At 29.3% G+C, this 60,948-nt stretch overlaps 1 protein-coding gene across 1 annotated transcript; it reads right to left on the bottom strand.

The window, feature by feature from the left end:
* Positions 1-339: 339 nt before the first annotated feature.
* Positions 340-37,984, bottom strand: LOC129959628 (uncharacterized). The gene is made up of 2 exons (XM_056072496.1): positions 37,674-37,984; positions 340-3,955 (listed from the first exon to the last, which is right to left on the bottom strand). Exons 1-2 carry the CDS (start codon positions 37,944-37,946, stop codon positions 1,079-1,081), a joined length of 3,150 nt encoding a protein of 1,049 aa, XP_055928471.1. The 5' UTR covers positions 37,947-37,984; the 3' UTR covers positions 340-1,078.
* Between the last annotated feature and the right edge of the window lie 22,964 nt (positions 37,985-60,948).

The following is a 60,948-nucleotide window of genomic DNA, read 5'->3' as shown; positions in this document are numbered from 1 at the left end:
AATACGGCGCGAATTTATATGGCAGAAGCCATATTTTATTTAGGTATAAAAGAATGTGAACAGAAAATAGAAAATACCATGATGAGTTTTTTAATTTAATTTTTGACATTTAATTAAATATTGTGTTTTAAAAAATTGTTGTAAATAACTGATAAGGAATTTAAATATATCTAAAACATTTCGTAAGTAATTTGATTTTAAAAAGTGTTAATTCTACTTTGTAATTTTTTTTCTTTTTCAAACAATATATATTAAAAAAAAATGGGGGGAAATGATGAAGAAATGTTATTTGGGACTTAAAATGTTAATTAAATTTAATTAAAATATTGTTATTGCTAAGTTAAAATTTCTTTATTGAAAATTCCCCCCTACTACTTCAAAAATGTAATTCTAAAATGACTATTTTATTTATTAGTGATTTTATTTTTAATAACTAATTAAAAGAAGTAAAATACGAGCACCACTGCACAGTGTATCAAAATTTATCTGAATTTTCATTGTGAATAGTTTTTTCAGAATTCTACCATGGTTATATCATTCTTCTCAAGCACACGTCTTTTTGTAGCATTGGGTTAAACTACAAAATAAAATTAACGCTTTGTAAATAGTTTCAGTTCATAAACTAAGAAGTTAAAAAGCACAGTCCATTTATTTAAAATTCTCTCAAGACAAAATGAGCTAGATTTTTCTGACAACATAAAAGGTAAGATATTCATAAGCTCGTTTATTCTATGAAGCTCACATTTTTTCCTTTTTAAAAGTCTGTTGCTTCCTTTTACACAGTGGCAGTGTTTTGTAAAGTCACAATTCACTTACAAGCACAAATCCTTTATGAAAATCTTCATATATACTGTAATTTACATAAGTCTGGTATGTAAAATAGGAACTTTTCACACTATATGCTATTCCTTTATATTAGATATAATTATATAATACATTTTTCAGAGCTGAGGATAAAAATATCAACGTAAAAAATACAGATAAAACCCCGAAATCCTTAAGAATCTTTTAATAAAGATTTAACTTGAAAAACCTTGCTGATTTCGGATTGGTTGTAAAATTTAGCTTATTATCTGGATTAAGAAAAGTTAATATCCTTCGAATCAGCTTCAGAATGTGATGCTACAGAATTAAAAGAATCGAAAAATTTATTATCTTCCTGTAAAATTCCGTTTCTTATGTATTCAAAAAGGCAGTCATCAATAGCACATAGTGATTCCGGTTGATTACAGGAATAATCTAAGTTAAAATTCTCGTCTTTAGCATTATCATCAAACTTCAGTAGAGGTAAATCGATTTCAAAGCCTTGATAGGAATTTGATGATTCACTTAAGAGACAAGGATCGCCATTTTCTCTGCGCATATGTGGGTCATCGTATTCGTCAAATGAATCTAAAGCACTGCAAAATCCTGATGAAATGTTTGATGAACTTCCAATCGAAGATTTTTTCAATTTTTCACATATTTCAATATCTGAGCTGGACTGATCCATGTCATAGGTAGAATCTTCAATGTTTTGGGCTCCATCTCTGTGTAAGAAATTCCCTTTTGCTGTATTGTCTTCCTCACCCAGTGGTGGAACTTCTCCTATTTTGAACTTTTCAAGAAAAAATGAATTATTTATTTCTCTTAACGGAAATATATCATCTTGAGATTTATATGAAGTTTTGTCAGATAGAGAATTGAAAGTTGAAAGTTCAGACTTTAAAGTGGGATTTAAAAAATCGGTAAAGCTGCTAACATCTGCAATAGTATCAGAGTTACCATTCATAGTTTTGTGAGAAAATGAATTTTGACTCAAGTTTGATGATTCCATATTCTCGGAATGGCCATCTGCGTTTAAAAATATTTGCAATAGAGATTCCGGAATATTTTGATTTTCCATTGATAATTTATCTCGTTTAATATCGTCAGAGTAAAATTTAAGACACTGCCTTTCACCTTCTTTGAAATTCTGATCATTGGTAATTCTGTTTCGAGCTATTTTGGCGCTTTTAAACTTTTGACAGCTAGAAAAATATGCATCCACGTCATGGGGAGTCAACATTACTGAATCAGGTTGAAATTTTGTTGAAGATTCTTCAAGCATGTTTGAAATGAAATTTTCAGTTTTAATTTCTGAATTGTCACTAACATTTTTAATAAATACCATTTCAGATGATTGCGTCTTTGAAAGTTCTGTATCCATGAAGACTTCATCTACATGACATGCTTCATTTTTTTGAAATTCTTGGGAAGGAAAATGGTTTATGTTCTGATTTTCATGAATCGAGGATGAAGAAGATTCAGAATTGAAAGAGTGTCTTTGATTTTCTGAAATTTTTCTGGTTTCATCTGTAGAATCATTCTGGTATTCCCGCGAGGAACTTAATCTTTGAATTATTTGTTCTAAACACGAAGAATTTGGCTGATGAGAAATAACTGCCTGCCTTTTTGAAGTGTTATTTGTGATAGAAGTTTTACTCCCAATATCTACACTGTTATAAACTTGTGGAAATTCTAACTGAGGAGGCTGGTTTGCATCTTGACACAAATCTGATGATATTTCACTAAGATTCAATAGAAGGTTTGTACGATTTCCAGAAAAAGCAAAAATTTTTGCATTTCCATTTTCATCCTCAGAATGAGTAATAGTTTCAGGACTTGGAGAACTTAATTGGTAATTTGGAGTATCCGCCGTCTCGCTAAAGGAATCAACAGTGTCTGAGCATGGAGAAGTTAATTTCTGGATAATTTCTTCGATTACATTGCTATCCGATTGATGAGATGCCATGTTTTGTACATTTAATGGAATAGATACGTCCTCACTTTTGTTTTCCTCACTAAATGAAAATAAATTTCCTTCATTCGTATGATTTAATTTGAAGTTGCGATCATAAAGATCGCTATTTCGAAATGTTATGCTAGTATTTTCTGTTTCATCGGAATGCATTATTTTTCTTTGATTTGATAAATTAAAGTGAGAAGAATTGATGTTATTTTCTAGTTCTTTATCCAGTTCATCAAAGATACCTGACTGTCTTTTGCCCATTGGATTTGCATTTTGAGTGTCTTTTAGATCAATCGATGTTAGTTGGTTGAGGACAGAATTATGCACATTTCTGTAATTGCTATCACAGTTTTTCAGTTCACTAAGTTCGTCCAAAATTGCGCGTAAATCGACAGCATTATCTTGTATTTCTTTATTTAACAGAAAATCTATTTCTTCATTCGATGTATCGGATTCATCCTGTTGCAAAATTTGCCTAATAACTTCATCCTCTGAAGGCGGTAAACAATAAGTTTCTGAACTAGTGTTTAAAAAATTACCATTATCCAAATCAATTTTATTTCTTCCTACTTCAGTAGTTATGTAGCTACCACTGAGATGATGGGGGCTCATAAAATACTCTGTTGATACTGTTTTATTACCAATAGGTTTAAAGGATGCTTTATGAAAAATAACCTGCTGTTGATGATATGCTTGATAGGAACTATGACAGCTACCATATGAACTGGTTTCAGTTTTTAAGGATGAAGTCTGAGCAATGAAAAGCTGTTCTGAGTGATATGGTGTTCCCGTAGATAAATGAAAATTTGTTTTCCAAGATCGATCATTGTATAAGGCACTAAACGATGGGAGGTTTTCACCTGAATTGAAAGGTTTCGGCGGATTAGAATTTGCCTGATTTTCGTCATTTGCGTATTGCGAATTATTCCATGAACATACGTCTGATTTTCTTAACCATAAATTTCTTTGTGGAATGCCATTAGGAAATAAACTACGCCTTCTATTTTCTACTGGGTTGTGAGATACCATTCCTCTGCCTTTTCTTCTCCTGTAGGTTCCTTTCCTTCTGGGTGTTCTTCCGGAGCCTGCTGCCTCATCAACTGTCCACCAGGAACTTTTCCCTGTGCCATCATTTCGGATTCGCATGAATTTTTTATGAAGTGACAGGTTGTGACGTATAGAATTCTGAAAAGAAAAAGAAATATAATTCAAATTAGAATTTCTATTGTAAGTAATTTTAAAAGCAAAAAATTAATAAAAATGTGGTTCATAAATTTTAAATTTTGTTTTTAAAACTACGCATTTGTTAAATTTTAGGGCGAAATAACAATTTAAGAAGCCTTTAAAGAAAGAAAACCTTTATTTATTTTGCAACAAATGGAACAGTAAACTATGTAAAATAGTAATTTTAAAACTTGCACTTTAAAACTAAATTTGGTCTTTTTTCTGATTGTATTTTTTTTAATGCAAAATACCAAAATTAAAGTGAAGACAAGTTAGCAAACGAATAACTTTATCTAGAAGTACATTCAGCTGCATAAGAAATGTTTCTTATTTTAATAATTTTCGATGGTCTTATTTTCAGTATTTGTAACATGAAAATATTCTACGAAAAATTTAATTGCTTCTACTTAAACATCATTTTAAAAACAAATGGAGTAAATCCATATACATACCAAATAAGGAGCAATAATTAAATATTGCAATTCATTACCCCTTTTAAAGGATCATCTAGAACAACAATTATTTCTTTGATATTATTGTAGGAATGCATTCCGGTGTTTTTAATTAAAGATTTCTCTGCCTGAAATAATATTTCATGTATAAAGACTTAACTAATATTTTTCTTTATTTATATGCATTCGCAGAATTAAATAGACAATCTAAAATTCTAACTGTACTCAATCGAATTTTAGAGAGTCAAGATGGCTGGTACTAAACTATTCAAATTATAAAAAGTAAAAACTTTACTACTTCTGGCTTATGTAATTTCACCTTTTTTCGATTATTTTATCTCCTTCAGAATGATAAGAAATAATCTTATAGTTCACAAAGATTTAATCCTCATTATGATCGACAGGAGTGTTCTCCGGTCGATTTTCTCGTATATTTAGTATACATATAGTACTAATTATACGAGAAAAATTTAGTATACATATATCTCGTATGTATATAGAACTTTCGTTTCAGTTCTCTTTATAAGAGTCGATATCATTTCAAGCAACTGAGGGACTGAGAAGGAGGTGATATACACCTCATCGACTTTCGTGTTTTGTGACGTACTGTACCATGTCTTGTGTTTCGTGATATAATGAAGAAAATCAAAAATAAATTTTGAAAGTCTATTTTGGACAGATTGGATACAGATTTTAATACAAATCCACACTTTTGGTGCGAAAAGAGCGCAAGATATTTTTTATCTAGGTTTTTGCGAATATACAAATCATATTATATTCATTCCTTTGACGGATATGGTTCAAAATTTAATACACATCTTATTTCTGATGATAAAGCAATATATCGAGTAACATTTAACTAGCTTTTTACATTTTTGAGTTATCGAGATCATGATTATAAATATTATGGAATTTAAAAACAATGTTTAACAAATTGAGAAATAGATGGCGCCACTAGTCTGAACGCAATAATTATTCAAATTTTTTTTTAAACTGCTAATTAAAAGCTATAAAATTATTTAAATATCAAACTGTCATTGAGAGCAAATAAATGTATAAACTATCAGAACTCTTGAACTTATTAAGTGAGTGAGAAATAGAATCAAAAATTCCCTCTTTACAAAAATCAAAAATTTTAAGATAAGTAAATATTTTTTTGAGTAACTGAAGGAAAATTTTAAAATGATAAAAATTATGTCCATCTTTTTATACTGCAAATAATAATCTTAAATTGAATTGTAGAATATTTAGTAACATATGTCAGATTTTCAATGACAATTAAGAATGCAAGGAAAGGAAATGTTTATGTGTAAGCGCGAGTGAATACCTTAAATTTCAAAACAAATTGTTCGCAATTACAACTCTAAAAGTTGGCATGCATACAATCCAAAATAGGCTTGATGCAACTCGAAGCCTGAGTTTTAAAATTTGAAATCAGGAATTTTTTATTTAATATTTTGTCTCGTTTTTTGAGATTTGTCTCACTTCTTTTCCTGCAGTATCTTTTCTAATGATTGTAAGGATAAAAAAATCAACGCACCCTCGAATAGAACAAAAATTGTCTTAATAAAGGAATTTTTTGGTATTAACGCAATTTACTGAGTTTGGGAATTTTTTTTTTAACTTTTCTGTTCTCCCGAAAAATTTTAAGGATGAAATTTTTTGCCTTAAATTATCTAATTTTGTTACTTTTTTTAAATTTTATAAGATTTACTACTCGAATATTTCTTCTAATTTTAAAACAAGAATCATCGAATTATATATATTTTTTTATTTTTAAATAATTGTTTTCCCGATTAATTCAAAGATTCTTGTCGAAGTTCTGCTAAAGTCGAAGAATCTTGCTCATTAGCAAGGTCACAAAATACTCGCCAGAAGGGAGGGGGAAGAAGCTTCTGAAGTGTAAGTACATGGAACAAAGCATGGATTTACTACAGAGAAAACTATAAAAAATTTTTGTATACTGTCAGAGTCTTATTGAACATTGATGAGTATAATGATACAAAGAATATGCACTCGTATATCTCGTAAGTTATAGATCTCATGTTGTATGCAGGGAAACATTAAGCAGTTCTTCCATAACAAATTAAACACTTAAAGACACAAACATTTCTCAATGGTAGACTAAATTCTTCTATGACAAATTACATACTTAAACTATTTGAGAAACTGCCTTTTAAATTCGTTTGTACACTTTCATCAACAAACGAAACAGAAAAGAAAGTGTCCTATTTACCTAACGTGGTTTCCTAGTTTAAACGGATTAACCAGAAAAATTCTTCTTCTTTTTTTTTTTTTTTTTCCCTTCTTCTTTAGATTGACATTGGATACTTACCAATTTCATAGAAATTATGTTTGACTGCTTTTTGAAATCATTAAAAATTTCATTCGGCTTTCTTTCTTTAACATTTTACTTGGTTTATAGAATACATCTTATTGCAAATTTTGGAGAAGAAAGATTTCCAATTAATAAAAAAATAATATCTATATCAGCTATTAAGCACAGAAGTTCAGACTGCATCCGAACCATGTTTGCTTATTTTTTCTTCTTTCCTACATTTGAAATAAATCTATTAGCTAGTATTATTAGATGGTATTAACACGTAATTGTTAAAAAGACATTTCTTTTCGAAATAGAAAACTGTTATTGAATGTTTTTCAAGATGCTGCATGCTGAAGTGCACGCGGGGGGTGGGGGAGGAAGAACTGTTTATTAGCTATTTCTGTAGCACTGTTATTCTTAATAGTTGAGCGTGTTTTTCTGCTTTTCCGATTTTTAATCTTTAAGCTAGTGTTATGAAATTACATTAGACACACGAATGTTAAAAAATTGTTGTTGACTGTTTTTGAAATTACAGCATGCTGGAGGAAAGGGAATGTAGTTCATTTTCACTCCGAAGAACTGTTATTTTTAATAAATGGGTATTTTTTTCTTTCATTTTTTGTTTAAAAAAATCATTTATTCACTGCTGCAATTAAGAACCACTTTCTGTTGTTATATTAAAGAAATCAGACAGACAGAAAATGTGGGAAATGTCACCATTTATAGTTTTATTTTTCGCCACGTGCATGGTGCTCGTTTTTCCAAACGGAACTCTGGACGTGGGAACCGGACAAAGAAGCGTCTTCTTCACATATCTGTGTCTCTGGGGCTTTCATAAACAGGAAAACATCACTATCTGTGCGATCCACTCGGATCAGCCCCGATGGACTTATCTACCCTTCAAAAATCCTATCGGCTAACAGGGAGTGGGCCTCCCTCCTGCTCACTCGATATTTTCGGTCTTTCTCGGAGGATCGAAGTATTTTTATTCTTTCCATGAAATCGCGATAATGCCTGCGAAAGTCACTAACCGACGCTCAGCTCGACCTATTTCTATCGAATCCAATCAAATATTTCGCTCAATTTTGGGATAATGGATTGGATTTTTCTATGAGCAACAAAAAAAAATTTTTTTTTTCCAAATTGTTTGAGAACTGTTAAAAATAATGAAATTTTTAACAAGAAAATATGATAATAATAAAAAAGTTAGTTGTTAGTTGTATATCAGTTACAAGCCACTGCGTAAACTTTTACAGACTCCATCCATTTGGTTTTAGTTAAATTGATGCCTTGTTTTGAAGCTATAGAAGATCAATTTTTTAGCGAATTTGAATGTTTTGAAACGTGATCTAATGTCGGAGATGGCACTTGAGATAGCATCTTCCTCTCGAAATTGCAATACTACACTTTTGATCCCGACTGACTCAATCATCTACACGGTGACACGTTCCTGTCCAGATGACACCATGGCCTCAAAAAGAAGTGAAATGAACAGATTCAAATATTTAAAAACATCTCAATTGATTTGGAAACTAGTAGATTATCAATATAAAAATCCGTCATTTCGGCTTTAAAATAATGTCCATCATATAAATATTTGTATTACATTACAGTACATCGTGTAAATAGCCTGTTGTTAGTGACAAGACCGCCATTTGGTCACTATGACCCAATTTCTTTTGGACTGAATTAATGACTAGGATGATAAGAGAGAATTCTCAAGGCTTACATTCATGTCTTCCATCAGGATGGATATGATTTAGGAGTCACTAAATGCTAGACTGGTGGAGGGTTATTTTCTGCATATGAAAAGGGTCTCCTTTAGTAGAAGTCTTTGTAAAGGTAGAATAATACGAAAAAAATAACAGATTCATATTAAAGTCAATAATTTACCACAAAATTCTTTTAGATGTTTATGTATCAGCCGGTTTACAGACCAAATTATCGTACCAAATTTTATAGCATTTTAAGCATTTGCGCATAGTATGTATTATATGCAAGCATTTTTACATTTTTTTTTAATGTAGAGTAGTAAAGTTAAACTTGAAACAAAATATAAATAATAGAAGAGTAAAATTCCATTAAAATGCATTTTAAACCAATTTGTTACTTTTGGACTCAAAGCTATTGTATTTCACGAATTGAAATCAATGTGGGCAATGCATTTTCATCTGTCAAATTAATTGTTTTTTTTTTTCCCTTAAGCGATGCTCCGATTTTCTGAGCCCATGTAAGAAAAGAAAAGAAAAGAAAAAAAAAAAAAAAAAAAAAAGGAAACTCTTGCTTCCTTATAAAAATTTCACAATAGCATGGAGTAAGGTTTACCCAATTGACTTTCATGTGCCCTACTTTTTGTATTCTGTACAATTAAAAAGGTTTAAAGAGCCTGATATAGTTGCATCATTTCTGCGTCCTTTGTATAGCCGCTTACCTTAGTTTTACAGGAACCTTGTGAGCACCAAAATGAGAAGATGAGCCTGTTTAATATTATGCCCCAAAAGTATGCAAAATTATGCAAGCTCTAATAAATTCATAGCTACAATATACGACTTTCAAATGAATTATATCTAAAAATTTATCTTTACAATGTCATATTATAATATTTATAGTTAATATATTTATAGTACTTTGTCCGAATTACAAAGAAGCAATTTTGGAAGAAAGTTGTCTATATTCGTAAAAATTTAATAACCTTGACGTAGAAAGTTAATGTGTCAGTAAGTTATATAAGTAATACACCTTACAAAGATGCGATTCTTTTTTGTTATCTGTCTTTGAATCCAGTAACAGCTGATTATTATTGTTTATTATTGTTTGCATATTTTTATTTAATTTGATTTCATATTTGTAAAGATGAAATTCTATAATTGGTTTTTCACTGACCGATTAATCCTCTAAAAATTTGAAGTTCTCGATAATAACATGTATTAAAAAACTTTGAGAACTTAATTATCAATTAAAGATTAAATTTTGATTCCATACATTTGTCGCTAGTTGGTAGCAGATTTGAGAAAAAATATTTCAAATAAATTATATTTATTATTATGAATTAATTTTTTATTTATAATAATGAATTTAAAGTAGAAAATAATCAAAACATAAAATCAACATTTTAGCACATTAATAAAAGTGTGTTTTTAAAAAAATATTTTGTTAAACTTATTTATTATGTTTTTTCTGTACAAAGGCTCAACAATTGTACAACACTGGGAAAAAGCTGAAATATTTTTAAATTGACTTTATTTAAATGTGATGCTTTAATAACGCAACTGACGAAATTACTTGGGACATTTATGATATAACTTCTATGATGCTTTAGTTAACCCCTTAAAGGGCCATTTTTTTCCAGTCATATTATGTTAAAATATTTTTAGGCTTGAAATTAGAACCAGAAAAGGGATTCATTTAGCTTATTAGATAAATTTAATTTGATTAATTCATTAATTTGGTTAATTAATAATTAAGCATCAAAACAAGACACATCATTTTGTGTAAAATAAAGAACTAAAGCATCCAAGTTTCTGTCTTTCTAAAAAATTTGTCAGAACTTATGCCAACCTACATAAATTCATACAAAGATTGATAAATTTGGTGGGAAGCATACTTCCCACGGCCCTAGAAAGGGTTAAAAGGTTACATTTAAATGAATACCTGCATTCAGATGGAATTAATTTATTTTCTACCTAAAAAGATTACAAGTTATTTAAATAAATTCAAAAACTATTTTGAAAGTAAATGTGTCAAGTCGCGCATCGTTATAGTCATACTATAGATATAATTATTATCCCATCTAATTAGGCGCTTTTATTAATTTTTCTTGTTTCACGTTTTTAAAAATGTTTAAGACATGTACCTTGATAAATATATCAGACATTTTATCCAGCACTTCTTGAAATGTAAACAAATGAAGCCTATTTATAGAAATTCAGAAACTGGCATACAATTTTTCTTACATATAATTTCTTCTATGATAGAAGTCAATGAAAATAATCGAGAATCCACCTTTTTCAGCAATTAAATAATATCATAAATGTAGTTTATTTTTGAAAGATGATTTGAATTGCATTTCTATTTTATTACCAATATATTTTATTCCATTAATGACCAACAATTCCAATTTTTTTCTATTATTGTTAAGGAAAATGAAAAATTAGTTTGGTTTCTCAATTCAGAAATGAATATTGATTTGATATTTCTCGAAGCAGACTTTGTTCATGTTCTTAAGAGTTTAGTATTATCTAGTCTTTGATTAGGAGCCAATGGAGATATTCTTGTCTAGACTTTCTTGTAATTTTAATGGTGTGATTTCTATCTTGCTTCGTATTACATTTAAGAATCAATTATACATTTGAGTTATTTCCCATCGCCCAAATGGATCCAAAACTTCATACAAATTTTCAGTTGTGAGATCAAGAGCATGCACCAAATTTCTGCTGGCTTCTTACTTTTTCAAATGCGGAGTATACAAACAAAAAATATTATAATCGTCAAAAATTTCGAACTCTAGAATCTGACGAATCTTCATGTCCCCGACCATCTCTAGTCCATAAAACAAATTCTTGGAATTATGTCTGCCTGTCTGTCTCACGATAAGTCAAAAACGGTTTGAGATAGATTGATGAAATATGGTATATAGTCTTTACATCAAATTTGTAGATTTTTGCCAAATTTTGAACAAAATCCATTGTGAGGAAGTCTGCTTGTCCGGTTGTCCAAAAACAGATTAAAATAATAACTAAAAAACGAAAAAAGCTAGTTGGATAAAATTTGGTATACAAATTTAACGTCTGAAGTATAGATAAATACCGAATGTTGAGTCATATCTGTCATATAGTTTATCATCTATCGGTCTGGATTTTCGTATGTGATATTTGGACCACAACTGCGGTTCGATGCCAAATGTTGTTTCCAAATTATCAGAAAAAAGGCGTTCAAAAGTATGTATTCGATATTCTGGTACCTGTGTATTTACTGCATGTCAGCCATTAACTACCAAAGATAGCTGTGTTAGATTAGTGCTAAGATAGATATTTCGTAATTATGGTTTGCCAATATCATGCGTTAATACACTAATTTTTATTATATTATTATTATATTATATTATTATTATATTATATTATTATATTATTATTATATTATATTATTATATTATTATTATATTATATTATTATATTATATTTATTTATTATATTATTATAACTCTCATGCGTGAAAATAAAAATATGAGCACTCATAGAATTCACGTTCTTGCATAAGATTCACAATTTAATGCGGGAACGGGGCGAGGGATAATATCTTTATTAGAGAGTCTGCGAGAAAGTTTCGTGAAGACCACTCCCGCTAGCTGAGTTCTAGCGTTATCGCCACGAATCCATGAATAATGGACCGACAGTCAATCAACTTTTTGACAGATTTTATCTAAAGTCTGATACGCGTTTTTAATTTTATTCACAAAGCTACATGCAAAACCTCCACCCATCAAGTTTCTTACGTGTTACAGTTATTGCGATCATATGCACACAATATGAGATAGGCTTCATTTTGATAGATTTTTTCCAAAATGTGAGTGAAAATGTTAAACTTCGTTGAGTTCTCGAGTTAAAAAACAGAGAGATAGACAGACAGCAAAATTTCTACAATATTTGTTTTTGAAGTCCGAGATATTTGAAACGGACAGGTCTATCAAAATCTCAATGTCGAATTTTTTGAGAATTTCACTGTCTCTATCGTTAGATAAGCAAGTATAAACGGAACATTCTTTTTTTTTTTTTCGTTATATATTTTTAAGATTGTTTGAATTTTATCGAACTGCAACTGCTTCACGAATTCAAAGTTAATCTTTTCGAAATTTTTTTGTTTAGGAATTTGTTTCGCAGTTTTATAGAAGTTAATTTTAGAATGAAATCACTTTATTTTGTATTGTTTTAAGAAGAATTTAGGGTTAATTTCTATACAATTTATCGTAGAAAAAGAGGATGATCGTTTAAAATGACATCTTGAATAGTTATATGACATAGAACATCACATTTATTTCCATTTTTATATGAATATTTTATCCCCATACTGAGACATATTTTGGACATTGTATTTAAATGCAGAATACATGCACAGTAAAAAATTAATTTTTTTTTTTAACAAATATAAAGTAAAAGTTTAAAGTAATATCTGAAATGTTGAAAACTTCTTGATGCCTTAAATAACTCACGACCATTTCTTCTGTGTCACCAACGCAAGTTCACTTAAGGAATTCCAAAGTGTCTCAAATTATTGATTGCATTGGTTTATGTATGTAGAGGTATCAAAACACAATGAATATAGCTTTGTAGAGGTGCTTCCTAAGATAATGGCATGAAATCAGCCGAATCACCACGACATATAATTTCGGTATCTATAATCGACTTAAAAATAGCTCCCACAACGAACAGCTCATGCACCTACTACACATACAGAGGTAGGATCCGTCGTTATCAGCGTTGGACGCAGAAGAACACTATCACCTTTATTGTACCTATCTAGAAAGCGAGAATCTACTATTGAACCAGCGACTTATCCCATACCTGAAATGCCCACCAATGGGTTCTGGAATCCAGATAAGGCAGTGCGCCAAGTGAAATTGATGTTTTAATATCAGGTGACATTCACCATCAAGTTTACCATAAGAGAGCAATTTAAGCAATCTCAAATTACAATAGAAATCTAGTAGGGATTGCAATACCGGACCAAAATTTCAATACCGGTATTCGGTATTTTTTAGATCTTAATACCGGGATACCGGTTTTAATACCGGTATTAGAAATTTTAGACAAAGAAAGAAAACACAGGTGTTTCTTTGTTTTATTTTCCAGTTTTATAAGAGAGTGTAAGTATCACTAAAAATAATATGTAACTAATAAATTATAACAGTATATAAAGAATCACAAAAAAGTAAAGGAACAACTTATTTATTTAAATCACAAAAAAAGTGTAAATATCACTATTCAGTCAGTGGTACTATTACTAATTTTTGAAATGTGATCTTAAAATACATGATGCATCCATTGTACTGTCTTTAAGCCTGAAAAGTAATTTTGTGTGAAAATTACCAGCTATCGAAAACGCTCTTTGTGCACCTACGCTAGTTGGTGATACTGTTAGCAATGCGCGATATACTTTTTCCAAGTATTTATTTCTAAATCCCTCATCTTCAAATAAATTGATTTCTCGTCGGATAGTTTTGGATATAGCTGATTTCTATATTGTATTTTGGTTCGTTGAATTTTTTTTTATTTATTTATCGCTAATTCTAATTTTTGTTCAAAAGACAATTCCTTTTCCCTATCGACATTAGTGTCATCATAATCTTCGATAACTAAACCTAATTTTGAATGTGGATAGGTTTGTGGGTAAAAAATTAAGAAAATTTACTATAAACTTAATTAGATTTGAATTGATTATTTTCTTTTCTTCTTTTTCATTTTTATTTTTAAAATCATTATAATTATGTAAATACCGTAAGACATTTTCTATTTCGGAATGCCTTTCTTCTATGCGATTTTTCAATATAATATATAATTCTTCAGATAGTGATGTGTGCTGTTCTTTCATGACTGCAACATGAAATTTATTGTTGCATTAGCTGTTAATAAATTAAAATCTCTCCGACATAATGCCTCTATAGTCAGTTTTATTGGAAGTAGAGATGATATAGTTATGGATATTAAGTCGAATTCACTATCTGAAAAATTAATTTACAGGTTTAAGTCGATTATTGCTTTTTGGGTTGGATTTCTAAATTTCAAAAATCGTTCCATCATTTGGAGTAAACTGTTCCAACGTGTCTTAGAATCTATTATTAACATATATTCTGTTTTATTTTCAGCTAGTATATATTTTTGTAATATGACATTTTTTGTAGGGGAAAGTTTAAATATCTTAACATTTTTTCGAACTTTATAAATTATAGGAAGCAATTCTTGATGGGTTAATATTTCATCCTCATTAGCAATATCTTCTTCAACAATTACATTGTCATTATCGTCATTGTCAATATCTCTCTCACTCTCTTCAATGCCGGAATCCGAAGTTTTTATATCCACAGTATTTGGATTCTTCTGTTCTTTATTTTTTTAGTATAATACATCTATTACTCCTAATTGAATTCCATGAGCATAGCACAATTACTGATTTGCACCAATCAACTTTCCCACTTTTTTTCATAACTGTTGCTCCATTAGTTGTTATGGATACAATAGCTTCTATCAGGGATAATCCATGTTTCGCTAATTTAGATTTAAGAAATTAATTAAGCCATTAATTAGCTAATTTCGTCCATTAGCGAGACATAAAAACCAAACATATTTTGCCATGTTGGCGATCCTTGAACATATAGTTGAAACAATTTAAAAAAATTCTAGCAAATACCGAAAAACCGGTATTTAAACTTATGAATACCGGTATTACAAAATTGTGCAAATGGCTCAAAATACCGGTATTCGGTATCCCGGTATACCGGTATAGCAATCCCTAATATCTAGTTATTCAGATTAATTGGGGTCATACCCGATCTGCATTATAGAATATCAGGATTTTTGGATAACTGACCGAAGGAAGGTTATTTTTTAGAAGGAAAAAAAACGAAATTTGCTTATGATGTATTAATTTAATGACCACAAAAATGTTTCCTTATATTTTTTGTACTTAATACTGGTTTAAGATATCATGGTTTGAGCATATAAGTCAGATATTTCGCAGTTCTTTCTTGTTTTCATTCGGAAAGATTTTGTCAGCGTATTATCTTTTTCCCTCAAAATGATCATGATAATCGAAGTCTGATGAATACATTTGGGAATTCAGAACTACAATTGTAATCACAAGATCGCATACCAAATTTCATTTACCTAAGTTGCTACGCTTTTGAATTATTACATTTAAGTATTTGAAAAGGCACAGATCAACTGATGGTCAACCCCTTAACGCATGTGATTCCAAATTTGATGCATGCTTTAGATACTAAATTTGTACGATAAATTTATCTATATAGGTCTCATTTTGTATTTATCCTGCTCACTTATATTCGGATATCCGGACAGACAGACTTCCTCTGAATGAATTTCGTCCAAAATCTGATAGAAAACTATAAATTTGAAATAGATACCATATACCAAATATCATCCATCTAGCTCAAAGCTCTGTCTAGCTCTATCATGTTCAAAGATAAATAGACATAATTCCAAAAATGTGTTTTTCGGATTTAGGGAGGTATGAAGTGTGGAGATTCGACAAAAATTCGATTTTTTGATAATTACAATTTTCACTCTTTGCATACTTCGCATACGAGAAAGTAAAAAGTGCAGGATCAATATAATCCGATTAAATTTTTTGAAGAATTATAAAACCTTCTGTTTCCACTCCTTCTTCTACAGAAAGTGGAAAGACTCATATAACAGATTCCGCTATAACGTAACGTCACTTGCCCTACTATTTTCTCAAAATTGTGCGCCATTATTGCTGTAAGCGCGATCCAAGGTTGCGATTTATTGGAGTTCTACTGAGCTGGTTCTGGAACTTTTTGAAACACTGGCGCATAATTGCACAGATAATATTTAATTCTTTAAAATAACGCCTCAATGCAACATTATAAAAATCCAATCAGATCAGAAGAGTCACTATTTTAATTGTTCATTTACTTTTATTAAAATTATTTTTATTCTTAAGACTAATTTGCTCATTTCAATATCTTTAAATCGTTTATATCCTGTGTTTTGAAATAATATTCCATAGTACATAAAAAATAGAAATCGAGAAATTTTTACATGTATTCAAAATGTTAACTATCCATTATCCCCTTAAATGTGATGTCTGAGTGTAGTGCTTATATCAAATAACCACATTTTTCAAGAATTCAGCTAAAAAGTCATTCACAGAGTTTATCATTCAATGAATAAATTTCGTAAAACCCATGAACATCTACAGATTCTTAGTTGAATCAATACAATAATATCTTTCCAAACCCAAAAACGTCATATAATAAGATAGCGGAAAAATTAAATAATTTGGAGGGGGGGGGGAGAATAGAGATGAATCCGACAAAAGAACATTTCGCGTTTTGAGTGACTGTCAGAATTTCATGGCTCAAGAGACAGGTTTGGACATTCGAAGCTCAACAAATAGTGATATCAGGTTCTGATATTAGAAGTCAGCGGATACAATAAACTTCCAATATATAAATTTTTTATATATTTAAAGTTGCAGTTGAATTTTTTGCAGTAAATTTTTTGCATCGCTTTTTTATTGTTAAGAAGTAACTGTAAATGATTTGGAGAAAATTAATAAAATATTATAAAACTACAGAATATTGCATGAAAGCATGGCATTTATTACTATTTTTCTGTTTAAAAAAATACCTATTTTATTACTGTGCAATAATCTCGGTGTTTGATTTCGTTAAAACAGTAATTTTTTTTTTTTTTTTTTTTTTTGCTTCAACGGCAGCACTTTTTCTGCAAAAATATTAAGAAATCAATACAATTAGCAAGAGCCGATTCATGATTCATTAGCAAGAGCTGAAATAAATATAATTAGCATGGAGCTGATTATAGACAATTATAATAATTAGTTTGGAGCTGATTATAGATATCGTATAGATAATTTTTCCATGCAGAATTTTATCATTATAAGCATTTTTGATTGGTTAGAAAAATCAGTAAATTAAAATTGCCTGAGGTATTTGTAAAATCTTAACTTTCATAACTAAAACTTTTATGCGCATGGAAAATATTAAAGCATTTTTCATTCCTTTCTTTTCAGAAGCTCTCGAAATTTTAAAATATACCCCAGAGAGCTTCACGATTAAGTTGTAATTTTGAACACAAGGCAACGAATCAAAACAAATTCAAGTTTATAAAGCTACTAGTACTCTGTTTGTCAATAAATCATTAAGTCACCTAATATAAGTCAATGATTTACATTTTCAGTAAAGCTATCTTCAGATTTTTTTTTAATTATGATACACAACCCCATTTAAGGTCGTGACCTATAAGTTATATGACCATGGAGCAGAAGATTGCCCTTTAATTTTCTCTGTTTTGCTATTCATTTATCTCTTCATTTATGGAGATATTTTTAGAGAGTGACTCTTTATTTTAACCTTTAATCGTGACGAAGGCAACTTTGCTGATTTGATTTTGGGTGAAGAAGTCTCTATGTGTGTGTTTTTGTATATTTATATTTATATCGATCTTCTATCTCCGTCGGCCTTCGCCTCTCTATGTCACACGTTTCCCGTTCGCCTCGGTCAGGATTTCCTCTTCCGGTCATCTTAAACATCGCACTGCGTTACACTGACCAGCTGGTTTAACCACACCCTGAAGAAATTTAACCACCGATAAAAAAGAAATTTCACCTCAACTGTTTCCGACCCAAACGATAAAAGGAAATTCTCGGTGGGTAGTTCAGGCTTATCGTCCCTAGTTAAATTTTCATTAACACCAGTTATTTTTTTCATTTCAGTCTCAAATTCTTTTGAGACTGAACTTGTACAAAAACTTTTTATATTTAAGAAATGATATATAAGAATGACTTTTTTTATATATAAGAAAAATAGATTTTTGTTATCTTCTATTTTTAATAAGAAATTATCAATCGAAATTTTGTTTTTCATAAATTTAATGAATATTTAGAAAAAAAATGCCATATAAATCTGCAAACAGTTGAAATATGACATATTATAGGCTGGTTGGCATGTACGCACAGACTTCACATTAAAAATAAGCTCGCCGGTATTAATACTACAATGGCCCAAATAGCGTATGATTTTTTTTTATATTAGCGTGTTTAAGTTTACGTTAAAAATTCTCTCTTTTAATTAATTGGAAGTAAAAGATTCTTTTTAAGTAACTTCTAAAGTTTGAATTATGGGAGGGGGGGATGTAAGCTTCCTGTTAGATATATAACTGCTTAATTTACACTAGCATTGAAACATTCTGATATGATTTATCCGGTATTAAGTATGCTTTAAAACCTCGTCTTTTTATGAGGGTGATGTTAAACAATTTTATAGAATCTCTGAAATGTTCCATCTTAATATCTTTAATACTGAAGAAATATTACTGTTGGGGCTCTATGTTAAAAATTGCAAAGTTCTTCAATAACCACGAGTTAATTTTATTATTTCTAACACAAGGCCAAAATAACAGTATTGGCTACAGTAAACTGATATAACACCAGTCAAATACCCAAGATAACAAGAAATTATCTGCAGCATTTTTGTAATCTCATCAACATTAGGTTGAATCCAGCTACGCAATAAAAATCGATTATTTCCCTCAAAATAGTGACATTTGTGCTTTCTTGCATAAATGTCGTGCAAAGAATAATAAATTACATATTTATTTATCTCTTTCATTTAAAATGCAGCAATCAAAATATATTTTCTAAATGCAATATTTTTAATTTTACAATGAAAAAAAAAATTCCTGCTTTTAAGCAGTCTTCTTGATTTCTAATAATAGATGCAATCCGTGAATATAAAATTTCATTCAGGTAATATTTATTACTGATTTTGCTCATATATGCTCTTTAATTTTTCATCTCACAAAATGTCAGAGCAGGAAGGGACTTGAAAATAAACGTCAGGTAAAAATGTTGCGCAGTTTTTATCAGAAATATCTTCCATGTGGAGAGCGAATGAAATTAATAATGCGATTTCTCTTGGTATTTACAAGTTTTTGTTGGATTTCGTCCTTTCCATCGGAGGATGGGAAGCCCGTAGCATCACTGTCATCTTATTGCTGGAAAACTGACTATCGTATCTTATATGCAACTTTAAATGCTTAGCTATCTGCGAGAACATTGAACTTTTTATACATGTCTGACCATGGATTTATCAAAATTGCAAAAGCATTCTGTGAAAATGGATATCCGCATTTTTTATAAGTTTCATGCGTATTTCGTAATGCGGCCTTCCTACAGTTCGTTCAATGGGATTTCAGATATTCTCGATGATATTTGAGTCGGGCGATATAACCGAACTAAGTTTAGCATCAGTTTAGTTTTAGTTATATTAACATCCCGTTTTAAAGCAACACTTGGGCTATTTGGGTACGGGACGCGTAAATCTGAATCGTGATCAGATGACGAGGGCAACACCTGAACTAGCATCTTCACTTCAAACTTCCACACCACACCAGTGGAAGGATATTTGGCTCCAACATGGTTCTCCGCTTACACGGTGGTTATGCGGTGGAATTGGGTCTCGAATATGGAACCCTCCGGTCCCGAAACCAAGATCTCACCACGGCCTCAACTGAATTTGGCAAGATTTCAAACTTAAACTATTGATATTCTAATCATAATAATTCCCAACAAATCCCAATTATAAACGATTTACACTTATCTTCAAAAAGCTGTTTGACTAAGATGGAAATATCCCCCTTCCCCTTTTTTCTTACCTGCTGGCACCACCAAGACATGTGACTAATTGATTAGGTTTTTAAAGCGCAAAAATCAAGTTTAACAATTTTGCATCAAGTCACAAAATATTTACTTAAGTCAAATTAAGTAAGTTACTCTAGTCAAGGTATTATTAAAGGCAATGCTATTACTCTGAAAATCACGATAAAAAACTTGAAGCCACGAAATCACTATAAAAGATCCACGGAAGCAAGATTACAACGAAAAAGGTATCCAAAATCACTTAGTGGCAATAAAATGAAATGATCTTATATTCAGAATATCTCCTAGCAAATCAACTAGTTTAAGTCATTGGAATACACTATTCTTAAATGGTTAAAATTAATAATTTTTCTAAATATGTATAATAGATAAAATTGCATTTCATGACCTGTATATTGGTGGAGGTTGTATCCTTAACAGATGATTATATGCAAAATACATATGATCAATTCTTAGTCTTGTCAATTTTATAGTCGTTTTACTGTTAAAATTTGTAAGTTGTAAACTTAGAATTGATGGCTGCATGCAATTTAATTTATTATGGACCTGATCGTCCCAAACTATCTGCCAAATCTTTTGGAATTAAATTCTGTTCGATATTGTTTAGATATAAGAAGCAGATAATGTGTAGATATATTTCAGAAAAAAGCTGCTTTGTCAGCTTTTTTAATTTATTGTCTACATATTCTAGGATCGAACAAAAACTTATATTATAGCCGTTGTCTTTTAAAGATAAAATTAGATTGAAGCATACAATACTAACGGGTGACTGTGCTTTGATGCATACAGAAGTGTTTCGATGGAACTTTTATGACATACGAGTATTTTAAAACTCTTTGGCACTTTAACTGATGACGTTCTTAAGTGATCTGTTTTTAAAATTCTGAGATTGTCCTTGCAAATATTACTATTTGCAACTAGTTTGACATTTTAATTTGAGAAATACAATCAAAATGTACTTATCAGCATGCATCAATAACCAACGTTTGAAAGTTTACGAATGTAACTTTTATGTCAGCATATCCTTTGCAACAAACTACTTTTAAGTTCAGTAGTACACATTTTTTAAGGTCTAGGTAATATAAAGTTTGACATGAAGGGTCTACTATTTTATGGATTTTGAGTTCACTGCTGAAAACTGTACCTAAAAGTGTTTATCGACAAAACTGAACCGATTCCAACTTGTTGCGTTAGAAGTTACTTATATAATGAAATAATGTATTTTGAAAAGAAGGACAGTTAAAAAAATTTCATAATGTTTTGTTATAATAGCCACATTAAAAAATTTGCAATTGCACTTTGGTTCCCACCCATATAATTTAATCCATATTTTGTCACTATATTTGGGAATTGATAATGACGAAATTTTTTTTCTATTAATATATTTAAGCAGTTACAACAAAGGTTTAAAATGAAAAGTCAGACATGGGAAGATTGTGTTTTTAGATTTGATTTCATGGGTGTGATCATCCGAAATGAAAAAGGGATGGGCCAGATAGTTTTCTACGTTCGAAGAACTCAGTCTAAAATTGAAGCTAACTCTGATCACGTGATGACTGATTTATCCTTGTGACGCGTAGTTGTTGAAATATTAATAGATTTTTGTGTATATGGTCGATTTAATTTTTGATAAATTTATATATAAAAGGTGATATGGATTTCAAGTTTCACGAAAAATAAAATTTTTTATTTAAAATAAAGAACATTTATAAGCGTATATATAAAATGATAAAATATCATTAAAATTTTCTTGTCATACATATTCACAATTTGCTTAAACTTGAATTGTTGAATTTTTTTTTCACTCAGATTTATATTATCTTGATATTTACAAAAATGAAGAGAATTAAGTGAATAATTAATGTTTTTCATCCATGAGATCCTCAAAAATTAAATAAAATAAATGAGATTACAAATGCAGATTTTGAAAATCATAAAGTGGCATTTCGATAAATTTAATTGGAGTTGGGAATAATTTCTTGTAGATTGGTGGATAAATTCATATTTCTCGATCAATTAATAAAGTAACATTTATAACAGCAAAAAACAAATACATTAAATTTAAAAAAAAAATATTTGGAATATCTTTAAATCTACAGTAATTTTTAAATTCTATGTGCAGTGTAATATGTTTATTTCATAAAACTGGTTTGCTGGTTTGAAAAGTCGCATATTTCCTCAATTTTCATTTTCTTGTATGTAGAGTATGCAGAGAAAAAGCAATGTAATTTTTTTAAAAATTCATTTTCCAAGGGGTTTCTGCTTTTTAAATCTTCTTTGTCCGTAAAAATATTTTTAAAAATTAAATGTGTGTTTTCCTGTATGTCCATATATATGCTAATACGGAAACGCAAATACTCATCTAGCTAGATTAGTTTTCGAAATTCAGCATGTAGTTTTCACACCATTATTAGAGCTACATCAATTTTTGGATTAATTTAACTGCGAAAAGAAAGTATTTTCTTAAGCATTTACGGCATGTTCACAGAGCTATAAGGCTATTTAGAAAAATGCATATTTATATTGATTTTTATATTTTATTTCACCTTATTTTTTATGAAAATATTATGTATGTTCTTAATTATTGAGTTTATTCATTTGCTCCTTGTCATCTTGTTCAGTGAAATACATTCAGTTATTTATTATTAATTTATCATGGCTATAATTAAAAAGATGTTTTAAAAACGTGGGAAAAATTATGAAAAAAGAACACGGGAGTAAAATTAAAATTATTGTGCAGGGTGCTCAGATTCCACTAGATAAACTGCGCAGAGAGAGAATTCTCTCTCTGAGCGCATAAAAATTGTCCGAAGACACATCTCTACGATACTTAGAAAGATGCAGAAGAAAAGTATAAAGTCACATCCGGTGTAGAAAATGTTTTCTTAAATCTCATAAAACTGCAAAACTGCTGAGAAACCAAATTTTAAAAAATAAAAAAAAGACTGAATATCATAAACTTAAGAAAGGAGAGCAGTTTAAAAACGCATGTATCTTATGCAAAGGAACAGCCGTCATTTAGCTCGCTTTAAAATTATGGAATACCGGAGTTGTTGTATTGGACATGGAGATCCAGTTGTATAACCATCTCGATCACCTGATCTGACCCTTTTGGAAATTTTTCTATGATGTAATCTGAAGGAATTAGTATATTGAGACCAAGTTACTTTAGAAAGAAAGTTCTCGTATGCATGCTGCTTTCACTTATTTCGACATTACAATGTTAGATCTTGTGAAGTCACCAATTTCATGTCGAGCTCGTAGGCCTTGAAATAAGTGATAATTATTTTGAGAAGTTACTTAGGTAAATACCTTGCCTTATGTAAGTAACGCTGTACCTGTTTATATTAAAGTTTTATTTAATCGAATGTGACATTCATTTTTCTCAAAAACGTCTTTCATTTTCTTCGCATATTCTTTGCACAACGCTTATGTACTCAGAGCGAGAATTCTCGTTTTTCCCGGTTGAATGATAAGAAGCAATCATTACAACAATTTTTAATAAACTACTTTCGAAGCAGCACAGACAATTTTTTGATGTTGATGTTTTATACCCATAATTCATACTTTTTCGCACTATTCTCTCAGGTGAATAATAAAAGATAAGATTTTTATAATGATATTGTTCACTATACGTGGAATATTAATATGTGCTACATTGTAATGTAAGCAAGCCAGTGCCTCTCTATTTCGGTATGGAATATTAAAGTTCAAATCCCAATTTAACCACATTCGAATTCTCTGTATTTGCTTTTATCATTTCTATTAAACTGCTGATAAAGGAAATCATTCATAGCATTTATAATTTTTTCATGTTCTTAAAAACAGTACAAAATATTTGTGTGTTTATTCGTGCTTGTATATTTAGTTCCACATTTAGAGAGCTTTCTTTTCTTAAGAGAATCTAAGAAAAATTCTGACTAATTTAAGAATAAGAGCTTTCAAAAGTTAATGTGTCGCTGATTTCACCAAGAAAATTTTCTGATTAAAACTCTCGCAAAGAAAGCCAAAGCTTGCAATCTGTTATTTCAAGGTCGAAGAAACACTGAAATTCCAATTTCAAAACATTACAAACAAAGTGATATCGGCCATTAACGCAAGGTAAAGATGTTTTGACATTTAGGACCTCTATAATTCAGATAATTTCGGGTAAAAGGTGAAGCAGAATCCATTTACGTTCAGAATTTATTACGCTGTCTGCAATAGCTGTCGCGAAACCCTATCATTTTCTTCCAAAAAATAAATTATCTAAGTGTTGTTCTGTTTGATGACACTTTTTTTCATTCACATGTCAAACGATGCTCCAGATAATCTAAAAGCCTTTTTTAGATAAAAAATTATTAGAATTTATTTAAAAACTCATTGTTTTTAGAAATTGGAATGTCACCTACAAATTTGATAAATTTATAAGTTTTTGTATTTAATATCATGTAGATCATTCTTGGAACCTCTCGTAATAGTTGAAAATTCAGTTTTGATGGTGATTTGAGTAGCACCCAATAACTTTAAGATAATATTGGTTGTAAAACAACGACTTAATAAATTGATGACCGATTATAAACAAAAATTGTGATCTCAGTTATTTTCGTGTGCACTACATTGAACTGATTATGAACTAAGAAGTTGCACGGTAATATCAATATTCCAAATTTTTTTCTACTAAATCGAGATTTTCTCACGCTTTTAAACGATTCTAACTAGTTGAAAAGTAAGATGAAGTGAATGAATCCAATATATTTATAAAAAAAAAAGTGCACTGTTCTGTAGCAGCATTTAAACGAAGTCTTAGCATTTAGATTACATGTGGACAAAATTGCCAAGGTATTTTTAAAAACGGAAATTTTCACTCTTTCCTATTTATAACTTAATGGATAAGAATTTTATCTAGAATTCACACATGTTGTAGAATTAAAGAGCAAAATAAGAAAATGGTGTTTATTTATTTATTTTTTACATACATTTTTTTCTCGGAAAATAGGAATCTTTATGATCTGTTGATAAGAGTGTCGCTCTAGCCGATAAGCAAAGGGGAAAGAATTCTACTTATTTAGTAATCCACACTGATTGTAAGGAAAAGATTAATCTTTTCGGAATTTTTGGTAACTAAGATTAAAAAGAAAGCAATCAAATGCCTAAAATATATTGAGAGTTATTACATTTAAATTCACATATTTTATATGATATTTTTATTCTCGTTTGCTTTGTTTTAGTAAATAATGCACCTCTCTAAAAACATAGACTTAGTCAACGTCCTATAATGACATCCTTCAAAATGCCTATCTTCTTAGTTTTTTTTTTCCTATTCTTCGTGTGTACTGAGTAATATATTAATTAGAAGATGATTTTTTGTACTCGTTGATTTTCTTTGTCTAAGTTACCAAAGTGTGAGCGAGATTCCAGCAGATCCCGAGAAAGTCACTCATCTTTGATTATTCTACTCTTTCATATCTTGAGGTGAAAGGTGAGGTTGAAAAAAGAAGCTTTAGAAGTGTCACAAAAATTATCATAAGATTTCCCTGACTATTTGCACCAATGAATTTAAATTAATTGCGTAGCTATTATGCGAGATCCTTAGTAATAATGTATATAAGTTATCCGAAATTTCATATTCTAAAAGCTAGAAGAATAACACACACTGAATCTGATTTTATTTTAACAGATTTCATCCAAAATACTGCAGAGAAGACACTGTTTAATTGGAACATGTGGTTGCAAATTAGTTAAGTCAGGAATCAAATATAATCTTGATATTATATGCAGACAGAGCTTGTACATCAAGATTAACTGGGTCTATGATAGAATCTATTACAAGATTATGTTTAATTTGTGATTCTTGGCTGTGTTTCCAACCACATGTTCCATGAAGAAAATTGTTAAATTTGTTGTGGTTTACTCCCTTTGATGCTTGGGCTGTGAATCCTTGGACCTCTTATATAAACATTTTGTCTATTATTTAAACATTGTTAGCGAACGTACTTATTTATATCCTGAATTTAAACATTTTTTGGCGCTTTGACAAAGATAAAAAAATTTAGGGGTAAAACCAAATGTTAAATTTTCTTCATTTCGTTCATTGCATTTTACAGTAATTGTGTTTGTATAAACGCGAACGAACAGACATGAACAAATTTTCCAATGATGGATTTTATCCAAAATTCTACAGAGAAGACACTGGTTAATCAGAATGTATGGTTGACAAAAATATACAATTTTTGTGTGCAGTTCGGAAACAAAATTTTATCACTTTAACTCTTAGCGTTTCTGAATTATTGTGTTCACACACTGACAGATCGTTCTAATTCCAAAAAGTGGCTTGTAGGAATTTTAAAATGTAATGTCAAACGGGGAATTTTAAAATGTATAGATTCTTCAAAATATGAAGATCAAATTTTTGACGATTATAATACTTTATCTTTATATGCTTTGTATGCGAAAAGTAAAAGTAGTATATTTTGCAATTACTTTTTTCTTTTTTCAGGTAGATGTAGAAAAATTGGAGAAAGCTGATTCTTCCAAAAGTATAATTATTTTTTTAATATAAATTATTTACTAATGGGAAAAAAACGAGAACAATTAGGAAAATTTAATTTAAATTTGGGACACCTTTTCAACAGAACGGAATTGAAAAAGTGTAAAAATTTGGGATTATCTTTGATAATCTGTGATGTCTAGCCACTTTGATCGGGTGACAAAAGTTGGGAAGGATAATTCAATTTTATTTCACTTAGATTTAAAAATAATTTTCCTATCTAACTTCTTAAAAAATTAAATCTTTTTAGTATGTTTCCATAATGCCAATTTACTTATAAGTTAAATACAGGACGGATTCCAAATTTAATCCATTAAAGGACATAATCTAAATGTGTCATATTTTTCCAAGCAAGGGACAAACAACGAAAATTCGGAGCCTTCTAGATAATCTGAGAGGTGTTTTTACTTCAGTTCAGATTCCTTTTTTTTTTTTTTTTTTTTTTTTTCTCATTTCTAACATCGCTCAAGTACTCGATTCTTTCAATTTAAATTTTTAATACGTCTCGTTATTAGAGAAATGAGAGTAGAGGACAGTGTTGTTTCTTTGACTATGTTTGTCTGAATTGGCAATGACGAAAAAATTTGAAAGTTTTTGTGTTTAGTACAAAGATTAACCATCAATTACTTAATTTAACTTGTTGCTATTTTAAAGTAATGTTTACTTCGGTAAATAATAATTTTTATCTGATGTCCATACTAAAAAGTCAATATAATAAACATTATCTTTTCCCTGGAATTTTTTCATACATTGAAAAATTATATTAGTGTATGAATATTATCAAAAGCCTAATAGTTTTTTTTGTCCAAACTCTGATTTTTTCTATTTCCAACCAAAAATGAGTTATAGAAGTTTACAAGTGGAAGTTTACTATATTGTAACTTTGACCACCATGATGTATTGTTCCTTTTACCAGGTCAGAGGTACAATATTTCTTATTGAGAGAAAACTAGAAATGTTTCATCCAAAATCATTTTCTCAGATTTTGATCAAGATGGTAATTCTGTTTTTGACCTCTATCATACGATCTGTCGCAAGAAATTTTCATTCAAATATTGACCATTGTCTTGGTGGCTAGCAAATATGTATTGACACTCCGATGTAAATTTTCTCTTTTTATTTCTCTGTGTATTAGAAGTTTACTCTTGAAAGAAATATTAATTAAAATTTGTTTGAGTTTTAAACATATTTCAGTCTATTATTTGATATACGATATTGCGCAATAGATTTTAAATGGTTTAATCTTTAGATTACTTTTTGTCTACGATCTTTTTTTTACGAGATTTTTCGACTCACATTAATTACTTTTTGGTCTTTAGATTACTTTACCAGACTACTTTTCTTCAGTCGTTTGAGCACTTTATTATTTATATCATATCAAATCTTGAAACATCTGCACTGTGACTCTTTGACAACCATGAACTCACGTAACTATTCCTTTAAAATTCCTCAGTTCAAAATCCCAATTCCTTAAAAAATATTTAAAAGGTTAAAATTGAAATTTGTGGTCTTTCCAGGTATGCAACAAATGCAAAATTAAACAGAATTAAGATCAGCATTCGCAAAAAATTGTGAACTTACATACGAAGCCAATACAAAATTAACATGAAATTACTTTGAATTAGTCAAAAAATACATCATTCAGGCCTATTTGACAAAAATGCAATAGAATATACAAATCTTAAAAGATTTTGTATAATGTGTATTAATATTTAATATACATTTAATAATACTGAATTTAATAATGGATTATTTTTGTTGTTAAATACGCCAAAAAAATTTCTAATGAATGAATTCAGATTGGCATCAGGTGCAACTTAACATATGCAGAAAATGTGCCACTGAATTTTAATATTACTTAGAGTGGTGTCAGCATTTAATAAAGGCATCTACAAACTTGAATCTTCAACAGTTTTTGGTAATTCAAGGTTAAATTACGTTATCGTTAAGATTGGTAAAAAAAACAAAAATAAAAAAAACAACAACCCTACTTTGTTACATATTCTGAAGAGTCAACCATTTTGAAGGTGACATTGATACCGAGGATCCAGTTTTTCGACTTAAAAAATGTTGGATGGTATCTCGTGAACACCGTTTGACATATAGATGTAATAACAGAACTATGTCACCCATTAAATAGATCTTTCACAATTTGGGTGAAATCGAAAGTGTTTTGAGGCAGCTTCTGAATTTTTAATGGAATCAATTTCAACATTTATCAAAATTTATCAGAATTATGGATATTTAAGTGTGAAACTCTATTATACATGTTTTAATGACCGATACCATAGGATTAGAAATTTCAACTGAAGCTGGAAGTTCTTATTGAGATCTGACTTTCTTTCGGTCTTGAAATCTTAGAAATCTGTCTTTCACAAGACAATTTTCAAAACACTGCAGGAAATAATTCTTTGGGAATGACTAAGTAAAATTTCCATTTTAGTGTTCTGTAATTTAAATTTTTCAGAGTATTCCGATTAGGAATACAATCTGAATTGGAAATAGGTGTGCATCAAATTACTTTTGTTTTAAAATTAACGTTTTTTCACCAAATGTCTCGTTTCACACATGTGTAAAACTTCGGTCAGATTTTATAAAATGCTAAGAAAATCTCCACAAACTCATTAATTCTGTACATCTGAAAAAAAAATTATTTGAAATATTTAAGACGACTTTTTATGTTAACATTTCTACATAGAATTGCATTATTTGCTACTGGAAATTTTGATGACGAAATACGTGACTTCCTTTTCGTACCGCTCAATTATGAGGCGGTTAAAGCCTTTGTTCAATTTAATACTCATCCGTTCTGCATAAAAAATAGACTATATGTTGCAGTATATAAAGAAAATGCTTATATTGTTGAAATATTCTAACTACCAATCCAGGTTTGAAAGTTTAATTTTGAGGAACTTATAATAAAAAGAACAAAAAATTCAGATCAATGAAATAGAGAATGATACTAAATTCCACACAAATAATTTAGTTTGTAATTTAATATTACTATTTATCGTAAATAATAGTAATATCGATATACGAATATTACTATTATATACGTATATCGTGTATAATAGTATTCTAGTTTTAAATTAAAATCGCATTCCACGGATTTGTGAAAACAATGCAGAAAACAGACTCGGATAGTTAAAATTAAATCTATTTTAGAAAAAATTTTAAATGTATGCTAATTTTTTTTTTGCAGTGAATACTGGAATAATTGCATTAGTTAATTGTCTTGAAAACTTTAAATCAGTCATTTCTAATAGTTTTACTTCTGTTCTTCCTTCATTTATGCATCATTTTATCATCAACGGGAATTGAAAGTCTGGAACAAACTGCATTTATTTGTTATTCTAATAATAATTGATATTAATTTGATTAATATTTTCCTTAATGTGAGCTCTAAAGTGTAATAAACAACCACAGAAATATATTGATTATCTGCGAGATTACAAAATGTGTCATTATTAAATGACAAACACATTTTGGGAACTAGATTTTTTTTTTTAAATGCGTTAAACGATTATTAATGATGGCCATAAAAATTATTTTTCAGCTATAATATCTGCATAATTTTGGCTCCCACATTATAATTTATGGAGATTTTTAGTTGCAGAATTATAAATAAAAACATTCGAATAGTGACTAAATCATTTAATAAAAAAATTACAAAAGAAAAAATAACTAATTGATAGTTTATCAATTAATTAAATCAAAAATTAACACACATAACTTCACATGAGTTTAGGGTTTACTAAGCGTCGCTTTCGGTTTGGGTCAAAATAACCCTATTTTTAAATTATCAGAATACAATTAATTAAGAATAGAATTACTTAACTGTGTTAAGTAATTATCTAATTAAAACTATCATTTTTTAAAGAACTTTGCATAAATTCTAAATTTTTCTTCACCTTCCATCTAATTCTAATATGCAAATATGGGAAGGTAGAAATTATCAGGTCACAAAAATTCATGTTTTTCCCCACAAAATAACGTAATTTCAAAAATAAATAGATGGAAGGAAGACTACAACCTGTTGAAAAATGTTAAATCACGTTTACGCTTTCAAATTAGCAGACTTAGAATAGTTTTAAGTTTTAATTTTTTTTAAAAAATCTTGTTCTGAATCGATATAACCCATGGAATTCAATAATTTCGTCTACACATTCAAACTAGAAGACTCAAGTCGGTTTTAAATCTTTTTATTTTGTTTTGGGAGACAAGAAACCACAAGTTACTGCATTTTTCATTTTCAAATTCAGTAAATAAATGATTATTGTGTATGTATCCTATGCAATATTAACTGGCTTCGAATCATGGTTGGAGGAGTTTAAGTTGGAGTTTCGATTCGCCAGTAATAATAATAGAACGGAAAAAAATTTCTCCTTTGTTATAAGTCTGATAATCGCTAATTATACAATTATCGAAATTATCAATGATTGATTTGCATAAATTTCAAGTCAGAGTTGAAGCGCAACAAATCGAATCACACCGTCTATCAGTTAAATTTTTGCGAATAAATTTGCTTAGTCTGAATGAATATTAGAGTGACATTGATGGCACAATTTAATAACGAGTTGAATTTTTTTTTCGGTATTTGTGTGATTATCTGAATTTGTAAATGAGGAATTATTTCATTTGATTTGACCTACCTTATCAATAATTTTATTATTTTAACTAAAATTGATATAAATATACAGTATTTTGATTTATCACGGGCGGAAGAAAGCTTTTGAGATACTCTATGAATATGGGAGGAGGAGGGGGGGGATTGATTGTGATATTTGAGTTCCGGAATTTTGGATGTTTAATCAGTGATTTATCATACAGCTGGCATGGGCGTCTTCAAAACAAATCTGGACAGGCTAAAGGTTGATTTGTTGATATGGCAGATAATCCCTTTCATTTGAAAGGATGTAATTAACCCTTTTGTTCAGTTATCTTTTCAATGAAATAATGCTACCATTTAATAATAATAAATAATACATGGACTGCAAACAAAACAGGAAGTTTTAAATCAGAAAAATCTGTATCATATTTATTTACATTAATTATTTATTTCGCATTTATTATTTTCAGTTTAAAATAAATAATTTTTAGGATAAAAAAGAAACAGACCTATATTAGAGCGAATAATCGAAATAGCAATACTTCTGGACTTTGCTCAACGGGACTGAATGGAATAAATTCATATGCAATAGCCGGTCTAAATGTCATCTAAAATCTAACTGCATTCTTTCTTAACCCTTTCTAGGGCCGTGGGAAGTATGCTTCCCACCAAATGTATCAATCTTTGTATGAAATTATGTAGGTTGGCATAAGTTCTGACAAATTTTTTTAGTAAGTCAGAAACTTAGATGCTTCAGTTCTTTATCTCAGACTAAACGATGTGTCTTGATTTGTTACTTAATTATTAATTAACCAAATTAATTAATTAATCAAATTAAATTTATCTAATAAGCTAAATGAATCCCTTTTCTTATTCTAATTTCAAGCCTATCCCATTCATTCCCATTTCATAAAAATTCACTGATTTTCGGAATTATACCAATAATAACTTAAAATTTATTTTCAATGATCCCCCCTCTCCCATTATAATAATGGAGTATCACAGAAATAATTGCTTTGCAATACAAAGAATAGGTGCTTTCATGATTGGAAAGAAGAAACTGGTCCTTTTATTTATAAATTGATACTTTTGTGAGAATTTTGGTATGACTATTAAATAAGATATTGGTATAAATACAAAATGTTTTGCTGCAATAATTTTTTTTATCTTGATCTAAAATGAGATGCTTTGAGCGAAAAAAATCTCCGAAAAAAAGCATTGTAAGAGCAGTTGATGCATATTAAGTATGTAAAGACTCAATCTTATTCTCACGGATGTTACCGTGGAAGTATATTCTAAGATATCTTTTAAATCACATCTAAAAAAAATCCAGAATTACGAGGCCTATCCCCAGAAGTCTTGTAACTTCAAAACAGGGGGTAATGCTTAATATTACCAGTACTGATGTACTTCCTCAGCCAGTACCTCATGTAAGCTCATATATAATATTGACACGATCACAGATGAATCAATATGTTTAGCTAAACATGATGATTCATCCTAGAATGCCTAATTCTTTCTTTCTGATTCTTCAATACTTGTAATCAAAAATAATTTTGAAAATCGACTTGGCATGACATTTCCTCAAAATTTTCTAAATTTATTCCTTAAAATTTCTAAATTTATTCCATATCTTCGATACTAAGGAAAATATTTTTGTTCAAAATTAGATTGCAAAGATTTATACTATATGATAATGAATTCCGATGGAAAAACATGTAAAAAGTTCTATTTAGGCTTAATGTTTTTTTTTTTTTTTTTTTTTGGAAAATACTACTTTTCGGATATTTTTTTGTTTAAACGAAAGTTTAATATGAAGAGTATGAATTTAGGAAAAAAAATGCATTCCATTCAGTGAGTTGGCTATAAAAAAGTTTAGATACTTCAATGAACAAATTTATTTTCAAATGAATTGACAATCAGATTATTATTATTGAGTTCCTTTTGATTGAGTAAGATTTAAGCTCTCAGCAGATATAGTTATTATTAAAAAAAAATTTTAAGGTATCTCAATTATAAGTAAATCTATCAATGATTTTAAATGATTTGACTGTTTATCCCTTTTTTTTGTTTTTAAGTTTACATTTTAATTGTGCTTATTTCTTACGTCCTCGTATGCGAATTATAAAGGAAAGTATTGTAAACCTCAAAAATTTCGAACTCAAAATGCTGAATCTCTATGTTTCAGACCTCCTCTGATGCACATATTTGGCCTTATGTCTGTCTATCAGTCTGTGAACACAATAACTCAAAAATGCTTTGAGCTAGACGGATGAAATTTGGTAATATACCGAAATAACAGATTTCGATCAAATTTTGAATGAAATCCCTTCGCTCGTAGTCAGTCATAGTCTGTTTGATGTTCGATTACAAGTGAACTCAATATCTCCAAATGCAAAGAACTAGGTAGATAACATTTGGTACATAGATTTAGCTTCTAAAATATAAATTTTTATCAAATTTTCAACGATATATGTAAAACAGCTGTATTTTTGCATGCATGTAAACACAATTGCATTCAAAAACACATTCTCACAATAGATTCAGTGAAAATATTAGATTTATGCCAACCATCTGTATTTCGTAACTATCTTTCGCTAATTCAATGCAATGCAAAACATTGTGATCATACCCAAGGTTCATTATTTTATGTGGGGGGAGAAGGTATAAGATCTTAATTGGAGAGTATGCTGGTTTGATTGATAATCAAAGAATTTTAAAATAAAAAAAAGTTTTGCAATCTGTGCAAGAACTAATGGGATACAAATTTATAAGATTTGTTTCTTAATGTTAATTTTATCTTTATAGAAATTTAGAATTATTGATTTTTTACTTTGAATCATTTTCCAAAGAACTAAGTCCTAACATTGAACTTTCCATTCAAGGCTAATTTTGTGCGAAGGGGGGGGGGGGGATCCTAAATTTCTGTTGGATTTCAACTGGTTTGGGCAGAAGATTACGACATTTAGGTCAGTCTAACTTAAGAGGAAATAAGTGCAAATCGGGTTGGAGAAGGCATGCTCATTTTTCATAGAGAAAATTCTAGATCTACCTCTTCCATTTTTATAAATCATTGTATTTCAAAATGATTTAATACATTATTGATGAATTATTGCACCATATATAATTATTAAAAAATTATTGATTGTCTATTCGAAGTGAGATCCCTTAGGGGATGTTAAAAAAATGTAGGTTGGTTGACAGAAAAAAAAAGAAACAAAAATTCGAAAAATATAAAAAAGTAAAATAAGAGAAGTTACATTACATATAAAAATGAGTAAAAAAATTAATACAATTTTTTTACATATTAGCCTTACCCTGATCAGTGATTTATATTTGTACCATTAAATTTTTTCTAATTAATTCTGAAAAATTACTAATTTAATTAATAAAGTGTATATTTTTTACTTCAAGAAAGGTATTTTATTTACATCCTTTAATAGCTTAGTAGTTATTACAAAAAATAAATTTGAAACGATGTTATCTCCTTTTCTTGCTAGGAAAATTTTCTGTTTAATAGAAACAGAGAAAGTAATACTGTTACAAAAAAAAAAAAAAAAAAATTACGATTATTTCAGAAAAATAATTTTTTTTATTATTACCTCAGGAAGTATGTACACCTAATAATTGAAGCTTTACGTTGTATAAACGAAGTACTTTGTCATTGCAATGTAATAAATAAATTCGGATTGTAATGAAACAATGTATAAAATAGAAATATGTAAACGGTTCTTTACTATATATGCAAATTTAAACTGCAAAAATTAGTATATTCGTTATTAGATGCTTAAAGTTTTGGAAATATGGAATGTTGAGACTATTTTAAAAATCCAAGTAATTTTTGCAGAATTTCATTTGATTAAAAAAATAGCATTTTTCAGTCATTCTACCTTATCAGTGTCCAGCATGAGAAATTCCTCTGGCAGGCTACAAAACAAATAAATGACATTTCACCCTCATTGTCTCTTAGGTTTGGAAGAATCATTGAATGATTGTACGAAACATCAATCAATCAATATATATAAAATATGATATTATATATTAACCCTTATGTTCATTTTGTATAGTATACCATACATACAACTTTATAAAAATATACTACCACTATAAAATAATTTTTAACTTAGTTTTATTAAACACATGACATTTTTATTTATTTTTTATATTTACATTTTTATAGCATATATTTATTTTTTATAGCGTAAAGAAGCTACCTATATATATATATATATATATATATATATATATATATATATATATATATTTTGCTTTTCTTCAAAAAAGCAATCTTGCCATGATAAGGGTTAAGTATTAATAGGCATTAAGATAACCCTATGAATAAACATTTTCAATTTGTTTCATTTTGGTTCTGATCTTATATAAACAAAAGGAGATGGATCATTCTTAATAAGTTTATAGTCAACCGATTACTGATTTTTTTAAAAATAATATGAATTTCAAATTATTTCAAGATAAAAATCCTTCATACATGTTGAAAATATGCTTGATAAATTATAAAATAAATAAGCTTGATAATTATTTTAATAAGTCTAGACCTTGATCAAACCATAAAACACTTTTGATAAACGCATAAGAGGTGATATCAGAATTTAATGTTCAGATACAAAAATGAATTAACTTATTGGATTTAGATGCTGAACGCTATGATGCAAAATTATCTTTTTTTTTTATTTATTATTATTTACAAAGGCTTTGCACATTTGTGTAATAAAATGCTAGGAATGCAGGATGAAAATTTAAACTTGAAAATAATTTTTATTAAATTAACTTATTAAAATATTTAACAGTTTAGTTTAATAATTTATCATATTAAACTGTTTCGTTTAATATTTAGTCAAGTTTTATAATATTAAATAATTAATTTAATACTATAAAACTTTTCATTTTCAAGTCAAATAAAAATAAGTAAAAGCTTTATCTATATATTAATAAATTCTCCAAAATTAATTGAAAAAAATCCAAAATAGTGATGATACCATAATGATGACGTAGTTTAGACTAAAGGGAAATTTACAAAACATTAACTATCACACAAATATTAATTTCTGTAAATTAATGGTTCCTAAAAGTACTCTTACATTTGCTATTTTTGTTCTAATATATTCTGTCAAATACATTATTTAACAGAATAAATTAAATAAAAAACAAACTAATATAAATAATTTGTTAAACAAATTTATAAACTTATATTGTCTGAGACAATCATTATGCACAATGTTAATAATTGGATTCTTATTGCATCTAAACGTTAAAACCAAAATAATTGAGAAATAATTAATATAAACAAAAAATCAATCATGATCGAAGGCATACAGATTTGTAAAAGGTGATCATTGCTGGTGATTTTTCTTATTCTTACGAACATGCAAATTTCGACCACTAGCCTTTCCCAAGATATATTGATAATACGGAATACAATGATTAAAAAAATACAATGCTATTCCACAAAATATATGTTGAAATTAAGTAATCCTGGTTTTTAAAAAAAATCTCAAACTTAATTGAAATACGAGGGGGAAAAAACCATATAAATTATTACCATCGTTGCTGCATATCATTGATTTCATGTATGATGTGTGGTTAATTTATTACTAGGAAACTTAATTTTGGTCTCAGTTAACTATATAATACAGAAACGTTTTATGACCATTGATTAAAATTTGACCAAATGATTTTTATTTGCTACTAGCAGGATACATAAAAACAAGTAAAAGATTCGAAGAACTTATTTTAACATTTAAAATACAATATCTTTTTTATTATTCAGGCTTTGTTATATTTACGAATTTTATAAAATATATTAATTAGAAATTATCATCATAGAAAGTACTGCTTTCTTTTCAAAAATTCTACGTTTCAAATCATCAAATCAATTATTAATTTCTAAGAAGAATAATTATTTTGCAAAGTAACTGATTGCATTAATAAATTTTTAAACATAGGACCCTCTAAGTAACATGGCAATGTTACAAACATTTCAGAATATATTTATCACAAAGAAAACTTCATTTAAATTTTACTTAGAATTTCACTTTCTGTCATAAAAATAACTGAAAAAAATTGCCTATAAATATTTTTGCTTCAAAAATTTCACTTTTAAGTCACGAAACCTATTTATGGTTTCCTTTTTATATTTTTTAAAAATTAATTTTTCAGGTGTATAAAAATAAATAAATTGATAAATGGCATATTTTTTAGCACTTCTACATTAAAAACATTTTAAAGGTGGATTTTTACGGCTGTAAAGACTTTGTTTTTCTTTTTCAATTTAACTTTCAGAACTGCACACACAAGAACAGAAATTGTTTACTCACTTTCCATCCGGCTGAACTGTTGCTCTCTGCTTGATCACTAAAAAAAGGTATGTTCCGGATCATCCACTCATAAATCTGGGACAATGTCAATCTTTTTTCCGGTGAGGCTTCAATGGCCTGGGTTATCAAGTCCGCATACGAACGACTTCCCCATGGATTCTTCCGATTCAGCTTCTTCGGATTGTCATTCGGTTGTTTCTCTTCCATGGCGAAACTCTTTCTGACGTAAGGACCTGTTTTGACAGTAGGACCATAGATGCCATCGTATTCCATTACCAGCCACACGTTCCTTCCTCATCAAGTGAGGAGAATCATTGTCCACTGATCTTCATGTCTGGATAGGTCCAAGCATAGCATTTCTTCGAGAGTCGTTTGCGCATGCCTACTGGACACTCCTTTAGAAGATGCTAAGATAAATATTGCACCGCTTTATTATTGGTTGTTACGAATTTTATCTTAATAACAATTTTGCCACTCCCACTAATAGAGATTTTTTTAAAATTTCCTTCGCATTTCTTTCTTTTACATTTCTTTTTTCTTGTCTTTTTTTTTACCTGTGAAATTAAAGTTTCTTTTTGTAACTACGGTAGAAAGAAGAGGGAAATAAAAAGTCATTTTTATTTTATTTTTTATATTTTACTGAATAGGCATCATGATCAAATTAATGCAAAACGTGTGAAATTCAAAAATTTGTACGTCATATTTCATTTACGGTAGTTTCTAAATTTTATTAACAGATTTTTTACCATTATACAGTACAATTTATATTTCTTCTTCCATTAAATAATTAAAACATAAGATTCTATTTATTTAATGGTAAAAATCATAATCAGAATATTGTTTACGATTGCTAGGAATCAAATGTAATGTTAATAAATTATTTCCATTCCAATTATGAGTTAAATAATCTGAGTGAAGAAATGCAAGGCTCAAGGAACACTTTCCAGTTTTCAATAATTAAATGAATATTTTTAATTATTAAATCAATAATCAATCTAAATTTACAAACATGTACTTTTTGATTGAATTCCTTTTAATTTTTATTTCATAATAATTAGAATCTTCAGCGAACCATAAAATCAAAAGGATTATGCATGGAATATTCAAATTTTAAATATTATTTTATTATTTTTGGGTGGCATAAAAAGATTACGTCTAGAAATGGAGACATGAAATGCTAACCGATTACGATTTCTTGTTGATATTTAAAACATTTTAATATTAAAATTTTTAATAAGCTGTTTACTAAATAAATATAAAATATTTTTTTACAGCTTGAGAAAAAAATTAAAAATATATTTTTAAGTAAAAAATTATCAAATATCTAAATATGGAATACTTAAAAATTTGGAAATGAATAATAATTGATGTGTTTTTACATTAATAAAAGTATAGTGCAATATAATATATTCTAGTTAATTGAAGGAACATCTATAATAGAATAAAATATTAAATCTAGTAGTTTATAGAGAACAGACAATTAATATATAATGTTATCTTATTTTTACAAAAATTGAGCATATAACTTCTACTAGAGTTGCTAGCACATTCTGTGTTGCCTCATTCTTCATATAATAAACATTGGATCTATTCTTGTCCTTTGATTTCACCAAGAACGTTTCTGGTTTCAAAATGCTTCATCGAAATTTGCTTTAGGGATGTATAGTGTATATGGTTTATCTTAACAGCTGAATGAGCTATGAGAATCCTCATTTGATTTTTCTTAAAACCGTTTTTGCATCATCGCTTTTCAGAAGATTGTTTGAAAATGTCAAAAGCGGAATTCTTTTCGATATTTTTCACTCTACTAGCATTTAGCATTTATCGTTTATTGGACATTTGTTTCGAAAAATTATAAAAATGAATTCAGAAATCGATAACTGGATTGATTATAAAAAAAGCCTCAAAAAGTGCCCTACTAAGCATTATAAACAATGCCAACCCTAGAAATAAAATTAAATATATAAATAGCCTGGAGAGGATGATTTAAAAAAATTGCACTTTCCAAAAATATATATAAAAATGTTCGTTACGAAAATGTGGTGACAGCTGCAATAGGACAGATAGCATTAAGGTAATGACAACTCAAAAGGAAACTTTTCATCTTGTTTCTATTAAGTTGCAGCCTTAATAAAGGGTAAACTAACTCCTTCCATATTTGTGGTCCCTTCTCTAATCAATAATTTTCCTAAAAATAACAAAATGAAATTATCAAGTTATGTAGTAAATAAATACATGGTATTAATCAATGTAAAAAAAAAAAATCCTAGACGCTCAAGTCTCTTCGTTCTTTAAGTTCATGAATGTTTGAACGAATATCCCGTGAAAGTGAAATGAAAATGTTCATGACTACTCTAGATGCCTTTTAATAAATTTCTATATTACGAAATTAAATAGGACTGAACATCCAAAGCAATAAAAAGAAAAGAATTGGGATGATGGAAATGAATGAATAATTAATCACTCGTCCTTATTTCAGAATTTAAATTGGAAAAAATTAGTTCTACATTGAAACTGATCTTCTAAATTTCCCTAATACTTCTTTTTCTAATTTTATTAAATTTAAAAAGAACTGAAAACTCCATAAAACTGTATAAAAGATTTACTGGGCGGGTATTCAAAATTCGTCTTACTAAAAATTAAGGGATGTAGAAAACATAAATATCCCAAATCAGATTGGAAAGTACTTCACAGGAAACAGTAATGAATTTCCGATTGGGCCTAGTTGCCTAAGGTCATGCATGCAAATCGATTAAAAATATTATCAACCCAAATGCCAATTAACCCTTTCAGAGGCCGTGGGAAGTATGCTTCCCACCAAATTTTTCAGTTTTTGCATGAAATTATGTAGACTGGCCCAAGTTCTGACAAATTTTTCGATTAGACAAAAACTTAGACATTTCAGTTCCTTATCTTACATACAATGGTGTATCTTGATTTGTTTCTTAATTACTAATTAACCATATTAATTAATTAATCAAATTAAATTTATTTAATGAGCTAAATGAATCACTTTACTTAAGCCAATCTTAATCCTAAAACTATTTTAATATATCATGACTAGCAAAAAATGGCCTTTTAAAGGGTTAAATAAATGTGTGGGAAAATGCAAATTTTATGAATTATAAAATATTAAGATTACAGTGTACATCTGCAAATAATTATTGAAATTCTTATAAAATAAAGAGTAATTGATTATCTATTTATATATGATATTGGAATAATAATTATTCCTTCAAATGGTTGTGTTATATTCCACCTGAACTGGTCTTGTAAAATAATAATTTTAATGGAATATTTGTTTGAAATTTGTCCTTTCTTTATAATCTCTCATGCTTATTCAATGTCTTTATTTGTAAGTTAAGAAATCATTAACTAATTAACAAATATTTAATTATTGCTTTTTCGTAATAAACATATTAAAAATAAACTAAAAAATGCATATATATTCATGAAATTATTAAAATAATATATATATATATATATATATATATATATATATATATATATATATATAATTTACATGATATTATATATTTTAAATTATTTATTAAGTTAAGTTATTATATATTTAAATTATTATTATTTATTTATTTAATAAGAATTATTATTTTATTAAGATAATATTTTCTATTTTTCGGTCTGTTTTAAGAACGGATAAGAAGATTTTGCTTATTTTGCTAACAAAATCTTCTTTTTGCAGAGAGGAAAATTTTGGAGAGGAAATATCATTGAAAAGTGCTCTTTTGAGCACTAAAATGGCTAATTAAAAAAATAATTGGAAACTACTGCTGTAGTTCATCGGTGTGACTTTTTCGTCCATGTCTTCCTTATGATTCTGACTTGTGTTTTTTCTACGTACTCCAAACATTTGTACACTAAATTTTTTATTGCATTGTATGAAACAGCTCTTGTAAGAATCTGAAATTTTTTTTTCCCCTCTTTGACATTTGTCACTTACGATTTGATGGATACTGATAAATCTGAAATGTTATATAATCCAAACTTGTAAATGGAAATTTTTTTGCTATGAATAGATTTGCCATTCATGGATAGATTCATTCATCCATTCATCCTTCAACAAAAGTAAAATATTTTTATATTTATTATTTAATTCAATTTCTCTCATTTTTGAAGCTATATCCGCTAGTGTGACAGTTTATAATGATAAAATACAATTATTTTATCCTTTATAAATAAATATATTGTTCTTACAGCAGTTTCATACCATAAATTAATATTTATCTTAGACCTCCGTAATCCGGCAGATATCGAACCAAACGACTGCCTAAATAATGGAGATTCATTAAAAAAAAAAAAAAAAACGTCTTTTAATAACAAAACCTATGTCTATTGCTTAAATTCTTACAAGTTATATAGAAAATTATACTATATACAGTTGAAGTTAGAAAATAAAATTAATATCTGAGCAACAGCCTATTGCTTCTGTCGCGCTAAGGTTACTAAGTCTGCATATATTGATGTGTTTTCTCTTTAACACGTTCTACTTGCCCTCCTGAAAACGCCTGATTGTAAGAGGGACTCGACTGCTTGTGTGTCTACTCTAAACTGAGAGTCTTCTATATAATTATTTATTTCCTCATTTTTATCTTTGTTTTGAGTTCATATGAAAAGTCAGAAGGAAAAGGAAAATTTGATTATCACTTTTTTACTTAATGATTAAAATAATCCTCTTCGTTCCTTTTCTCTTTGTTATTCATCCCTAATGTTTTCTATCTTCACCAAATAAGTATTTTCAAGAAATAAAAGAATCGGATTCAATAATAATCAAGATGATAATATTTCCGAGTCGACATCGAATTGAAATTCAATAAAATTATTCATTCTTTGTGAGAACTTGTCAAATAACTTGTGATAATCTTTAAAGAGATCTGACAATATTTAAAGAATTTAATAGAATGTTTTTTTTTTTTTTTTTTTTTTTTTACCTTTTTGCATAGGAAGTATACGAAACATGTTTCAGATAAGAAGAGACCATCCGAAATACACATTTTCGGAATTATGTCTGTTTGTGACTACGATAACACAAAAATGCTTTGAGCTACACTAATGGAGTTTGATATACAGACTTTAGAACAAATTTGTAGATTTCTATCAAATTTTGATTGTAATCCATTCAGATGAAATCTGTCTGTCAGGTGTCCAAATATAAATTGACGCAATAGCTACTAAAGAAGAGAGCCAGGTGGATAAAATTTGGAACACAGATTTAACATCTAAAGTGTAGATACGCATCAAATTTGGAACGATATACAGATATTAGTTTGATATACAGACTTTAGAACAAATTTATAGATTTCTATCAAATTTTGATTGTAATCCATTTAGATGAAATCTGTCTATCAGGCTGTCCAAATATAAATTGACGCAATAGCTACTAAAGAAGAGAGCCAGATGGATATAATTTGGAACACAGATTTAACATCTAAAGTGTAGATACGTATCAAATTTGGAACGAAATCCGTCAAGGTGTTGACCGTCTGTGGGTTTGTACTTACACAAATTTAATTCAAAAACTCAAGGACTTAAATAAATGTAATTTGGTTTGAGATCTTGTTAATTTAATTGTAGTTCTGTTTCAAATTTTGGTTATAATTAATCGAAAAAAAGCGTACAAAATACACGGAAGATTTTCTGGCATTTGTGTTTTAAACATATCCCAACGATTAATCGATATAGATCACATGCTATTAGGTTCTTCCGTAGCTATTGTTTACCAATGACATGCAATTAATAATGCACAAGTGCATTTATTAGGGAGTATGCGAGAAAGTTTCTGGGTGACCATTCTCGCTGGTTTTCAATGATAAGATTAAAATGCTCAGGAGTACTTGACAAAAATTATTTTTAATTGTAATTTTTCTTGAACAATTCTTCATTATAAGGCATACGAACCTTTCAGTTCAATCAATTTCAACTATATTTTTAACCTACAGACAAATGAAAAGTTGTTTTAAAAAATCATACCGTTTATTACACACATGAGTCTTGAGAAGATGTTACTTCTTGAAGGTATTTCAGATATTAATGTTCGATGTAGTCTATTGATTTAATCTAGTTGATGGCTAGCCTTTACCTACTTTGTTACAGATTGACATAAAGATGCAAATGAAATGCAAACTAGTTTCTAACAAAATTACAGTTAGAGTTAGAAATTACACGACTATAACTAGATATTTTTTCTTATTTTATTTTCTCGACTTAATTAAATTTATCCAGATTATTTATCTTTATTTTAGAGTCCCATTTTTGAAGAAACTCAAATGCAGAAAAAAACTCATAATTTTAAATCATATTCATATATACACTACAGACAAAGTTTTTTTTTTTTTAAAGGCTAAAATTTGATAGTGCTTCTAAATTTCAAAATCTACAAATCTTCAAGAATATAATTAGAAAAAATGTTACCTTCTAAAATGAGAAAACATCTTGTCTCTTATTAAAACATAATATAATGATTTAGTTTATAAAGAAAGTCGCGAAAGTTATGTTAAAATTATCGCTCCTGAGCTTATTATCGCTTATTAGTCTCTCCTGAGATAACTTGAAAAATCTCATGCTGAATACCATAAAGTGATTAGAATAGATTACAATTGTTTTTCAAATAGAAATTTGGGTTCGTTGGAGACATTTTTTATTTCAAGATATGAAAAAAAAACTATTTGTTGCGAGTATATTTTTAAGAGATTTAAATTCATTTAAATTCTTAAAGTTAACTGCATTTATGACTTTCTATATACAAAAGTATTAATTACTTCGAAATATAAATACAAACAAAATATAATAATAAATTATAGCACACGAGTAAAAGAATATGGAAGTGAAGACGAGTCAAACCGATTCATTTATGAATAAATGAAATTGGGTATATCACTTATATCGGATTACATCGCAATATTCAAAGTGTCTCAGAAAATGCACAAATTCACTTTAACTTTAGTACTTGGCAATAAATGGGCATTGTTAATTGCAAAAGTTTTCAAAATAAAGTAAGTTATTATCAATTAATGTTTTAATAAAATTGCTTTAATAAAATAGGTCTACTATTAATTTCCCGAACTTGCACTTTTTTATATTTTTATATAGTCTCCGTAGACAAAAATGGTCAATGAAGAATTTTTTTTCCTTTGCTACAAATAGATCATTATATGGTTTACTTGCATCTCTAAAATTGACTGATATATAAAGAAGAAATAAAAAAAGATGTATTATTTTTTCTTAAGGCAATAAAATTAAGAATAATATGTAAATCAGGAATGACGCTCTTTATATCAAGAGCATGTTAAGAAGCATAAAGAAATTCTATCCAAGATAGATCAAAATAAAGTATTAAGTAATAGTAGAGACCATTTAAAAGGATAAATTAAATTTTAAATTCTAAAATCAGGATTTAAAGAAACATTTATAAATTATTCTCAAAATGTTTCCCTTCAATTACAACCCATAATTAAATTGTTCTAATAGTATATTTGTAAATATTATATATTTTATCGCTCTTAATATAACAAACAGTTGCAAATATCGATTGTTTATTTTTTGTTTGTTTAAGGCGAATACATTAAGCAGGTGAGTAATGTTAACTAGAATTTATAACAAACTCCTTAAATAAAAATAAAGGACAGGGGATCAAAGAAAGGGGAGGAGGCATTTTATGTTATATATTTATTTATTTGACTCAGGGCAAAAAAAGAAATTAACAAAATCTCATAAACTGCCTCATGTTTCAAATTAAATATCAATAGAAAGATTACTTTCCATATTTTAGAAGTGCTTTCCATATTTTGTAAATAAATAAAGTCACAGAAAGGAAAACATCCGAACTACGTTAAAAGATTATAAAAATCTATGAAAATTTAAAGGTGAAAATGTAAGGAAACAGTGAAATAAATCTAGAAACAAAAAGCTCTACGTGAAGAGATGGAAAATAAAAATCTTTTTAAATGTTTAATATGCTTATATATTTAATATGTGAAAATATTTTTTAAATCTTTGTTATGAACAGGGCTGTTACAGATCATTAAATTTTTTTAAAAATCTACCCATAGAAATAAGCATTTTTAAGTGCCTGCTTAATAGTAGCATTATCAATTTTGGCGGAAGTAGTTGAATATGGTTCAGGAACAGGCAATATATCATCAATTATTTCATTGGGGATAATATTCCATGGTATTATCGGATTGTCAAAACTTTGACTGGATTTATGATCTGTGGTCATTTCAGTGATAATTTATATGCTCATACATATCATATAGATGTTCTCAATGTAATTTATCAGTTTTTTTTCAGTTAGTAATCTTGTTTCCCTGTAAGTTGAACCTATAGTGACCATTTGTTTAAGTATCCTTGTCCCCTCTATTCGGTTATTACGTCACCAAAAAATTAAATACAGTCTTGTAGGATTTGACACCGTTGGGATTCTCTCTGGAGAACCCTGGATGGTCTGTCGTCTCTTTCTTTCTACCAACATTTTCTTTCTTTCCCCCCCCCTTCCATCTTGTGCTCATCCAACTGGTTAGATAACTTAGTGTTATAGGTACCGGGGCACAGGATCGTGTTATGTGGTCATAGTTAACGGAACAGAGTTGACTGTGACTTCATCTGTTTTATCTATTGATTTAGCAAAATTATTAATCTATCTGTAAGTAAAATTAACAGCTGACATAGAATGTGAGACTTAACAAGATGACGTCTTTCAGAATTTAGAATTTGATATACCGTCTGAATTTTGCTTGGTATCATTTTTTTTTCTTGCACTTAACATTTTTATATTTGTGAGGTCCTGTGGCATTTCACTAGATAAGACACTATAACCAGATGTTTCATTTTCATGACCACTTAACAGTTCCATGATTTTAGCGGAAACAGATGATGTCTGACTGAGGGAAACAATTGACTGGGGCACAGTATAACTATTAAGAACTAATAGCAATGATGTTACTAAAATGCATTCGAAATCATTATTAAAAAGCGTGTTATCTCCATTATTTTAAATTAGTTCAGTTGTAGATAGCTTTTTCACCATGGAATATTTAACCATATTTTTCAACATCTTTTTTACTCAAAATAAAAATAAAATTTAACCTGCATGAGCACGTTACGCGTGTCTGAAAAAATTAGCTTTTATCATTGTGTTGGTATCACGTTGACAAAATGAGAAATTAAAAAATTAATTTAACTCTTACAGCAAACTAAACCTAGAAAAGTATAATTTTTAGCACTTGTCTGTATGAAATGAAATAAATATGAAATGTTATATTTCCTAAAAAAATAAACGCCAGAAAAAGTTTTATGTGGCTTTATAAAATATCTACATTATTAATTCAATAATTCAGTTTTATTTAAGACAAACAAAGTTTCATTCGGGTTATTCTTCGAATCAGGACCCAACAGCTAATTACTGAATTACTTTAGAAATAGACATATACATCTAATAAAAAAGGGTTCTTAATAAATTAAGTAATCAACAAATGTTTTGATGAATTTTGAATTTCAAATTTTTATACAAATCCTCTGTCCTGTGAGTCGTATTTAAAAAAATGGTCTTGAACAACAAATATTTCTTTTTTAAATTCACTCTTTTATAACTAAAACTATTTGATAAAAATGATTGCGACTAAAACTGATATTTATTGAAGTTTTTAACACTTTCGCTTCTATTCAAGCTGAAATTTTACAGGCGCTGACAGAAAATTAGAGTGATACATAGTACGATAAAAAGAATATCATAAGGCTTCTATGATAGTAAAAGTTATATTGACTATTAAAATTTGGAGGTTAAAAAATATTTTGCTGAAGAAGCTATTACGAGACCAAGTTGTATAAAATATTTATTTGAAAATTTTAACGAGCATTAATCCTGGAAAAACAGCTAGTCACCAAAACGGCTAGTAAATAAATAACTCTGTCTTTTCAATATCTTTTAAACTATAGCATATGTTGAAGCAGTAATTCAGCAGTTCTTTAATCTCAGGAAAATCTCCTTGGAAAAGTTTTGTATATTTAGATGTTACATTTTATTATTATTTTTGAAATAATTGATTTATAATATCTTAATTCATACTAAAAATGCGGCATTGAAAACCTTTGGGGGGTGTATTCTTTTTCCATATTAGTGCTAAGAAAAAAATTGCAAATTAATAAAAAATTATAAATTAAATTATTATAAAATTAGGGCATTAAAATGATCGATTTTCTCTCAAATAGCATTAAATGGGCCACTAAATTTTATTTCAACATTTCCGAAGAAATAAATTCAGACTCATATTACGGTCAGAAATTGACTTCAGCAAAAAGAAATAATAGCCATAATGCTAAAAAAAAGTCTAAAAGTTAATTATTAATCAATATCTCAAATTCTGTAAGTAATTTTCATTAAATCATTTCCATCAAACTACTTTTATGTACTCAAGTTTCTGGCGATGACGCTATTTTAATTCTGATTATTGAATTTTCAAATTATCTTTCTTATTTTCAGATTCCCATTTGATTATAATGCTACATTTCTAAAAAGACATATCACAGATCCCCCCCCCCCGTTTTAATCAATTCTAATAACTTGTTTCAGTGGCAATAAGTCGTTTATTGCTTATATTTATATATTTTACTCATAAGTATTTTTTCTTTATTGGTAGGTATTGATATAACGGAGAATTGCCAAATTTGAAATTTCACAAAGATTGGATCGGTGTCACAACTTCAATTCCATTAAATATCTAGAAAGAAAAATAGGCATCTTACGTTGCAAAATGCGGTTTAGAGTATAAATTTTTAGAAAAAGCAGAAAATAGATGTGATTGCAGTTAGAGAGCAAGTTTTTATATTTAGATATCATCAATAAGTCAGTAATCTTTAGGCTGTTTTAAAATAAGTTACCAAATGCGTAACTATATTCTAAGATAGGAAACTTGTTTGGCTACAATATATTAGAATAATTTTATTAAAGCTTTAAAGATAATGTTAGGTGATTTTTTTTTCTCATTTTTCAAAAGTTTCTTAAATTGGGCCAAGAATCGTTCAACAGTTGTGTAAATCAACGAAAATATTATCTCGAATTAAAGGAGTATCACTGAAATGAGTTATAAAGACAAGTAATTCTTATAATTCAAAAGTGGAAAAAGCCATACCAAAAAAAAAAAAAAAGAGAGAGAGAGAGAGAGAGAATAAAAGGATGATGATAATAATAATATCAAAAATTGATTCAAAAAGAACAAAAACTTTTTTGGGAAAAAAAAAAGGTTTCTTGTTGCATCATTAGTGAGAAAACAAAGAAGAAATGATAAAGTGGAAAAAGTATTATATTTACATTGCATAAAAGTATAAAGATGGGAATCAAAAATCTCTTTTGCTTTAAATATAAAAGTTTGATCACCAGTTTTATGTGTGAGTGTTTTAAGCGGTTTTCTTAGTTGGACTGAAGTCACAAATTTTTATATTTTTCTTCTTTAAAGCGTGTTTCTTAAAAAGCAAATTACCTTCTTTTGTTGAGAAATAAATTACAAAGGAATTCTACTACCTTCTTTTATTAAATGACTTCTCTGTCACTGCAGATTAAAATATGTTTAGACGTTTAAAATCCAGCAACTTTCACCCACAAGATTAATTTTAACATATTTTCGGAAACTATTTAATTACATGAAGATATTTTAAACATTTTGTAAAGAAATTTTTCGCTTAATGCATTTAATTGCCATAATTGTAGATTATTTTTATTTTGTACTTTTTAAGTAAGTTGCATGACAACCAGCAAAACATAGTAATATTTTTAAGAATAAAAAAAAATAATTTTAATTTAATTGCTGTTTAATTTTATTTTCTACTATCGCTGCATATGATTTTAATTTTTGAACAAATTTTCTTCAAAAGTTAATAGGATTCCAATTATTAAAAAATCTGATTAGAAAATTTCGAGGTAACTTTAGTAAGTCATGTTGATAAACATATCTATTTTCTTTGTCAGAAAAAGCCCTAAGAGACTGCTTAAACATTCCAATTTGTGCAAATGTGACCAAAATTACTCGAATTACATGAAGTGATCCAATTTCCTTTTCAACAAATGTGGACTCTTTTTTTTCTTCTATAAATTTCTTGGTAGTACTCTGAAACTTTATTCATTTGTCGTTCTACTTTTATTGAATTGTTCATCATCTTGACCCATAGCCTCCGGTACTAATACGATAACATTTATTTTCGAAAACGCACCTCCTAATCCAAGAAAAAGATTAATTATTTTTTGCGCTTCTTCACTTTCTTTCTCTCTCTCTCTCTTTTGCAGGCTTTGTTATGCTTTCAGTAAAGCATTAAAATCACGAGCACTAAATCATTACTAGAGTTAACCTGAGTTAAATTTTCTTTTGTTATTTTTTTCTCCAAAACTTATTGATTCCTAAATATATTTTAATTTCTAACTGAAAAGAACTGGAAGTCATGGTTGAAAATTTGGTTTTATTTGTTTTTATAAAGTATGGGTAAAATATTTAAAAATTTTCGAAAAGAATAGATTTATTCACTCTTCACAAAGTTTTAAGCACAATTATATTTAAAAAAATTCAAATTATTTGTTACTATAAAATTTTATTAATTTAGTATGTTTACTATTTGTAAAAACTGGATTTTTAACCTATTTTCACTCATTTTCTGATGTGTTTTCCTTTTTGTATACAATACATCAGAGAATGAGTGAAAAATTTAGAAAGTGTGAATGAGTTAGAATGTAGAAGTGCTAGTTTTGAAAGTCCATATACGTATGCACTCTGGATGAAAATTTACTATTTTCAGAATTTAATTATTAGTTAATCAATAAATTTTATTATGATCCCATACGTATGGTGTTACCTAGCAGAGAATTTGAGAAAAATTGTTTTAACTATTCTATATATATAATAATGAATTATATATTACAAATAAAAAAGTAAAACTTAATGAAAATTTAAAGAATTCTACATTTTAGTAAAGTAATAAAAGTACGTTTTTAAAACACTGTATTAAATTTTCTATATGATTTTCATGAATATTTGTAAAATTTTCCATTAGAGTAAATTTGTTTTCCTTATGCAACTTGAAGTACATTATTCTGAAAAATCGTAGTTTGCCTCATTGGTATCAGAAAAAATGTGTGAATATAGGATTTTATATGTTCCTATAACCTCAAGATGGATGAATCATAAAATAAACATCAACCTTTATAGCAGATCCACTAATTGTAGATTCTGTTACAAGTTATCAAGATGCTGATTCTCCTCCAAATGTCTCCATGCAAGAATACAAGGGAACTCCTTTTCCACACAATAATGTTTATTTAACAAAAAATTGATACAAAACCTTTATTAAAACTATTTTCGAATGTACAGAGTTAATAAGAAATATGTTTCCCATTTCAAGGGGCTCTAAAATGTGTTCTCTTGGTCCAAATCAGATAAACTTTAAACTACCTGTAAATCACATGATAAGCTTGACATTTATTAAGCAAAAAAAAAAAAAAGTACCAAATTCACCAATAGATGGCACTATTACATAAATGGGTTTTTTTCATGTATTGAAAATGTGAAACACCATTTACGTTACAACGCGTACATTATTTGAATAAAAAGAAAACGGATTATACACTAGCATTAATTACTTCTCTGCATACCAGGCCTACGTTACAAGAAAAAGTGCTACCGGTAAAAACAGAACTAACAGAGTTCTATTGCAGCTGCAAAAGAACTCCATATTATGTATGTCTTATTGGATACGAAGAAGTACCATGTTTCCATGTGCCCTACGCAAAATGATATAGACATTTGAAACAACTTGGCATTCTTTCATGTAGAGGAAGAAAGCAAATCATGTCTTCTTGCATCGAAAATGTAGATATCGCAGTCGTTGAAACCTGCAATCAGTATACTAGTTATTTCCCGTGTATTGGATATGCTCTATGCAATTGTACGAAAACTCTTACGGGGGATTTTGATATTTTTTTTATCCGTACAAAATTAAGCAGTGCAACTATTGTAGGGCTCGGAGGTTCATAAAACTTTTGTACCTCAGTTTCTTGCTGAATGGTGGTTGACGTCATTTGGTCATGGAACATCCTGTGGGGTAACGAAGGTCACTTTTACCCTCAATAAACAAATTAACACCCACAACTGTCGAATTTGGGCCTCGAAAAACTCTCGCGCTATCCAAAAACAACCCTTCCATCTTGAAAAAAAATTACAATATGGTGTGCTTTTATGGCTACCTTTATCATTGGACCGTATATTTTTGATAAGAAGTGCAAACGTGTTCTGCAAACTGCAAATCTGAAATCCAAACATGTTTTGTCGCAGGGTAATGGTACCGTGATATGCTGAGGGTTATATAATCCCACTCCTTCAACGGCGTAGATGATTTTAGGATATAATTTTCAAGCAGGATAGCGCACCTCTTCACATTGACCGTAGTGTAAAGCATTTGCTAAGACAGCATTTCAGATACATTTGTGATCAGCTGTCATTATTGAAACTACCAAATAATTTCTTTAATATCCTAACCAAGATACGAATTCAGTCATCATTTTCAAAAAGGATACAGTTTTCCTTTCACCATAACCAAGATAAAGGAAAACCGTCTATTAAAATTTTATATCCACGCACTGATTTTATACCCAATTTATCAATAGAGTAACTGACATTAACATAAATATCGACGTCGAAACTTGGAGTTTTAGACAAAATAATATAATGATTCTGAGTTACTGCAAATATAATATTTAACATCTAACCTTCTTCATTTAAGTTTGGACCAATTGTCAGCTTATTCCTACGTTTGGATGATTCGAAAATATCCATTTTAGTTTTTATGTAACTATTCTGATTTTATAACAAGATGTATTTTTTTCCTTGGACTTTTTCAAATACTACTTCTAAAAATCTTTTATTGGTCCTAAAACCTTTAGACTGAATTTTGAACTTTAAACTTCATTTATGCATTTCATTTTCTGCAAAAAAAAAAAAAAAAAAACTGCTGTATTATCCAATTAGATAAGAATAATCACGTCGTTATTTCATACACACAGTATGAAATTATCTTGTATCCTAAACTAAGCATAATTTCAATCAGTTCTGCAAACCAGGCTTCTAGTGGATTCATGTGATCATATAAAGCTTGTTTTACATGTTACTCTTCAATTGCTCTTCTACCTTCTAATTGTTCAAAATAAATCTTCCCGTTTAACCTCTCAGATAAATATGTATCATCTATGCGTAAGACCACCTCCAATTTGTTTTATTTCTGTCTTTGAATATTTCATGTTTTTGCACGTAGATGGCAGCACGAGAATGGTGAAAAAATTCATTTTTTAATTATTTTATTCTTACTTAGTAATTTGTGATAGAAATAAATATTTCTAGCGAAACATATCTTCTTTTTCTTGATTAAAGCATTCCTCAGCATTAAAAAAATAGTTATTATTATATTTAATGTAGCTAACATAATTAAATGTTTTTTTTTAAATTTATTTGTTAAGCTTCCATGTAGGACACAGTGGAAGATTGTTCAGTGTTACCAGTTCTGCATCTCATGTTTTTAAAAACTCGATATTAGATGCGAAATTGAAAATTTTTTAAGTATTTAATATTTAGCTAACAAATTAATTAATTAATCATTCAAGATTTACTCATGTAATATATTTAGAAAATTTAAAGTAAACTCAAATTAGATGCCAAAGAATATTTTTTAAAAACATTTTGAGGTATTCATTGACTTGAGATTTTTCTTATTTACATTTTTTAAATATTAAGTTAAATTTTAGTTCCTATACTTTTAAAAGGTGCAACTATATTAACTTAGAATTAAATGAAACAATACGATTCTTTTTAATTAATACCCCTATATCTTAGATATCTATGGATATTATAGATAAATTAATTGTTAAACGAGATAAAATAAATAAAAAACGAGTAAGTAGTATTATCACATAAAATATTCTCACTGGCGATGTCAAATAAAAATGAAAAATTCAAATTATTTAAATTTTATCAGTAACATATTAATGTACCAAAATTCTATTTCAAAATGTATGTTTACCTTTAGTTTTCACCATTATATAAATAAAATGGTTTTAACTTTATATGTCATATTTATTTTAGTAATGACAAAAAAACGAGCTTAGGCAAAGGGATATTCGATCGCCTTCTTGAAATGTTAGAGAGACAGCCATTTCAAAAACAATCCTCATACGTTGCGTTGAAAAGTATAAAGATTTTAAGTAAATGGAAATAGGGACTAACAAGTTACCATCTATTGGTTTGTCCAGCACTATGCAAACAGACATTTACTTATATACCCAAGAAAGAAGATACTTTGGAAAGCTATATAACAGCTGTTGCAAGAATACAACATTTTTTAATGAATTCTTTGAAAATGACAAGAGTGGCCCAAACATTTGAGCTATTCAAATATATATATATATGTATAGCAGAATCTTGGGGGGGGGGGATTCTGTAGCAGTTAATTGGTTATATGATTTTAGAAAACATCATCCAAAAATTTATCTTCGACATCTAAAATATGCGATTTTATCTTCCACAACTGCCTATAATCTTCACTATATTGCCATTTTTTTTTAATTTAAAGTTCATGTTTTCAGTTTCAGCCTCGAGGCACACATAATATGTATGGAGATAGAGCTGCTACAATCCATAATCTTTCAAAACTTTTAGCTCAAAGTGAATATTAGAGGCATAATATCAGCAGAATGAGGGCAACTGGTTATAGTTTGTATGGGAATAAATACATTAGGAAATGCAATTCCATCTTTCTTAATGTTTCCGAGTTCATTTAAAGGATACCATTCTGCATGGAACTCTATGAGCTTTTAAGATTTTGAAAACTCATCTGGTTGGACGTACTCTACAAAATCTAATTTATGAAGCACTTCATTAAATATGCTAAATGCATAAAGCATATGCTCAATTCTAAATATCACGAAATGCTTTACGATACCTTCACTACATTGAACGGTATCAGAATATGGAGCAACATTTTAGAGATACCTTAACAACTAAATAGCAAATAAATCTTCAACTTATGCTATTTAACAGTAACTCTGTCTGAATTTCAGTTGTTTAACCATCCAGCGGGCGCGTATGTGAGAAGTACACTAGAGAAGAACTTCGTTTTATATCTTTTTATCAAAAGGGTTTATGAAAGCATCACTTTGGACTCCTTTTGATGATATGTTAGTCAATGATTGGAATTCGAAACGTTAATAAAACTTTACGAATCGGCTATTTGTGTTTCAGACCTATACGCGAACATTAGCGTCAGCTTCTGCGAGATCTTTTCTTTGTTGATTTTAGAAAAATTGTTTTAAAAATAATGTAGGTGCAATCAACAGTTAATTATTCATTCCACAAACGATAACGAAAAGCCACTCGGAAGGATATATCTACAACGAGGTAAACGCTATTATGAAAGAATGTGTTGAGCGAAGAGAGACTATTTCTTTATGAAGCGTTAAAAAGCTAAAAGCGTCGAAAAGAAAGGCAGAACTAGGTATTCAAGTGAACGATGTGTAATCAGATGAAAAAGATGCAAACCTATCAAAATGATAACGACACTAAAATCACAAGGTTTAACTGTGAGATTTGCCAGAAATTTATATGTTTGGAGCATTCTAAGCATATTTGGGCAGATGTAACTGTACAATGAAGAAATATGAAAACTGTTTTGTTTTTTTAAATCTAAATTAAAATTTTTTTTAAATTTCCATCTTGTTTCTACAGATTTGTATTGCAAATGTAAATATTTCACCTGGAATATTGGCGCATTCATTTATTTTCACGCCATTCAACTAGTTCTTTGGCTATTTTATATTGTTTTAGGATGACATTGTTTTTATTCCTTTTTGAAAAATGATTGTTTTAAATAATTAGACTCGTTAACTTTACCCAAACAACCTAATTTTAAAATTGATCTCTTCAAAATTTATATTTTATAATTTAATAATTTGGAAATATGCATGACCATTCATTTTGGTATAGAGAGCGCCCCCGCTAAAAGGTTAAAGCTCTCACCTTGTTCCTTTGGGTTCAAATTTTTTAAATGCATATTTACGATAATTTGGTTTTCACGGCCTCGAATCAAAAAGTGGTTGAAGCACTTAAGAAAAAAACCTTTCGATGCAAGTAAGAACGTTAAACTCCTTGATTCGTTGTTCCGCATGCGAATTCTCTCTCTCTCTCTCTCTCTCTCTCTCTGTGTGTGTGTGTGTGTGTGTGTGTGTGTGTGTGTGTGTGTGTGTGTGTGTGTATGTGTATGCGTGTGTTTTCATTGTTGCCTACAGATCCTCATCATCGTTATTACGCAATTATTAACATTCTAATTTTTTTATTTTTCTAAATTTTTTTAGACTTTCGGGAAATTATTTAAGATTCTACAACGCCTGTTGTTCATTGTTATTAAATGTTAATTTTATAAAGATCTGTATTTAGTCGAGCTGACAAAATCTTTAAATATTATTAATTCCAGTATTGCCAATTTACTTGGTCAAAATATATTATTCAAATAAAATTAAGAACATGTCTTCATTAAAATCAAGTTAATTGTCAAAATTAATTTGACTCTACGCAATTTGTATAAGTTGGCTTGTGTTTTCTTTAAGTATGGTATTGTCTAATGGTTTAGAATCTTCAATACGAGATTTTCGAAAAATTCTGTGGATATAAAGTTCCTGAATAATTTAAATTTAACTTTTAATTTAGTAAATAAAGTTTGGTAGAATTAAATTATTAAATATTTAACTTAAATTAATTAATCCAAGACGAGGGGGGAGGGATCACTTGTGACTTTGAATCTTAAGTTCAAATCCTTTATGAACGTTTCAGGTTCTTGCAAATCGGTTGCTACAATTAATCTATGCTCAATACAATCAACTTCTCTTCATTTTTCATTCCCAGGCCAGGTTGGTTGGAGTTTATTGGCGCAAAAGTCACTTTTGGTTATTTATTTGTATTTACTGGCGCAAGAAACACATTTGGCAAAACTGCGGCAAGCAAATGATAAAACCCTACGGCAGGTTATAAAATATATTCATTAAAATGTAAAAACATGGTAACAAGCTAAAATGCAATAATTATGATGATACAAATAATCGTTGAACAATGATATTAAATTTCAATTTCATTAAAAGGAGCAAATATTTCAAAAAACGTCGAAGCAGTGATGCAATGGAAAAAAGTTAACAAAAACTGAAATCTTGAAAATAGTTTAAAAATTGTTAAAAGCAAGTATAAAAGCATATGACTTTTAAAAATATTTAGATAGTATTTTTCAACCACCACATCTTGTAAAGTTAAGGAAAGGGAAGGAGAAAAAGGATCACGATAATAGTTAAAGGAATGACATTCAATTAAAATTTGTCGTAACGTAAAAGGAAGTTGACATGTGTTATATACAGGAGAATTTTTAACAACTATGAGATGTCTGTTGGTAAAACGATAATGACCTACATGGAGACGAGTTAATTTTACATCTATCTCACGTATAGGAGGAGCAGGCTACAAATAAATGATAGGTTTTACAGCATACATTTATTCTGGACGCATACCTCGTGTGTCTTGCCAAGTAGAAAAAATTGCAACGGACAAAGGACTTCTTAATTTTGCAAAACGGTTTTGCAAAAGTCCCTTGCTCAAAAACGCAGCTGTAAATTTTGTTGCCAAATCTACCTTTTCATTTGCAGGAATGCTACATAACTCGGAATTAGACAAAAAAAAATATATGAAAACCACTTTTTAAAACTGGACAAAAGGCGAATAGCAATCGGATGCATGCAGCTGTGATAGTGAGAATATGTCCCCAAAGCACTCATGCTATCGGTATAAATAAATTTATACTGAGCAAAAGGTGATTTTTTTGGGGGGGGCACAGAAAATTTCTACCAAGCCAGCAGTCGGAGCAACAGTTGTGAAGATGGTGACTCAGTGTATCAGATGGAAGTACGATGCCACAACCAACATGCTCATCTGATTTTGAAGGAGAATGGATTTAAAACTAGTACCGATAATGATGATGTAGAAAAAGCTGTTAGAGAACAACATGAGCAGTTGAGTATTTATTGAAAAAATTATTGAGGGATTGAAAAAAGAAAATTGCAGTTGATCCCAATGTGGGAAGCTAAAAGAGTCAACAACTTTAATTAGAACATCTTTAAGGCTCGAGGAGCAGAAGCAGTTCAGCTCTCTCATAGAATAGAAGAATGCGAGGACGGGCATTATAAAGTCTCATAAGATTGATGGACCATACGTTTTTCTTATCAATAAAATGCGTTGAATATTTTATTGAAAACAAGGCTATCAAAGATGAACTCACTTCTGTGAAAACCACTCTGCAATGAAGAAATGCATCCTTTTTTCCCCTCCAATTCAGACCCTCGGGGGGGGCACCTCGAAATGAGGATGAGATGCTTCCGGCATGGTGGTTGGATCTCGCCACCCTGGAGGGTACACTAATAGGTGGGGGATCTGGCTCCTCCCATCGATGACGGGACGTACTTCCTTCGGGGAGGATTGTACCGTGGCCGGTGGCGGCCCTTAGGACTCAACCACAGTTCCCGCCAATTGCTGTTGCGGCGGTCCGGTCATTCAGTTCTATGGTTTAAATCCGTGTGCCTTAGGGCGGGTCGGAGAGTTAGATGGTTGACTTCCCCTCCAATTCGTATATTAGGTGAGCATTGATAATGAGCTAAACAGTCATGCAAAGAAAATTCGAGAAGTTGACCTGTTGTTCAAATGATTGAATGGGTTTTCACAAGATTTAACACATTTGTGTGGCAATCATTTTGTATATATTATGATTAAGGAGCGTTGAGTAATTTTGTGACAATATAGTGACGTAGTATTCAAAAAGCACTTGAAACCTAATTAGAAAGGTATGTATAGATAGAGAGATATAATATATATTAAAAAAATGAGAATTATAAAAGAATACATTGCTTAATTTCGATGCATTTCGTCAGGAACCACATTTCACACATTAGAATACTTTTCACCTGTTGATGTATCACATTTCTTATATCGTCATCAGAAGCTTCCTAAGATAAAAGTCTTTTTACGTCTCTACAAAAAACTAAAATTATCGCTGCCACTATAAGTATAACATTCTAAATTATTGTTACGCTTATTCAAATTTGGCACAGAATAAATTATTTTGTAATTATATAGAAGGACAATAACGCATAAAATCAATCGCTGCAGACACAGCAGGAATGATACTTGCTAACTTGCACGCAAAATATTGTGATACAAGCACGAGTCTGACTTAAAATCCTGGGGCCGCGGTGCCTGGTGGTTAGGTCTCGGCTTCGGAACCGGAGGGTTTCAGGTTCGTAACCCGATTCCACCGAAGAACCGTCGTGTAAGGGGGTCTGTTGCACGTTAAATCCGTCATGACTAAACGTCCTTCCGCTGATGTGGTGTGGTGTGGAGAGGAGGTGCCAACTGAGGTGTCGTCCTCGTCATCTGACCGTGGTTCAAAATTACGAGGTCCGTCCCAAAATAGCCCTAGTGTTGCTTCAAACGGGACGTTAATATAACCAAACCAAACCAAACTGATTTAAAATCCAGTGCCCATTTGATAAATTAATGACGGACCAGTGTTGTCTTTTTCTAAATTTTTTATTAACATCACACAAGATAACACAAAATATTAATTCAGATAACAAGAATTTTAGTTAATGTGGGTTTCGAATCATAATTTGCTATGTGATTACCCATGTCAGTAGTTACCGAAATCCACATGGCGGCTGCCGAAGTATTGTTGTTTTATATTCGGGATCACATGACCAGTTGGGAGCGCGCATGCCCCATCAGTCATTATTATGCATTCGGCTTCAAAAAATGCATGATGAATGTAGTTCGTTATTCTACTTGAAAGGGTTAAGGATTGGAGTCTTAACAGCTTTTTGCCAATGGAAAGAATATTTCTGCTCGCACAAGATTCTGTTAACTAACAGATTGGGTAGTGAAGAGGAAATACATCTACACTATCCAACAAGTGAGGAAGTATGTTATAACTTGTCTTCGTTAGGACCAGGTAAGATATCATGCGTTTCAGATAAGGCCGTTTCCAATTCAAACATCCAAATTCATAGTTGTGTGGAAAGGTACTTCTGACTGTAAAACGTAAAGTCAACCGTTCATCGTCATTCTCCATTGGAAGGAATTTAAGGCAAAAGGAATCAATTGCGAAAACTTGTGCAAATTTGTGTCTGAGAATGCTCCCTACGTCTAACGTCCTGTTCCGACGGTCTGTGGACTCCACGGATGTGGTCATAAAACTGTCATCCTACCCTTCGTGAGGCCATCCTCACCTGCTTGCTGTTCCGACGACCCATAGTCTGAAGAAAACAGCTTCCCTTTCCCACATCATTGCCAGACGCCCTCAGCCGTATTTTGATATTTCCTTTGGAAATTATTTTATATAAAAATGAAGGAAATGCTTGAGTCAGATAGTGATCAAGAAATAGCCTGAGGTGCAGCAGTTTATGTTCTATTAAGCGGAGAGTACTTGAAAAAGAAAACAGAGAAGCGCAAAAGACGTTGGTGGATGAATTCATTGAATAAAAGTCGAAAACGAGATTCATAATTTTGAATGTAATAAAATATTTATAAAATTTAAATGAATAAATCATTTAAACTAGCTGCATTTAATCTAACTGCGATATATTTGTTTACAGATAGATCGCTAGTGATATGCTGAGCGATTTGAAGCAAGAGCCCTCTGGCAAATTTGAAAATGTTTGCCTAATGTTGGTAACTGATTTTGAATCTTTGCAAAATCGGACAATTTATTGCGTGGGAAAATGCAAACATGAGAGAGAGTATTCCCATTCAAGAAAGGCTTGCTGGTACTTCCGATTTTTTACAACCGGAGATAGTTATGCTAATTTATCATATTTATTTAAATTTTCAAAACAGACCTTATCCAGATACATAGATGACGTGTGTAAAGCCATCTTACAAGAACTCAAGAAATAAAGGTAAGCGGCACTAACTTACTTAAAATAATTTAGTTTATGGAAAAGCAAATGTTAAATCATAATTCTAAAAAATAAATTAAGAAGTTATCATAAATATTATGAATTGTAATATTGCTGAAAGAGGTTTAAATACTTTTTTAAAGCCCGGCAGTAAAATAATTATTCCTAGAAATTATTCCTAGGAAAATATTTCAAATTTTTATATGTAATTAAAGTATGTTGCAATATTTAATAAATTCACACAACTTTAGTAAT

The sequence above is a fragment of the Argiope bruennichi genome, chromosome X2 (assembly GCF_947563725.1).
Source record: "Argiope bruennichi chromosome X2, qqArgBrue1.1, whole genome shotgun sequence".
Classification (NCBI taxonomy): Eukaryota; Metazoa; Arthropoda; class Arachnida; order Araneae; family Araneidae; genus Argiope; species Argiope bruennichi.
The sequence above is the reverse complement of the archived record's forward strand: the minus strand, read 5'-3'. Positions and strand labels throughout refer to the sequence as shown.

Coding starts and splice junctions, on each gene's coding strand:
- LOC129959628 (XM_056072496.1), bottom strand. CDS start 37,946: ATGGAATACGATGGCATCTATGGTCCTACTGTCAAAACAGGTCCTTAC. Junction 3,956..37,673: donor ACAGTTCAGCCGGATGGAAA/GTGAGTAAACAA, acceptor TTTTCTTTTCAG/AATTCTATACGTCACAACCT.